At 39.5% G+C, this 72,089-nt stretch overlaps 1 long non-coding RNA gene across 1 annotated transcript; it reads left to right on the forward strand.

The window, feature by feature from the left end:
• Window positions 1–25,134: 25,134 nt before the first annotated feature.
• LOC123378861 lies at window positions 25,135–34,252 on the forward strand. Its single transcript, XR_006582768.1, has 3 exons — window positions 25,135–25,162; window positions 27,360–27,595; window positions 33,905–34,252. It is a non-coding gene; the product is annotated as an uncharacterized LOC123378861 (long non-coding RNA).
• Window positions 34,253–72,089: the final 37,837 nt, after the last annotated feature.

The raw sequence follows: 72,089 nt of genomic DNA on the forward strand, positions 1-72,089 counted from the left end.
TAAGTGAGAACAAGTCCTCTGTTTCAATCAGACACATGCCAATGTTTCTAGTTGACAGTAAATGAAAAAATATTTATTTGCAAAATTTAAAATAGCTCCAAAGCCCACTATAATTGCTCATGGTAGGTAATATCTTTTAAATAACTCAGTGAATATTATTGTATTGAGCAGATTTTTTAATTGGCTAAGCATTGGAAGATAATTATCTCTGACATCATGTTGTGAAAAACCTGAAAGAAAAGTCCTTTGTTAAAAGAGGATCTTATTTCCTTCCTTGGTTAGGACATAGGATTTTCTATTTAACAAATGATTGTTGCTGCTTTTTGTAATTAATTTTACCAGCTTAAGCAAAATAATGAAATATCTTAAAAGGCTATTCTCTTGAATTGTTTAATTTGTAAACACCAGGGTCTGAGAGGATAGCTGCCAGTGTATTCCACCTGGACTCCTGCACCAAGATATCAAAATAGACATACAATATAGACAACTTTGATTGCATTAATGCTGCCATCATTAAATGCTGCTAGAGTCTCTAAACCCTCGGGGCTTTTACTTCACTTGACCTTCGGTCCAAGAAAATGCTTTGACTAAGTTTTGCTTTTCCCTTGTTAACCGCATTCACTCTAGTTAAAAAACCTCTGTTGTTCTGAGAATTACAAATGCATTATATGCTACTTCACAATTGCTGCTTTATCCTGCAGGAGAAGATGTACGTTAATTACCACCTGCCATCGCATTCTGTTATGTCACAGTTAAGCTTTGTGGTCACTTACTAGAAAATGGGGAGGGAGGGGAACCATTTTTTGCAAAAGAAATGTTAAAAGATTTCTGACAACATCAATTTATTAAATATTGTACATATATATAAATATTTAAACAGTACATATTACAATATTTTGTCATATTAAAAGTTATATAATATTCTGCAATATAAAAAATGAAAAAAATCAAAATGAAAAGAAACAAAAAACCTCAACTTTCTGCAGTTCACCAGCATTTCTATTCAAATGTGTAGAGCACCTTTAAAAATCCTAGTTTTCAAAGAATCTTTTTACTGTGCAAAACCAGAAATACTAAGCTTGGGAAATATTTGAATAGGACAGCTGACATTTATTGAACAAAGTTGTCTCCATTTCAAGGGATATAACAGTTAATGCCATACATGCTTTTCTATTTAAGAAAGAGCTAGAAATTGGACTTCCTGGGACAGATTTTGAAAAGAGCTCAGTACTCAATTTCTGCTATTTAGGCCTCTACTGTCACCTGTAGGATACTTAGTCCCAAACCCTGAATCTTGTGCAAAGAGTATTGCTGGGACCAGGGGCTTCCTCCTTCAGCCTGAGGAGTGATAGTGATATAATTGCGTCGTTGCTGTTACAGCGCTAGACCCTCTTCAGGAGAGGCACCTCTCACCTCCACCCTTGTCATAAGATACGGGTAGTTGTGGATTTACCAGACACACTCCTGCATAGTAAGGTTCAGCCAGCCCCAACCCATGCTGTCAGTTTTTCAGGGGGCACGAGCACAATGTTCCATGCTACACGCTCCTATTCCCTGTTGTGAGCCCCCGGAGTTCTGAGGGAAGGGAGCACAGTTTGCTCTGTAGTGGAGTTTCCCATTTTCAGCCAAAGCCTTTCACTTATGCAAACAATATACATAAAAACACACCAATAAGATTGGGTTTTTTTAAACCAGATGTAAAGACTCTTATGTTACATTGGAAGCAGCAAGAAATCAAATCTGTTCCCTGAGAACTGTGCATAGAAGGCCAGGTCCTGTAAAAATTACCTAATTTCCAGTGTCTGAAACACATTCCAACATTCAAGCTGTGTTGCTTAAAACAGCAACTAATTAGTGGTTGCATTTGTATGCCAATCACTACAGTTGATTTATGTGGCAATGGCCATTATAAATTTGAGGGCAGTATTAGTTCTATCTTTGGCCTTCTTGGTTCTGGGGTTCTTTTCAGAACACCCAGCCTGTATAATGTAAAGTTACTTGATTTGTTTTTATTTTTTACACCTGTCCTTTACATTGTAAGTGATCACAAACCATGGCCCTATACATTTTTATAAGCCCAAGGAAGAACATTTCTCCCCATAGCAATATGGCTTTGGAATGAGATTGTGCATGACAAAAAAATTGTATCACGCAAGAGGCATTGCGTAGCTTTTTCTTATGGAAATGACTCTCTTTAAAAACAAAACACTCCACAGGCATCAGGCTCTATACATAAATAAGTTTCTAACACATTTACTCTCAAAATTTAATATTTAAAATGTTTTTGCTTACCATACAAGGCAGCAGATGCACTTTATATCATCAAACAGGCTTCTTGCAAGCTGCCACATTTATATTTACATTATATATCCCTATGTTAAATACTGTAAATATCAGTGTAATCTTAGGGTTTTCTTTAGTTAAGCAGTCCATATGCAAACACGATAAATATGCTAGCAAAACACCATTGCTCTGGTTAATAATAAATCTTACTATAGTAATCTATAAAGGCTCTAGTCAGGGTTAGGTCCCATTGCTCTATTTGCATGGAGCCTCTCCTGGAGAGCTTATCTCTTTTTTTTCCTTTTGAAATATTACCTAGTCTGGCTACAGAGTTAATCTCTTATCAGAGATTTTTTGTTGCTGTTGCTTGGTTTGTATTGGAGAATTATTTACTTATTCAACATCAGCAGAGCCATCTAACTGTATTTATCAGTCTTGGCCTTAGGGCACAAAGTACACGTGTTTTCCACCTCTGTTTTTTTTCTACTATCCTGGAAGTCTTTCATGATGCCCATTCTCCTTATGACTTTCTCTAACTACCAACCAATCACCTTCTTTCAGCTCAGTTTTCAGAAAAGACACTTCCAGAATTATACCATTATTCGTTAGGCAAGAACCAATAGGTCATTCTAAGCCCTCTGGGTGGAATTGTTTGTACAATATCTCCTTCTCGAATGTCCAGTAGTTGAAGTACACACACACTGTAAAAGAGCCCTCCAATCAATACGCATTTTGTGTCTTTGTGCATATCCAAAAGGCATGAAATGGTGTTGGCTCAATAAGCATAGATAGAAATTACATTTTTCCTATTTGGGAAGTGCTTTAATGTTATATATTGTAGTGATGCATTAGCTTTATGCCAACTTCTATACTTGTTCTGCGTCATCAGCACCTTGTGATCCTTTGCCAGTCCTTAGTATACTTAGAGTCCATTTGTCTTGAACTTGGTTTGCAAGTATTCAGGCAACAAGCCAAACAAACACATTGGATGTTGTCTGACTGTGTTCTTTCTTCAGAACTTTATTAGTCATTCAGCACAGATGAAAATACACTCCAATAACCTACTTCTTCCTGACACAATTCTAAAATCCCTTAATCCAGATGCCTCTTTCTAAGAGCTAAATAAGGGATGTGATAAAATATAGCTATTCATTTTCACATTGTGTATTAATAATGCCCATTTTCCATTCTTTGTACCTGCTCAAACCGTGCTCAGTGAAAAGACACAATTAACAAAAACAAAACAACAAACATGGTAATTAAACAGATTTTTCTTTGGTGACACAATGATAAATCTGATCATTCTTGAGTGCCATACCACTCTGGTGGCATGTGGGCTGTCACACTGTCTGGAATGGTTCACAGCCCTGAGTGCCAACCGCAGGGCAGACTGTCAAAAAGCAGGGCAGACGCCCCAAACTGGTTGTATGTTCAATAATTAGATTTCACCATCCCAGTAACAAATGTGAAGTCCCGAAACGCTATAACAGTCTTACCATGAAGTCACAGGCAGTCCCCTTGGGCACTCCGATCTATTTTGCCTCCCAGACAAGCTGGATTGAATGATAAATGGTTGCTATACACCAACAATCACAAAATATTCAAGTTGTTTCCAGTCGCAAGACCCCAGGTCAATTTGTATGTCACATCTCACATCAAAGATAACCTTTATAGCCAATCCTATAGTAAACTAACTAAGGATTTATTAATTGGGAAAAAGAAATGAGAATGTTGTTTACAGGTTAAAGCAGGCAAAGATATATACACAGATGAGTTACAGTCTGTGGTTCCAAAAGATTACAGAGTTGTACTAATCTGTCAGCACTGAATATCTTTTAGGTCCAACTCATGTTGAACCTGGGGAATCTCCGCTTTTATTTCCTAGCTCCAGCCCTGTGAGAATCTAAACAGCAAAGAGATGAAAAAATGTAATGTCAGCTCTCTTTATTTCCTTCCTCCAGAATTCAAGCTGGTGGGACGAGCTTTACTGCATGTAGCACTTTCACGAATGTGAGATGACCATTAACCCCGTCTTTGTATCATGATGTTTCAAAGTGACCCATCTAATTTTGATAGTCCTCCTTGATGGCTGGAGGAACCACTCCTCCTGCCTGGGTTCACAAGTTCATAGAAGGCATTTTTACAGTTATAAAGCAAAACGTACACATTACTTATAGCATGGGATACATACATTACAAGTTAGATTAATACATGCAGCAACATTTTATAGAGTCTAATCACAAAACACACCCTGAAAAGTTTAACACCTATCTTGAACAATACTAACATGCAGGTGAACTGGTCTGGTTTCCAGCTATGAATTTGTCAGTGCTCAGCTAATGACTACAGCCTTGGCAAGAGCATATACCTTGCCTATCAGCATCAGGTGGGCAAGACAAGATATTTGGCAAATTAGACAAAATTAAAATATAGCTAACTGCATGCTCTTGTGCACAGGTTTCCATTTTGAATTCTTAGGAGAAATAGTTGTGTTGAAAATCCTCATTCTGACCTGAATTTCTTTTTATCAGGTTAGAACAGGATGTACTGGCTTGTTAAGGCAGCCTCCAGGTCCACCATTATTCTATTCTTAGTTTTGGCCCAGCACAGGGATCATTTGGGAATTGTGCTCTGGGAGATTGCTAGGAATTGTAAGCCATGCAAAGGGATGCTGTGAAAGGGAACCAGGGATATAAACTCTTCCCTCATAAGACTGGAAAGGAATAGAGGCTGCTGGCAGTCTCTGTTAAAATATATTTGAAGGACCAATGTGGGAATAATTCTGCAAAAGCCATTTATAAAAACACACTCTCTCGGGTAATGTGATCTCATACGTTAGGTGCTGTGAGAAGCCGTATACAATTCAGAAACACAGCCTGAGTCCAACCAGTGGGTAAACAAAGAAACATGGAATAACTCTTCAGAAAGTCAGTCAAGTCCAGTAAACTTTTGACAACTGTGCTGCTCAGAAGAGACTCTAGATACTAGGAATAGATTTAAACTTTATTATACTATGAAGGACCCAGGTTATGTTAACCTATTCAATATTCTCAAATCACATGATAAAATCTCATCTCAGAAGTTTTTCTGTGGACTCAGGTAACAAACACTGTCCATTCCTTGTTTAACTTCACATTCGGTTGATCAAATATTTCAGTTTTTAATATCCAAGGGACTCCTGAGTACTGAAGAGGTTTAAGCTGCTGATTATTACGGAAGCAAACGTCTCTCTTAGAGTGTGCAGAGGCTGACTTATAAAATGGTACCTGTCAGGGACAAAACATGCTTACTAATGTTCTATATTTACTGTCATAGAAATATCTAATGCACTGTAATGCAATCATAATTTTTTTTTACATCCTTTGTAGTAATTCTGGTGTAGTGGAATTAGCCACTCATCTTAAAAGTAATGGAAAATGTGTGGCTAACTTTCCTGTATTGCTATGGAAAATATAAGTCATTGCATTCATTTTAGTAATGGGTTGTATTTAATAGACAGAGAGAGAGAGAGTGTGTGTGTAATTTTAATGCTAGTTAACCTGAAAATATAACCAAACACAGTGTTAGTGATAGGACCATACTCCATAGACTTGCATCCGAAGAAGTGGGTATTCACCCACGAAAGCTCATGCTGCAAAACATCTGTTAGTCTATAAGGTGCCACAGGATTCTTTGCTACTCCATTTTTGAGACCTTACTCATGTAAGTAATCCCAGATGAAATCAATGGGACTAGTTATGTGATTAATGAGTCCACTATCTTGCACATTATTTTGCTTTCCTGATAACAAAGACACTTAGCTGTTGTCTGACTCATCTTATTCATTGTATAGTACTTGATTTTTTTCTATATATTGGACTCAACCTGAAAGAACTCTGCATCTGGAACTCCTTTTACAGTCAGTGGGAGTTCTACTGGTGAAATGCCTGTGGGATATGGCCCATTACCTATTTGATTATTTTTACCATTCAGATGTTTAATAATAATGATAAGCACCTCATCAAATACACTGTGTGTCCTAGACATTGATTGCAAAGTGCTGATCACTCCCAGATGCACAACGGGAATGCATGGGAGGGAGGGGAAGTGGATCAGGGCCAGCACGTCCTGCAAGGTTCATGTCATGGTCATTATCCAAACAGAATCCATAAGGTTTTGGTCCTCATGTGGGGCACAGATAGTTACTTGAAGAGTTCAGAGGCAACAGAGGGGCAACCTGCCTGAAGGACACAGGGGCAAGTATTTCTTAATGGAAACATCTAATAGCAAACATGGGTGGGTGTCAGTCAAAATGTCCTTGTGACAAGAGGAAATCGATAGGTTAGGTGCCCTGCAATGTGATACCTCTGTGGATAGCCTGGCCACATACCTTCAAAGGACCTGGCTAATTTTTTTTGGGTTTGGGTAAAACTTAGAGAGACTCTGAACTTGGATCATTTCAGGTTTCTACCCAAACTATTCTTGCAGCTCTATTACTAATGCTTGTGTGTATAATGAATTACAGCAATATTATACAAACTAATAGAATTTGAACATTCTTATTAAGTTGAACTTCTAAAAAATATTTCTATAACTATCCTGTAATGATGGCAGATACACTAAGTCTTGCCAATTAAGCATGATGTATAAAATTCTGTGTTCTTTATTTATATTCATAATATACTTTTTACTTGGATAAATAATAAAGCCACTATGTGTCACCTCCCTAGTTCAGTAGCATGTATATTGCCTGGAGGATCTACCACATTATTGCTATAATTCTGTATTAGATTATAAATTTCTTTGAATCCCATTTCCTTGTGGTATTAATGGTGGTGCATTCCACTTCCTTTTGCACAATTAGAGTCTAATGACCTAGGCCAATATGGGATCATTGTGATTAAAACCTTTAGCAGCAGAAAAAAAAAAAAGCCTCCAAGCCCTGCCAAACGGATATTTTCCAGTTAATTGGAGTGTCCTGTTTGTTTTTCAAAACCCCACTGACTTCTGGAAGAAATCCCTTCAAAGCCTGTGTTATAAGGTTAGCAAGAATTTATCTCTGTTCCACATGCAGTGGTTTGAGTCCTGTGTGATTTTTTTTTTGTAGTTATTGTAGAGGAGGTCTAATCTAATACACACACATTCTGAAGTGCTCAATTGGCTCTATACTGGAAGATATGTTATCAAGTGTCCTCTTATAACTTTGATTAGGTATATATCATGACTAGCTAATCATTTTTTTCTGCATGATTATGTTAAAAACAAAATGTGTGTTACATAAGGAACTAAAAGCACAGATCAAGGCACCCAAATTTTAACCAAACAAGAGCCTAATTGGTAATTTAGCAGATGCCTAAGGGCTTTATATAATCTGTACGAACTAGAGCAGAATGAAATACATTTACCTTCATTTTTAATAGGAAAAAGCGGACTTTAGCAACAACAGGTTCCAATGTGCCATGATCGAAGGGGCCTGTTTTCCAAATCTTTTCTAAGATTATTTTTTTCAAAAAGGATGGTTACCAAAATTATTTTTTAAATAATTTTTCAGGTTTGATTTCATTCTACCAAAATAATTCAAAATGAAATAATTAAAAAAAAACAAAACCACCCACCCTTTCTCTCAGTTTTTAATTTTCTGTGAGAGTAGGTAATGAACTAACACTGACTTTTTGTCCAGTGGAAAATAGTTAAAAAGTGAGACAGAAATTTCCCCCTGCACACATACTTTTTCTTACTTTTTTTTTCCTTTTCCCAACTGGAAAAAGGAGGGGAAGGGAAGAATAAAAGTGACAGCGTGAAACGTTCTCACAGAAACAAAACAAAAACGTTCAAAACGATGTGTTGTAGGAATTATGATGGGGAAGTTCTATGGCCTGTGTTACATAGGAGGTCAGACTAGATGATCGCTATTGTCCTTTCTGGCCTTGGAATCAGTGAAAATGAAAAAAAAAATACATAACATATTTTGAAAAGATCATCATGATTAAAAGACCATTTTTAACGATCTCTACTGTCCAATCTACAAGCTGCACATTTGAAGAAATCCCTGGGCAGCATTTGGCCATCTGGACGGACTTGGGCAACCACTAGTCTTAATCTGATTAGCAAAAATATACTTCAGGCACTGCTATATGTATATGTTGGAACCTGTGGTTTCTGCTAGACACAGAACCTTTCACAATATGAAACAGCTGTTTATTTTTCATATTTACATGTATAATATATCTTCACATAGCCAAAAGCATCCCAGATCCTTGGGCACAGGCACTGGGGGTGCTCAACCCCCCACTCCTCCCTCCTCCACTTGCCCCCATTCCCCAAACCCCCACCGCCACCCCACTTCTTCCCACCCCCACTCACCTCTGCCCCGACTCTTCCCGCCCAGGTCTGTGCCATCCTCCGAGCATGCCCCATCCCCGCTCCTTTCCCTCCCCACCAGCGCCTCCTGCACACTGCAAAACAGCTGATTACGGCGGGTGGGAAGGGGAAGAATTGACCGGTGGAACCGCCAGCAGATGGGAGGCACTGGGGGATGATACAGAGAGCTGGCTGCTGGTGGGTGCTAAGCACCCACTAATTGTTTTCTGTGGGTGCTTCGGCCCTGGAGCACCCACAGAGTCAGTGTCTGTGTCCTTGGGTATGGCCAAGGAACGCAGTACGTTTAGGAGCATTGATGGACAATGATGTATCATTTACGTGCAATTTCAAGCATTTTTCTCAGATATGGTACAGAACATATTTGTGGAAGTAAAATATATATGTAACTGAAGTGTATAGAACCAATTTTATCTTCCACACATATGGCCAATGTCATAGTTTCCAGGCTAACTGCACCTCCTGACCCTTTTGTCCTCAACTGCACCTCCTGCCCCCTCAGATTTTAGGCCTTGAGCTATTGCTCTTCTTGAAGCTGAATCACACAATTCTCCAATTTTCAGACTGGTCCCTGGGATCTACTCCCCTGAGATCAACTATGGTTACTTCAAAAGGCCTAAATTTGGTTCCGTACCTGCAGATCCATCCCCTCCGGGAGCAATGACAGTGATATCCAGTAACCAAACAGCTTTCTTAAAGCAGAGTATTATTTATTTAGGACAAAACCATTTCAGGGAAACAGCCCTTAATTTAAAAAAAAAAAAAAAAGTCTACAAGCTGCCTGTCTGTTGCTATGACTTATCATTGCCTGGACCTGCGGAAAGACCCAACTCTTTCAGACTCATCCACAGAGTTGGTCTCTGTCAACCTCTCCCACCGTCAGCCTCTGCAGGGATTTTTAACTCTTTTGTGTTCTTCTGAACTCTTCATTCCCAGCATTGGCAGGGCAGCTGTAACACTTCGTTGGAGACATGATATAGGATGAGCAAAGTTAATAGTTTCCCCAGTCTCTTGTAACTGACCCCAATTGTTTCTTCAGTTTGCCTATCTGGATCCCTTGTAGGGAAAACAAGCAGGGGAAACCACACAACTCCCTATTAAGCTTGAACAATACAGTCATACAGGAAAGGCTTATCACTCAATATACAATACCTTTATCTCACTGGCCAAATCACATACTGTGCTCACAAAATTATTACAAGTTCTTAGATCATTGCATCCACATCTTTAACAGCCAATATTCCATTAAACACTTGAAGGCTATGCATGCAGTCCAGTAAGTTGTTTTAGTATGAGAGAAAACAATATAATATTTCCAGAGAAGCACAAAAACTGCAGTTAACTAATGCTGCAAAATATTTGCCAAAGCCAGAAGCTGGGAATGGACAATGGGATGGATCACTTGATTACCTGTTCTGTTCATTCCCTCTGGGGCACCTGGCATTGGCCACTGTCGGAAGACAGGATACTGGGCTAGATCGACTTTTGGTCTGACCGAGTATGGCCATTCTTATGTTCTTAATATGTTGAACAACGATCTGCCGAGGCTCACTCTTAATATCTGATTATTTACTATTTTAAAGCACTTTTTTCTGAAGAGTCACAGCAACGTGTTGAATTTGACCAGGGAGGGCAGGAGCTAATTTTATATTTACCCCAAGTTTTCTGATTAGCTCAGGTAACATTGCAAATAAAGGAATCTGTACTGGATTAGATCAGAGGTCCATCTAATCTAGTGTCTGGTCTCTGACAGTGCCCAGTATCAGAAACTCCAAAGGAAGGAACAAGAAACACTGCAATAAGTTTTAAAAGGAAAAGTTTCCTCCTAAATCCCATCAGTTTAGAGGTTGGGTTATACCTTACATCCTTTCTAAAACTTACTTTAAAAATGGTAACTCTAGATATTGTATTTATATAAACATCTACTTTTTGTATATAGTTTTGTATAATTTATTATGCCATTATGACATAACTGAAGCTGGTTGAAATGTTCTGAATTTAGATTTTTTTTTACAGCATTGTTCATTGGAATTCAAAATTTTGATGGGAAAAAGATGAATTTTTCATGAAAAGTTGCATGAAAACTGTTCCCATTTTATGACCAGTTCTTCTCATAAGATGATTGCTGAGTGACCTGTACAAGTTCTAGAGCTATGTAAAATAAATAAATTTAAATTTAAAAAATCACTCCTGGCTTTTCACAACATAAATGTAACATTCCCCAAAAAAATTAGTTGGAAAAAGGCAGTGAGGTTTTTGTTTGTTTCTAAACCCAGCTATTGCCTTTCTTCTTCCAGGGGGGACAGATAGCTCAGTGGTTTGTGCATTTTGAAGTCCCGAACCACTCTCCTTTGGTCACTGTTTCAGTAACAAAAATCCATGTACAAAATCAATAACACATGGCTCTAAAAGTGCACTTATGGGACTAGATGCTTAGCTGGTGTACACTAATCTACCTCCACTGAAGTTGAGGTAACTATGAGTTAAAAGAAGCTCCATCATTTTGCAGACGCTGAAGGTCTGGCCCAGGAAGCTTAATTCATTTTTATAAAAATTCAGTTTTGCTTGGACTCTTTGTGATACAAACAGGAAAAGCAGAGGCGGGGGGGAGGGAGGGATGAAAAATAGTAAGTAAGAAGAAAACCTGCACAAAATATTAAGCTCTTATCCCAAAGAGAGCAATCATCTCTCCATTATTAATCAGATGCCTGGGCTATACACTGAGTTAATAGTGCATTTGTCTGAACACGTTAGTCATACTGTAACAATTTGTTTTCAGACAGAAGCACCTGAATCATTCTCATGATCAAGATATGAAGCCAAACTATCAAGTTACTCCTGTTGTATATATGGCCGTGAAAACAGAACTTAACCTTAGGCACAGTTATTTGTCTGCATTTCATGTTGTTGTTTTTAACTTTTATGAATGCCTGAAATCTTTCCCCATGTGGCTAACACTCTGTTGGTTCCATGCCAGATAAGAAGCCCCAGTTTTGCTTTATCACTTGAAAAAACATTGAGACGAAAAAACAGCCTATTCTCAAGAGATGACAGCCTTCCACATTTATGCCAAGAAGATTAAAGCTAGCATGCTTCTGATGACTAAGGAGAGATTTTGGACAATGCTTTCCAGAGGGAATGTGCATGATAAAATGCTCACTCAAGAACACTATAAATGAACATGCAATTGAATATATGAATAGGTGAAAAGACAATGATTTCAGAAGCTTAATGCATTGAGCAGTAGTGATTGTGTGAGTAAGCCACTTACAGACTGCACTTGCAAGCATTTACCTGTCTACTTTGAAGGCAGAAAGATGTGACGCCTTTTTTACTCTAGTATGGAAGAAATGAAAGCGTAAACAAGGAAAGTCTTTATATATCCCTATATATTTTCTTCAAAATAATATCTATCATTCTTTGCAACTTTGCAATTTAAATCTTACTTTGCAAACAGTGAACAAAAAAATCTTTTCCATTTCACCTAAAGAACACTGACATTTCCCCCCCAAAAAACCTGACAAATAAATACCTGACAAATAAATGTTTAGAACAATGTGCAGAATAGAAGCTATTAAAAAGTCAACAATAGGCCAATTGTTCCGACGCAGTTATGACAGACATCTCCTATTCTATGTCTAAGGGGAAACTCTTGTATTCTCTGATTACTACTGTGCGATACTTATTTACAAGTACTCACTTTTTTGTATAATGTATAGGGATAGGCAAACTGCTTTGGATACAATAAAAAGCCCTCAAATCTTCCCAGAAAATTGCAGTGTCTGATTTTTGGACCTCTTTTCTCTCAGGAAGAGGGAAGGATTGAAAACTCCCTTATGCCCACCTGATCCTGGGGCTGCACATTTTGCCAGATAGTAACAGAGACCAAGGAAAAAGAAACTGCTAGCTAGGGGATCCAGCCACTTGACTTATATCCCAGTCACAATCCCTTTTGCTAGTGGCCAGCAGGGAGGTTGTGCAGAGCCACTGCACCAGCATTTCTTTGTCCATGGAGGGCTGAGGGAGGGGAGCAGGATTTGCCCCATAGAGGTTTTCCATTTTCCCCAAAGCCTTGCATTTATTTACACAAGATACATATAAATGCACTATTTTAAAAAAACAATAGATCATGTGAAGCGTGACACTTTCTTGCTACATCAGAAGCAGCAAGAGCTCAGACCTGCTCCCTGTGCATTGTGTACACAGTACTGTAGCAATATGAATTAGCTAGTTTGTCTGTGGCTTCCTTTGTAGAAGCTGACAGCATTTTATTATTATTTGATGGCAGTAGCACCTCTGAGCTTCAGTCATGAAGCAGAAGCTGACTGTGCTAGGCACTATGCACATACACAACAAATATATTGTCCCGGCCCCAAAGAGCTTACAGTCTCAGAAGGTGTGTAGTTTAGAAAAGTAGTGAATTAGTTACTGTAATTGTATGTTCACTGCTGTAGTATATTCATGGCCACTGTAAATCTGAGGTTCTAATTTTGGACTTCTTGGTTCTTGGGTCCCTTTCAACAACCTAGCCTGCATACTAGGCCAATGTAAAACTCCATATCGAGCTTTTTTCATATCAGTCCTTTATACTGTATGTTTTCTGAAAGAGCCAGCTAAATTGCCACAAATTCTGGCCCTATATTCTTTATAAACCCATAGAAAGAATTTAGAATGCATGCTGCAAAGAAACTGAAACAGGCACCAGGAGCTACCTGATTTTTTTCCAGACTTTTTTTTTTTAAAGAAACGAACAATTCCCCAACAACAATTTAATTTTTTTGTAGGAATTGACACTTCCTTGAGCCAAATGGGATTCATTTATTCTCACACAGGCATAACATTTATTTATTTATTTATTTATTCTTAAACTCCAGGTGCATTCTTGTTAGAAAGGAAGCATCAGATATTCAGTGCACGTTGTGCCTAGACTATGACACCTGAGAAATTTCAATGACAAATACAAACTTCTCTTGGTTAATTCTTTAAATAATATAGTAGGAGGGTAGCTACAGCCTCTATAGAAGCATTTAGGCAAGTTTTAAATGATGTGTGCCAAAACGTCTGTCGAGCCTATGCAGGGGAATAAATAGCTTGGCTATTTATCACAGACTTCTTTCAAAGACACCTCAATTCTCTCTCTATCGCAATGAAACAGCCTGAATGCACAGGGATACCCAGGTAACAGCCTGAGTGTGATCTCCTGACTGTGTCTGCATTTCAAACCGCCTCCTTGGCTAATGCACTTAGGACACCAACAGATTTGCAAAGCGCAGAATGCATCTTTCAAGAACTACTCTTTTAAGTAGGATATAGACAAAAGATATCTAGTTCTAGCATATTTTAAAAACTATCTACAGACAGCATTCAGGGAATGAAAACTCCTGCAAGATACATGCATATTTAGGTCCTAGGACTATAATTCTAATATTGACCTACTGTGATTGGTGCCCCCAGGTTGCAACCTGGAACTGGGGCACTGCGGAGCCCTCTGTCCCATCAACCTGGGCTCCCTCTAACCCTGCGATGCTGTGACAAGCTGCACACCTCTGGTAGGTACTGCACTCATACAGACATCCACAGGCAGGGACACACCCAGCTGAGTTACATGAATGTTTCTCCCAGCCACTCATGAACTAACACTAGGGAGGCTCCAGCCAATTCTCCCCAGCTGTGCTGCCCTGAGCTGTACCATCCTGCCCTGGTCAGAAGCCTGACCAGTATACATTTATAACCCAGTCCATTTCTCCCTCAATGAGAAGAGGACATGCACCAGGTTTTGTTCTTGAGCTAAGGTTTCCCAAGCACTTCAAACAAGCTACACTATTTTAGATAAAACAGGTTTATTAACTACAGAAAGATAGATTTTCAGAGATTATAAGTAGCAAGCGTAGAGCTCAAAGTTGGTTATCTAAGGAAAACAATTAATTTGCAGTCTAAGTTCTATAAACTAAACAGGATTTGAATTGAGCAGTCTCCCCCTGATAGATAGTATAAGCAAGTTACAGATCTTCAATACAGAAGCTGAATTTTCCTCCCACACAGGACCACCTTCTCCCGTTCAGTCTTTGTTGTCCAGTCATATTTCCAGATGTTGAGTTGTGGTGGGAGTGAGACCAAGTGCTGATGTCACTCCCTCTTTTTTGTAGTTTCTTCCGGCTTGCCATAAAGATCCTTTGCTATAACGTGGACCAAGCAGTCTCCACTGTCTACAGGCTATCTCTGAGAAGTCTCCATTGTATACAGTTCTTGGGATTGTCCTTGGGAGTGTGGATTCCTTTTAATGGGCCATCAGCATGTTTGTCTCCTGCACTGTTGTACCTGAAAGGCTGGTTGTGGGTGTTCCCAATCTCACAGCATATTTCAGTAACTCGCACGTAGCAAAACTTCATAAATTAATGTACCATGATAGCACATAAAATCCAACAGGATATTAATGTTCAACAGATCAAGACTTTTAAAATACTACCTCGCAAAGCATACTTTGTACAAAACATCATATAATTATATGACAGTGGTGAATATGGGGGGTCCAGGGTGCTGTTTTGAGGCACAAAGTGCCACTCCTATCTATTAACTTGGCTGAAACTAAACCAAACAGACAGACTTTTCCTGCCTTTGGAGAATCTTTTAGAAAATAAAAATGAGGATATTCAGACAAGAAACTTGGCAAATGTAAAAAAAATCAAGGGGATGGACTTTTGAAAACAATCATATTTTTGGCACATTGTGGATCAAAAAACCCAACTCAGCCCAGAAACTCCCAATCTGATTCATTCTATCTATGGCTCCAATATGCTCTGCATGAGTGCAGGTGTCTAGCTGTGTGGAACTCGTTCCTGGAATGAGGCCTATGTATGTTATGTAAATGGCTGAAAATATGGTGCTATCTTGGTGTTACATCCTAAGTGCAGACTGCTGCCCTAACTACTTTTGTAATATTTGCTAGGTTAATTCCAGAGTTATTCAACATGCTTTTTTTCCCCCTCGTACCTCTGGGAACATTGCAGTTGATTATCTCTGGTCTGTATGTGACATGGGATTACTATGCAGTATACAAATGTACCATTGAACCTGTAATTCAATGAAGGTTTTTTTTTCCTCTGGATATAGTTAAAAAGAAAAGAGCATTTTCAAAGGATGTCAAAAGATGTGTTGGCATCTTACTATCTATATATCATAGGCATTCACGGGGTGGATGCAGGTGCCAAACACATATCACAAGGGTATGTGAAATGGACTATGCTCTTGCCATCTTAATAAGAAGTCCCTTGCTTAATACAAAATCTTTTTTCTTTCCTTCTTATACTTCATTACCTCTCTTTCTCTTTCATCTTTTCATCTTTGTTCTTCAGTGCCTGTTGCTATTGATATGCAGCTGTGAAAAAGGCAGGGTTTACAGTGGACTCTGATAAAGGTTAGGCTAAGCCACAGATAGATCTGCTTCAGCACTGAGAACACCCTAACTCTGGTCCCATAATTTTCACCCCTGCACTGATATTTTCTGTTTCCATGGTGCATCTCCTTTCTAACTTCTCAGGCACTAATTCACTATCAGCTTCCATGAGCACCAAGTGAAAGGTCCACACAACTGGTCTTTTGCATATTCAAAGTTCATCACATTGAGGCAACTATTGGGCCCTATTCTCTGTGTTGTTTTAATGCCAGATCATTCCTCTTTACACCTCTGGTTTGGGGACCAAGCAGAGATCTTTATTCTCCTTGAGTGTCTACTAAAAGGTGACCTCAAAAACGTCTTTAATCTTTAAAATGGATTTGTACCTTTTTTGTTTGCTTGCTTTTCTTTATTGATACGCACCTCTACCTTGATATAATGCTGTCCTCGGGGACCAAAAAATATTACCGCATTATAGGTGAAACTGTGTTATATCGAACTTGCTTTGATCCGCCAGAGCATGCAGCCCCACCCCCTCGGAGCGCTGCTTTACCATGTTGTATCCAAATTCGTGTTATATTGGGTCGTGTTATATCGGGGTAGAGGTGTATTTGGAATTAAATTAAATTTGGAAGTGAAAATTGTCAGATTGACAACCTTATGGAGGGTTGGGAAAACATTGTAAAAGTGGCTTAGTGACTTAGGCTCTAAGTCTCATTTTCATAAGTGACTTACACCCAGATCTTCAAAGGTATTTAGGCACCTAATTACCATTGATTTCAATGGGGAGTTAGTTGCCTTAGGTGCTTTTGAAAAATCCTAGTGGTCACCTATTTGCATCTTGTTGTGTATTTGGATTTACTAAGTCATGCTGTTAAATAACTAACTCAGGAATACTTAAGGCAGTACAATACAGAATACAGAAAAAGGAAACATATATACCAAATATGAAACTAGAGAAGTGAGGCAGTCTACCTGAATTCACTTCTGACTAACTCCCTAAATCTTACTCCTTTATATACTGTTCAAAACAAACAGTTTTTCATGCTTGATCCGATTTTGAATGAGCAAGCTCATAATATTTGTAACTAATTTATCATTACTAGGACCATATGTGACCACAATTAACTCTTAATGCTTAGACATTAATCCATACATTAAGGTTTTGCTGATACATTGATTATAGAACACAGCTGCTATACCACATGTTCCTTTGCTACTTTGTCAATTACTAAGTTCATTGATTAGAGAGCATTTATGAACATCCCTTATCAATTACACAATTTTATCCATTACCACACACCTATAATAACAGACATCTCTATGTGTGAAACGGGACAACAAAAATGAGCCATTGAACATGGACTTCTTTTCATGGTATCTGGTTTACATAATTGATCAACACATCCTGTCAAACATCCACTATTTTATCAAGTACAAAAGATATTTATAACCAAGTCATTATGATAGAAATAATCTGTTAGAATAATTCCTGAGAGGCTAAAAGTGTCCTTTGATTATTATAAGCTTATTAATTACAGAAGACACCTGTCCCATATAGGTTACACCTGCCCCATACAAGTTACAATCCATTATTCAATAACACCCTAAGGTCCAGCTAAAATGTAGCTTATTGATAACACACTAGGGTCCAGCTAAACTTCAGAGTAAAACAGAGTGGATAATAAAGTACAGGCCTACAAAGGCAAAGACATTCATTGATCCAAAACAAAACGCTCTTTAACATAAGAGTTTAGCTAGCACCTTTGGCTAATACAGAAAGGATTCTGGGATGTCTGGCCAAGAAATCAGGAGAGTTTAATATAAAAAGAATAATAAAGGTTAATATTTACTAACAATCTTTAGGTACATACATGCCTTTAAAAATCTCACCCTTGGGCACTTCACTCACATAGACGAATTAGAAAGATGTACCCTTTATCCAGAATAGTCACAACATTGGCAGCAGCAAAGGAAGCTTTTCACATTAACTGGAAAACAAACACCACCATGGCCTAGAGGAACTGCCTCTAGGGTTAAGAGTTCATTGTCTATAACATATTTACTCCATTCAGCCTTTCACAGCCAACCAACATTAAAAATATATGTTTATAATTCATGTCTGTGGCATCAGGCCAAAAATTTTAATTTATTATTTGGATGTCAGACTTAAGTAATATGACATGACAGGGCCTATATTTTGTTATTATAATTCATAGCTATTATACCAGTAGGCATGAAACTGAAGGAATGGTGCTGTCAAGCAATTAGGTGTGAATTAATACAACACAGTTCTCACTGAAGTGTCATCTGCAAAGACAGAATACTGTCAAAATGTGTGTGTGTATATATATGTGTGTGTGTGTGTGTGTGTGTGTTCGTGTGTGTGTGTGTATGTGTGCGCGTCTCATAAGCTCCATGTCAATATATTGTGTGTTATAGTCACGGCTCCCAGAATTCTTATTGGCCAATCACATCACTTGATTTCTCCTGCCTGTTTTCTGTTAACTGATGAACTCCACAAATTCAGAACCTCTTAAATGTGCTGTATTACAATCATTGCTCTTGGAACTCATACTTTTAATTATATGATGAGAATCACAAATTCCAACCATGAATTTCACTGTATGACAGTTATGGACTGGAATTATTATAAGACAATGGAATCACTCAATTTCTGCTGCCTTTTTATGATACTGAATAATGAGTTTTAATTCAAATATACATAGGCATGGTCACTTGAAGCATCCTGCCACCAGTTTGAATAGGTGCCTTTAGCTTTTATATTTCAATGAATGTAGCAAACGTAGAGGTATCTGATGCCTCTGGTGCACCTTTTTAATTAATACAAGTTAACAACTGTTGTGGCTTCTGGAGTAAGCAACTGTTAAGCATACAGATTTAGACTTCTAGCATATAAGGTGGTTAGCACCCAAATCCCATGCCCATGCCACTGGCAGTTGGGTGCCCTTAGCTCCCGTAGTCAATCCCAACCATAGATATTCTTGCTAGAGGGAAAAGCCATCTTAAAAATATGACAGAAAAATGACTGCATTATCTTTTAGTAAAATGGATAATAAAATGCATACAAATTATGGGCGAGGTCCTTAGTGGGTGTAAATTGGTCCACTGAATTTAGTGGAGCTGCACCAGTTTACACCAGCCAACGATCTGGCCCATAGTTTTTATGCATTTTATTATCCATTTTACTAAGAAAGAATGCTGACTTTGCATAAAAATGAATAAAAACTATGAGCAACCTGCACAATTGATGGCTATAGCAAGCATGATTGGGACTTCATTTATTTGTGTGATGTACTTGTCTCACAAGTGGCTTCACAATTCATTCCTGCAGAGAGGGGGGCCCATCCACACCAGGCTCTCTTCTACTCCTGCCTGACTAACCTTAGGAGTCAAGGCAATGCAGAGCTACATTATGCATTAGTAAGAAGTAATGCCTCTCCTCACCTCGCCTTCCTGAAATATAATTGTGAAGTATAAAACTCATAGGGTTTATACCAGATGGGTCTACACCAGAATCCCAAATCTGATGACTCCTTTAACTTTGGATCCAAACTTTGCTGCTTAGCCCCTTCCCTAGCTGATTTGGCACAGTCCAATAAATGTTCTGATGCCCTGACATAGTCCATGGAGGCAAAGCATTCAATGCAACTGCTTGACATTACATGTGACTAGTAAAAAATATGTTTTCTTTATTTGTTAAATCAGAAAAAGTAGTTAAGTTTCAAGCTTTGAAGTAAACCTAGCTGGAATAGCTGCTGCAAATACACCTCCTTTGTACATCTGGAGAACAGTACTTCAGTCCACTGTTAAAATGTTAAAGAAGGTAAAATGTAGCTATCGGTGGTTCACAGTCCAAATGGAAGGGCATATCAAGTGGGGTTCCACAGGGATCAGTTCTGGGTCTGGTTTTGTTCAATATCTGCATCAATGATTTAGATAATGGCACGGAGAGTACACTTACAAAGATTGTGGATGGTACAAACCTGGGAGAGGTTGCAAGTGCTTTGGAGGATAGGATTAAAATTCAAAATGATCTGGACAAACTGGAGAAATGGTCTGAAGTAAATAGGATGAAATTCAATAAGGACAAATACAAAATACTCCACTGAGGAAAGAATAGTCAGTTGCACACATACAAAATGGGAAATAACTGCCTAGGAAAGAGCACTGCAGATAGAGATCTGGGGGTCATAGTGGATCACAAGCAAACATAATTCTTGGATATATTAGGAGGAGTGTTGTAAGCAAGACACAAGAAGTAATTCTTTCTCTCTACTCCACACTGATTAGGCCTCAACTAGAGTACCTTGTCTAGTTCTGGGTGCCACATTTCAGGAAAGATGTGGACAAATTTGAAGAAAGTCCAGAAAAGAGCAACAAAACATGTCTAGAAAGCATGACCTGAGGGAAGATTGAAAAAAATTAGGTTTGTTTAGTCTGGGGAAGAGAAGACTGAGAGGGAACATGATAATGGTTTTCAAGTACATAAAAGGTGGTTACAAGGAGGAGGGAGAAAAATTGTTCTTGTTACCCTCTGAGGATAGGACAAGAAGCAATGGGCTTAAAGTGAAGCCAGGGCGGTTTAGGTTGGACATTAGGAAAAACTTCATAATTGTCAGGGTGGTTAAGCACTGGAATAAATTGCCCAGGGAGGTTGTGGAATCTCCATCATTTGAGATTTTTAAAAGCGGGCTGGACAAACATCTGTCAGGGATGGCCTAGATAATATTAAGTCCTGCCTTGAGTGCAGGGGACTATACTGGAAGACCTCTTGAGGTCCCTTCCAGTTCTACAGTTCTATGATTCTATGTTGTATGTGTTGTTTTGACATTTATTTAAACTTTAGCTCTGTCATCTAGGTTTTCAACGTGGCCTCTACTTATGGATATATGTATGGAAATTAGACCAGGGGCATATGCTGGGGTCTGCACCCGGTAAAGCTCAGGTGGGGTGTTAGGCGCAAGGGTGGCCTTCAGACATGTTTGCTTCCCCTTGATCCTTGAACCAGTTGGTGCTGGATCAATTTCTTGGCATAACAGACTCTTCAGGCTGCTCTGCATTATTATGGCTGCCTATGGTCCCAAGCAGTAGGGGATTGCCTGGGTATAGGGATGACCCAGTAACATTCCCTTTCACCAAGACCAAGGAGAAGTGGCAGAGGAAGCATTGGACCACTCGAGGATCCCCTTATACAAGGTAAATCCTCCAGTGGCTGTCTGAAGTGGGGCTAGGACCACTTGCACTGTCAGAATGATGCAAAGCAGATTCAGTGGGGCTGAGTGGAATTTAGCCCAGTTCCTTCTAATGGGGCACAGAGGCATTCACTGTAGATGCCAGTTTTGCGCTCATTTCCTGTTTTAAGTCACCCTTGTTAATTGGTAACAAGCCCCTTTATTTATTTATTTATTTCTCCATAATCAAATACTTCAAGCAGCCAAATGATTTTTCCCCTGAGCTCTAAGACCTGTCAGACCAAAATCTCTTTATATATTTTTTTAAGTTACAGTTCTAAACTTCTAATGGCAGAGCTATCACAGCTAAAGCTCTGGTATTTGAGACACCTGCTAATCACTGCTACAGCAATGCCTGAAGTGATCATTTCACAATATGCCGTTTGGGGACTTCTCACTAATCCATGTTCAGGTGTTTAAGAATAATAGGTTCGCTTCTGTTGCTCTATATGTGAGCTGGTCTTGCTAAAACTGTCTCCCTACTTTATCTGCAAAAGCAAGTTTTTATTTTAAAAAAATTCTGTACATTTATAAATCAAAATTTTCTGCAATCTCATGTGAACTGTAGATTTATTGTTATTACCTTCTCTGTGGTTGAGGGAGAGGAGCAATCTGCTTGGTCCTTCAGGTCTATCATTCAAGAGATGCTCAGGAAAGGATGTGATATCTCCAAGACACAAGATGATGAGGAATTAAAGACAGCAGTCACACACAACAGATGATAGCAATAATGGCAACAGAGTATTACTATGGATCCTCTTCTCTTTATTCCTCAGCAAATCCCCTAGTAAATTATGGAGATAATGAAACACATTTTAAAATAATGATTCACTGTGATAACAAGAAAACCCTCAAGCTTCATTTAACATATGACTTGATTGGTCCAGTCCCCTTACCATTTACCATACTGTGATAATATTTGACATTCACCAACCAAGGAAAATAGAATGCTGAAGGGCCAATGCTCTGTATGCACCAGAACCTCCCACAGGAGCTAATGGGAGGCTGGAGTATGAAAAGAATACAAAGATGAACAACCCCAGAGAGCTGCAAGAGACATTCATTCATGTTCAGCTCGGAGTGTATCCAGAGTGATTCCCTTGACTTCACTGGTGTTACCCCAGATTTACCCCAGTATAACTAAGTTCAGAATTTGGTCCACCATGCCAGACTTAGGCACAATGAGTTTAAGAGAGCCAGGAGAGTTTGGGCAAAAGCTGCCCCTTTAAAAAAGGAGCAGCATGTGCTCCCCAACCCATTTTTGCACCAACCATTTCTGCTCTTTTGGCTGGTGTGGAGTGGAGACAGGATCATTGTCCCTTCCTCATCTCTTTTGGGAGGCTAGCAGTCATACTGCCACAGGCACTAGCCTGAATAAATCCCAGGAGGAGTTCTACCTGGCCTTTAAGGGCTTCCCTCTGCGGCTCACTAGTTCCCTGCGCTGGGGCAAATGGAGGAAGGGCAAATTCTTGGTTCTTCCATCATGCCAGTGCTTTTCAGGTAGCTACACCTTTGAGGGCACTAGTAGAGGGATGTTCACGTTCTCTGCAACAGGCCTATGCCTGCCAGCTTTGCAAAGGGGACAGAACCGCACAGGGCTGAGCACAACCCATGGTTCCATGGTTTAATGTGTGGCATATTTACTTGCAGTGTTGTGCACAAAATATCTGTTTTCCCCATTCTATACTTAAAGACAGTATCAGGATAATAATACCAGCTGCCAATCTCTACCTTCCCTGATCACACTCGTCTGTCGACACTGTGCACTGGAACTAAGAGAAGACGTTTCCATAGGCTATGTTTCAATGGTAGGCAAATAACATTACTGGCTCTCTGTCATCCCTACCCTATGAAAAGCATTGGTAGTTTTGTAAATGGAGATTGGCCTAATGGCAGACATAGTAACTGTCCCTTTGGCTGGGCAGGGCATACCTAGGAAGGTTTGATATAAATGTGTGTCAATGAGCAGCATGATATTCATAAGTACAGCACAAATCTATACCAAGGAGAATGTTGCTGCACAAGAAAATCTTATAATCTAATCATTTTGCAGGAGTCTGTTCAAGGAAGCTCTATTGTTTTGTTTTCACATACAATGCCCTGCAATATATGTGAAAAATGTTTAATTAACAGACCTGCTCTTGTCACAAGTGAGCTTTCAGCTGCATTTTTTTCATTCCACCCACAGAAAGCATCAGTAATCAAGAATTATATGATGCCATGTGCCAAGTTCAGGGAAGCAAAATCCAACATGCTTCCTCCCCCACAAGCAGGTTGTAAGGCATTAGTTATCCCTGGGAGGTGGGGGAGGAGTACAGCTGCTATTCTAGCATGTGACTCGAAGAGAGTTTGAAACCCCTCTGCACCACTTCCCATATGGCATTAGGTCTGAAAGAACCAAACAATCATAACAGCATAGAAGAGCATTTTCTTTGTTTATTTTCTTCATTGATTTTAGATCACAAACAAAAATCAAACAAAACCATAGAAAAGATATGTTAAATTTCCTTCCCAAAAATGAATGAAATACATAATCCTTTACTCAAGTGTCAGGGGGTAGCCGTGTTAGTCTGTATCCACAAAAACAACAAGGAGTCTGGTGGCACCTTAAAGACTAACAGATTTATTTGGGCATAAGCTTTCGTGGGTAAAAAACCTCACTTCAGATGCATCTGAAAAAGTGAGGTTTTTTACCCACTAAAGCTTATGCCCAAATAAATCTGTTAGTCTTTAAGGTGCCACCGGACTCCTTGTTGTTTTTATAATCATGTACTAATTCCCAAATCATGTATTCCAGCATTACTGTTTAATCTGTAAATTAACCTGTGTGTTATATATACACACACGTGTATATAAAGCTAAAATAGAAATAACATCCCCCTTTCCTGCCCCATCCCCATTCTAACTACCTGTGCACATACTAGTTTTATTCTTACTTATACCCAGCACACAAAACAATATATCTAAAACTTTACATGAAGAATTTGCAAACATTTACTAAAGTTCAAAACTGGTTCCAGAGCTTATTAAATTCTTTCATGTTGTTCTCTAGCACATACATTTTTTTTTCATATGAGGACATGACTGCAAGATTCATAGAGACATTCTACCGCTCCCAAGACAAATGGAACAGAAGCAATGCCATAAAATATATAAATTACTTATATTTGTTGTTGGTTTTTGATGGGAGGAGTAATCTAATGTTATTAGTTTGCATCAAATTACAAGGTAAAGTAGGTAAAAGTCTGATTTCTTCTCTTTGAGGAAAATGAAAAACATCATTACAAATGATTCCTTCCCCCCCACTCCCTCCTTTTACTGTAGATCTGAAATTCATATTAATTCACATTAGCTGAAATTCACCCCTGTGCACAAGGCCAGCACAAGCTCCATGCACAATGTTAATGCCACTTAACTCCTCCTTTGAAAACTTGGGTGGAACTTAATGGTGCTGATCCTCAGCACAAGGATGAATTTCTCACCACTATGTACATGAGTTAAAAATTATCATTGACATTACCATTGAGTACATGACCCAAATATATCCACTACTTCCTTCTGATTCTGGTGGTAACGAGCTGCTGATTGGTAATTTCTTGGATCTTTTCACTGATAATGAAGTCTTCAACCAATGCCCAGAGTCCCTCATAGGTACATTTTCTAAGGATTCTAGTTTTCTGTCCGATGTTTTGGTATATCTCCCAGCTGTATGTTAGCACTGAAGTTACATTTGAATTGAAAATTCTCAGTCTTGTGCCGGTGTTATGTGTCTTTGATTTCCAACATTACATTTAGTAAATGCTGTGGTTGCTTTTCCTATCCTAGATGTCATTTCCTTCTTGAAGTCTCTGTTGGCCACTATGGTACTGCCCAGGTAGGTGAACTGTTCTACTCTCTTGATATTTTTGCTTTCTAATGTGATGCTACCATTTGACATCTGGGTTTCAAGGATGTTTCAGAATAACTAACTAATTCTGAGACCTGTTTGGCCTGTTGTTTTTGCCAGGTTATCTGTCTTTGTAAGTTTCAGGTGGTGTCACTCAATAGCACAATCTCATCAGTAAAATGTAGGTCTTGCAGGGCCGATGCAACCATTTAGGCGACCTAGGCAGTTGAGGGGCGCCATTTTCTTTGGCAGCGACCGCGGCGGCCGGATCTTTGGCTGCCCCAGTCACCGCCGGCATTTAGGCGGAGGGAGCTGGGGCAGGGGAGCGTGGGGAGGGCCGCCTGCAGCAAGTAAGGGGGCAGGGGGCAGCACGCAGGGGCACTCCCCGCCCCAGCTCACCCCTGCCCCGCCTCGTCCCCGAGCACGCCGTGGCTGCTTCACTTCTCCTGCCTCCCAGGCTTGCGGCGCCTAAGCTGATCGGTGCCGCAAGCCTGGGAGGTGGGAGAAGTGAAGCAGCGACGGCGTGCTCAGGGTGCTCGTGCACGAGCAGGGGTGAGCTGGGGCGGGGGGGTGCCTCAGGGCGGGGGGTAGGGAGCTGCTGCAAGGGGACAGGGAGGGCGCAAGGAGGTTTGGCCTAGGGCACGAAACATCCTTGCACCGGCCCTGAGGTCTTGTAGGCATTTGCCATACACCCATGCTTTATCAGTGTTTTTGTTGTATACTTCATTGCTAAGTCTATGGCAATGCCAAATAAAAGCAGAGATAAAATGCAGCTGTGTTTGATGCCAGTGTCCACATTGAACTGTTCTGTTGTCTGGGTTTTAATCTTTACAGGGCACTTCACATCTCGGTACATACTCTTGATAATGGTAGCAACTGCAGGGCTGAAGAATTATTCAACAATGGGGGGCCATCAAATATCTTTTGAAAAATCAGTGAAATTGATGAGAGGAGTTTGCCATTCTATACATTCTTTATGTGACTAGCTGATCTACATAGGATCTCTTGGGCCTGAATACAGCCTCTTCTTCTCTAAGCTTTGCATCAACTACCCTTTTTATCCTGCATAATGTCACACTGCGGAAGGCTTTCCCTACCCACAGAGAGTTGTGCAACTTATCTCCGGTTTTAGCGTTTTGCCTTGGAAATAATTAATCAGGGCTATACGTATAAATCACTTTCATTACATTTTAATTAAGAATGTGTTCTCCCAGAGCTGCATCATCCAGAGGAAGATTACCCAAGGGAGAACCAGTCCCTTAACGCCACACATGTGCTGACCTTATTACAGCTAGGCAAACTGTTTGAATCACAGCCCCTTTTCTCATTCCAAGCCCAGACAGGGGGCCAGATACAGAAGATACAACTATGGGAGTCTAACGGAGATTCAGGCTGTGTCATATAGATGAGAACTGAGTGCTCGCAGCTGAGACATCAGGGAGAGAAGTCTGTGATAAACGTATACTGCAGTACTGACAAAGAAAAGACCGTGTAATGCTTCTCTAGCCCCCAGGAAGTACTTTCCTAATCTTAGTTTTCTTTGTTCCAGTGTCGTACAGCAATTCAGCTTTTCAAATATGTAATTTCTGCTCTCACCCACTCCTTTATACATGAGGTACATCCAGATTTATGATAGGAGTTTAATATTTTCAAGATCCACAAACTGAGTTTTAATACGAAAGGTTGTATAGACTTCTTGTGCATCCTGTCCACCCACAAAACCAGTGGGAAAGCAGGAGGTTTGTGTGTGGCAGGGGCACATTGAGAAACTGATATTAAAATGATGAAATGGTTTTATGGCTTAGGCATGGGAAAGAATGGGTCACAGAATGAGTTAAACAGAACTGGAATTACACTCTCTTGAGTGCAGTAAGATCTATATTATCCAGCTGTGTATCTCAGTGTAATCCCATGGATTTCTAGTTCCAGTGAGGGAGGAAATTGTATGTACACAGAGAAAACATTTGGACTGAACCACCATTAGCTCTAAATACACCATTCAGACAAAAACAACAAAAGAAAAAATATATCCTCCAAAGCTGCTTTTCCCATCCACTGGGGCAACAGCTGGTAGCCATTGGAAATACCTGATTAGGTGTATTTTCCCCTCATTTTCAATGAGCTCTACCATCCTTCTCCTCTTCTGTATTGAATAAATGGGTTGCTGTCTGCCTGTCTTATCTAGGACAAAGGGCCCATTAAGGAGGCACAATCAGCTTCATGAATGCAACTGCAGAAGTCTGATGCAAGACTCCAAAAGGGCAAGAGGAGGACTGTGGCTGACTCACCATGACTCCTTTGAGCAGGACCAAAGAGAACGCATGCTGCACTCTGTCAAAACCTGGGGAGGCTCCTGCTACTGTGAGTGCTCCATCACAGAATTCTGACGGAGTACAAATGGAGTTTTTTCTGCCCCTTCAGGTAGGCTGTGCAAGTGAAAGAAGAAGTAGGTAAAGTGGGAAAGGGCTGAGTGGGAGTGGGCATGAGATAGCAATGAATAGAGTCAGAAGTAGTTGGACAATGACTGGAAGGATTCAATCCTCAACTATGACCAGTATGGGCTGGATGCCTCATTGGGGGAACTCCAAAGAGAGCCATTTGCAGCTCCCCAGTCCTCGGCCTGTCCAGGGGCCAGTTCAATTACCAGCATAATTGAGAGCAACCCCAGGGCTACTTGTAATTTAGAGCAACCCAAAGAGCCATCTACCAGCTAGTGACCACCAGAAAAGATCTTCATTATAACTGCCTCTAACCTCAGGAACAACCCAGGTGAATGTCCTCAGTGAGCCCCCTGGACCTTTGGGCATACGTTAGAGCTGTGTGAAGGCTGCTCTAATTTACAATGGCCACCAATAGGGCTGTTCCACAGATGGGGCAGATATATGTGGTGCAAGGTACTGGTCTAAACATGAATATGGGCAGCAGAATTTGGGCCATAATACATATATTTGAATTAACTGAAAATGGGTCATGATAAAATGTCATCAGAAATATTGTACAAAAGGATAAAGGATAAGAACTTTTAAAAGAGGCAATCAGGACTGGAGCCAATTTGATGATCAGCTAGTTAGCACATTTAGCGAAAATTCATGGATCATTGTCAGGGTTACTTTTTACCTCTAGGAAAGTAACAATTCATGTCTCTCAAAAGTATCCAGGCTCAGCTTGACACACCACCTGATCAATCTGAAAAGAAGCAAAACAAACTATTTTGAAAATGCTAAACACAGCAGTGAACGATATCTGACTCAGGCTAATAAATACAGCCCAAGCTCAAAATATGTGCAACTTAGAAACCACCCAAAGGAATTAATTTCCTGTAATTTTGGTAGTAAAGGTATGATTAATACCACCAGAAAACGGTGATGGTGACTTTTAAAATTATTTTTTAAGGTGAGGTAGTGAATAGAGGAGACAGTAAAGGGAAACACTTGATTTTTGTTTGGAATGGAAGATGATAGGTACAAGGCAAAACACCTGGCAGGGAGTAGCCTTCACTTTTACATTCTCCAATTGGCTGCTACACTTACATTACATGCATACAGCCAAATTCAGTGCTGATTCAGACCCGGTAGAGTCACAGGTCACACAGCCATAGCAGTACAGTTTAATTCATTTTTCTGCCAGTCTTCTGACCCAAACTACACACCGCGTGTAACTTATGCCACCACCTTTGTGACCAGTGAATTTGGCCTTGCAATTTTGGGTTTAATTCTGATCTCTGTGTTTTACACCATTGTGGAATAAATGTTTATATTTACATATACATTTACACTGGTATAAGTTGTATTGGCAAGGTCTTAGGCAAGCACTGAGAAGCAGTGCTGATTATCTGTGTCACTCCTGGATTATCTTCAGTAAAGGATTTACCTTGGATGAAATCACATGTGCCTCCACATCCATAGAATAGATTTTGCTGATTTAAGCCCTAAATGGGTTAGTTTAATAAAAGGGAACAAGACAGGGTTACTCTTTGCGCTCATTCTGGAACCCTTTGCACTATTCCATGCAACGCAATTACTGTTATCAGACGGGGCACACATTGATCCCTGTTTTATCTCTGTCCTTTGCAAGCACATCCTAACACATTACTTCCTAATCATTTTTAAAGTGCCATTTTGGGGGTAATTTCTCTGGCTTCAGAAATATGTTACAGAAAAACAGAGGCATTTCCCAGATGATTTTCTAAAGAAGATTTGAATAAATTTAAGAGTAAGTTTCCCTTCACCTGTGTTTTTAATTCTATTAAATACCTAAGAGTGTGCTTATCTCACCGAACTTCTGATCCTTTAAAATTAAATTACCCTCCCTTAGTGAACCAGATCAAAAAAAGACCTAGTAAAGTAGAATAATCTTAGCTTGTCCTGGTTTCCTTAATTAAGCACTATTAAGATGAATGACCTCCCCCATGTGAATTACCTCCTTTGAGGTCCTCCCTGTTTTGCTGCCCTTGAGTTATCTTTAAAAGCTGTAATGGGACTTGTTAACAATTTTAGTGTGTTTGTGGGACTGGGAGGAGGAGATGTATAATGGAAATGGAACCCTGGATTGACTGGTCCTATGCATTTTACAGCAAAAAGTTTTATGTAACTGGAAAATGGGTCTTGTCATCCCCGCCCCACAAACTTTTGTTTTTGAAAGAAAACCTTAAAAATTTCAAAGACTTTATTTACTATCAATAACAACAAAAATAGTTTTGTTGCAGTTTTTTATAGGAAAAATAAATCATTTCCCATCCATCTCTATTGTTGCATCCACCCTCCCTTAAGGAGTACTATTTTTTAACACATAATTGTGCCTTTTGTTAAACTGTACAATAGTGATCCACAAAAGCAATAGGTTAATATTGTTATTACTGGGATTATTCTTTACCCCAAGCTGTGGCAGTAGTGTGCCTAGTGTAGCACCTCTCAGAGGCAAGCAGTCTACAAGTAGGCAGGCCATGTATCCGGTTATAAACCAGACAGTCCTGCTTTTCTAATGTTAGTTCCTTGTTCAATACAGAGACAAATCCGGATGTGGTTTTGCCTAGTATCACATGGGGGATGCCATAATGAAAAGGGTGGCACTCGTCCCCCGCCGGCATGACCTTGCCCAAACCATGCTCCTGAGGTCACGCCAGCAGTGGTGGGACAGCCCACTGCCAGAAGTACCAGAATGTCTGGTATTCTGGTAATGTGTGAGTGGCCACCCTAACTACAGGCACTAGTCGTGGTGGGTCCCAATATCCTCTCAGACACATGGCCAAGGGAAAGGTTTTATTAGGCAGGGAAGGGGAAAGGTTGTAGATGCTTAAACAGTTACAATTCGAAGTGAGAAACAGTGGGTCTTATTTGGCTCCATGGGGCAGTCCAGTAAAGAGTCAGGGCTCTTCAGGCCTAGTGCCTGGAGTGCCCTCTCTGGTCCAAGCAAGTAAGGATTCAAGGCCCAGTCTCTGATGGGGCCTCTCTGCACTGGCTCCCTAGACAGGCGCCGCTGCTCCCCCATAAACCCACACAGATGTGCAACTGGCTGTGATGTTCCACAGTTCCTGGGGGTTCTCTTCAGGTCCCTCCTGCTATGCAGTTCCCACTCCTATACATGGCCTGGCCAACTCCTGGCTCAGGACCTCTCTTTATCTAGTCAGGGGAAAGGGAAGTGCAATAGGGAGGAAAACATAGTCCCTGTTTAGCCAGGAGGAAAGAGATGTACAGTGGGTAGGGGACTGCTAGGAGATCCATCACAATATGAAACAGCCCTAGATGGAAGAAAAGTGGGAATGCCCTCTGCTTGTGCTCCTGGGGTACTTACTACCCAAAGGGGCCCTACCATCCCCTCTGCACACCTCAGATGTTACATGCCCCTGAGGAGAATGCAGCAGGTACCATCACTTTGTGCATCTTGGATTAATAGTGCCTCCCACAGACACTGTACCTCCGAAGGCACCCTATCACCATATACAGGGTGCAGGCCTGCAGAACAATCTCGTCCATAGTTACACACCATGTGCCCTTCATCTTCAAGATGCTGTGCACACGTCAATAATTAATTATCCCAATACTCCTGCAAGGTATGGCATGTATATATGTATTACAATCTCCAGTTTTATAGATAGAGAAACTGTGACAGATGGAGGCTAAGCAACTAGCCCCAAACCATAGAAAGAGTAAATGTAAAAGCCAGGATTTGAACTCAGAAGTTCCTGCTTCTTTGTCCCATATTCCAACCACCAAACCTGAGCTTTTTCATGTTACTCATTTTAGCTAAAACTCCCCATTGAAGGCAGTGGGAGTTATGCTTAAAACAAATTGCAGTCTATGGCCCTCTATCATTATTACATAGGACCATTTCTCAGAAAGCAGAGAGCACATTATCTGCGGTGTTATAAGCAATGCTTCTTTGCTAGGAATCTGAGAACAGCAGGTGCTTATTATTCCCTGTCAAAATATTGTGGCGTAAGCTATTTCATACAAAGTTTAATGATCTGACCTGCTCCAGGTAAACTATTAGGAAGGAAATTAATTAGTTGAGGCCCAGAGGTACGGATAACCTAACTACAGAAACAACTATCATTCCCTACAGGAACTGCAGCTGTAGCACTGATTTTTTTTTCTGTCAAGTAGGAAGATCATTCAAATCCCTTCAACAGATGAGTGTTCAATAATTTTATTTTTAAATGCAGTCTTTGAAGGTTATTTTGGTGAGTGCTGGCTCTGAAAACCAATGTAACCAGATAACGCTTCATGATTGAAGGCAGCTGCTTACTCTTATGTATACAGGTGTTGCACTCAGATACAGAAAGAAGTATATTACTGTATAAATCCAGCTATCAACCATGGCTCAAACAGTGCCCTTGTTTTCTACATCACAAGTGGGTAAAGTTCGACTTGCCTTTATGGATACAGAATGGACAAACTTCTGTAGCCACTTTGAAAAAGACATAAAGGAGATGACAACAGATAACTGATGAAAATCTTTCCAAGAGTTAGGAATAACATTAGAAATCATACTATGAGTGGGAGGACAGGGAGAATCTCCAGGCTCAAAGTCTGGTTCACTTTCATTCACATCTATCGATAGATAGATAGATAGATATAAAATGGTTAATTCTGGAAGTGCTGACTAGTAATATTAATGGGACACGTACTGACTCTAGCCAGAATATATAACAAGAGTGCTGGTCATTTTATTATTCTACTTTGTAGAGCTATACTTATTCAGGTAAAGATTCAGTTACAACATGCTAACAAAGTCAGAGAGTATTGGAAGGGGAACTCTCATATGTCTCTCCCCATATGTGATTGAAGCAGGGAGAAAGTCAACGAAGGGCAACCTAACAAATTTACCCAAGATTTCTGAAAGTGCCCATGCATTTTGGATGTCCAAACTGAGACAACTTGGAGTTGATATTCAGAAGTGCTAAGTACCCGGTACTCTAAATGAAGTTTCTTTGAGCAAGATATATTAAACTCTCTTCAGTTTAGTTTCAAAATTCTCATTTTTGATATGTGGCTTACCACAATGAGTTTTACAGCAAGTTCCGTGTGTGTGACTTTAGGCACTACATGAGGAAGGACTAATATTCTTGGACCACATAAGATGACAAAATAATTTTAAATCCACATCTGTTCCTCAATATTAACAGGCCTTATTTTCCTTTTAAAATACATTATATTTTTCTTCCTAATATTAAGAATATAAAGTCTCTTAAAATTGTTCATTCCATATAACATTATTAGAATAATTGGTTCGTTGACACCAAGACAATTAAAGTCTAATCTATTCTTCCTAACACAGCTAAGTGAACGGACTATTTGCTAGTTGCCTAAAGAAAAAAAGCAAACCTCCCCTTGCTGTTAACTCAGAATATTTTCAGTGGGAAATACCAGAAAAAAAACATGGCCATATGTTAATGTAAAGCAAGTTAAGTAATAGTGAAAGTTTTCTAATGTTCAAAGTAAGTGTTAAAAAATATATCCTGAGTTGCACAATCAATCCCAATTATCCTTATCTTGAACTAATCTTTCATACCATTAATCACTGTATCATCCAGTGTTTTGCCTTCTTAAATAAGAAGCATAGAATGCAGAATACTGCTTAATACTACCTGAGATATAAAGTTTGCCAGCGAAGATTAAATAGTAAAATAGAATTGTTAGCTGATTTAACTCTGAAAAGATGTACACTAAAGAAAATATGCCCTGGTCTTTTCTCTATTCTCTGATTGGCAGTTCATTTCTTCTAGGATCATTGTTATGGTCTGCAAGAACAGAAAGTAAAGCCTGCCTTTACAAATTTATCCCGAAGTTACTTCAAATAGCAGCCAATGTTATTCCAAGTTCAACAGGAACATTATCATGATTTGCAGATCTATTAAACTAGAGTGGCAGTCCTTTCCCTGCAACAATTTAGAGTATAGTACCTTCCTTCCCACATTTGAAGGATAGCTTGATTTAGAAAGATGTAAATCACTACAGTTTAGATTCTGCCGTCCTGACTCATGTTAATTATTAAAGTTATTCTGTGAGTTTCTCCTGGGTTCCAATATGACAACTCATGAAGTAAAGTGCTATTCAACATGAGTAAAGGAGGTAGAATCTGGACCTGTAAGATCTGGTAAACTGAGAGGTTTTCACATGCTGAATTGCTATTGTACAAAAAAAAAATAATAATAAATTGAAAATTAAAGATAGAGAATTACAGTAATAAATTTTTGAACTAATGCAGCAGGAATGTCTTGCCATATTGCAGGGCTATACTTTGATGTATGATGAATTGGAGACACACTGGAGATGAATGGACAGAAGAGAAAAAAAAAAGACGACTACCCTGAAGGATACATTAATCACACCATTGTTGAGCTACATATTTTGCTGATTAGCCCATTTTCTAAATGAGCAACGTGACTTCGTCTTTCTGAAATAGCGGCTTTTAGGGATCTGGACCTGGTGGAAAATTTATTGTTCCAACATTGAGCTACACTAGCAATGTTACTGGACACAAGTCTTAGCAACAAATAGTAAATTATGGAGAACATTGCCATTGTTGGCCTGCAAGCTGAGCAAAGAGTGAAAACAAAAGAGTGATGAAATTGTATATTCTTTCTTATTGAATTTGTAATCTTACAGTAGTTTTGCATTGTACAGACATATTGTAAGAGACAGTCCCGGCCTCAAAGCAATTGTGTCTAATCTGCACAGTTTCTGTAACAAATAAATATTCCAGTTCTGGATTTTTAAGCCGCTATAGTTATACCAGTACAACCTCTAGCCTTCATAGTTTTACTGACATAAACATGCATTGTACACAGTCTACATAGACAAGACAAATGGGTAAGAGGCAGAACAGAGGCAGAGAAAAGGAAGTAACTTACCCAAGGCCAGCCTTGACTGAAACATAGATAGCCTCCAGATTGATGAAAAATAAGAAAAGGTAGAGTTTTAACAGTACATATGACAATAAGAATTTTAAAAGGTATAGAAACTTTCATGCTTCAAGACATAAACCTACCTCCCCCTATTGGGTGTATTCGGGAAACTTCCTCTGGAGGAAGAATGGTCCATACCTGCTGGGTTTCTTAATCTTCTTCTGAAGCAGCTGGTGTGACCACAGTCAATGGCAAGATACTGGACCGTGTGGACCATTGGTCTCATCCTGCAGGGAAACTCCTATGTTTAATAATTACATTTTGCTCCAGACACTTGATGCCCAGGAATAAAATGACTCACTTGTTGTTCTTGGTAGAGTATGAGCTCTCCTGGGCATGGACTGCGTCCTACTATGTTTGCACACTACCTCTCATACTTTGGATGTGCCCATAATACAGATAAATCATTTATGTAATAGTATGTGTGGGAGGGAAGGGCTTTTTTGATATCATCTTCCCAATTCTGCTCCAGAAGACACACAGCCCAGTTGCTTGTACTAGAGCCTGCACACAGTTATCACCATTCAGAATGTTTTGCAAAGGGCAATTGTCTAAATAAGTCAAGGTTCTGAGGCAGCTAAGTCCCAGCCACTAACTAGTGTTTTTTGCATGCTCAGTTTTAGGATTTAGGTAGTACTTTGCAAATAGGAACTACTTATTTACTAGCAACTCCCTGTGTAGTAGGTAAATATTGTTACCATTTCACAAATTGGGGAGAAAACAAAACCAAAAATCAGTGAATGCAATTCAGTCCAAAATTTTTGAACTTGAGTATATAAATGTAGGCACCTATTTTCACATTTACTGTAAAAGACAAATGAGCATGGCATGATTTTCAGAAGTGCTGAACACTAACAGACCCCATCAAAGTCAGTGGACCTTTGGTTCCCCAAGTATGAAATTATTGGCCCTATATGAACTGAAAAAGCCATGAAGGAAGTCAGTTTTAGAGCTGGGATTAATCTCTTACTTAGTCTTCTAGGCTTCATTTCCTGTAGAGTTATTAAGCCCTGGTCTACACACAGCCCCGGGGTCGAACTAGGGTACACGAATTCAGCTACGTGAATAACGTAGCTGAATTCGAACTATCCTAGTTCGAATGACTTACCTGTCCAGACGCCGTGGAAGCGAACTCCGCGGCTCCAAGGTCGACTCCGCCAACTCCTCCTGCCGCAGTGGAGTACCGGAGTCGACCGCGGCGCTTCCGGAGTTCGAACTATCGCGTCTAGATCAGACGCGATAGTTCGAACTCCGAGAAGTCGAACTCGCCGCGTCGACCCGCGCGGTAAGTATCCTGAGATACCTCCCCTTGTGGCCAGAACTCTCACTGGTTTCACTGCAAAGGAGCAGAATCAGTTTCAAGCAGTTAGCTATTAAAGAACTTGCAGTGGATCTATGCCATCAACAGTACTTTGGGCTACACTGCACCCTACATCTGTAAACTGATCTGGTGTCTTCCCAAAAGTCAATGAATGTCTTTTTTGGACCCCAGTATGGGATCTCTATAAAGACAAGTTTTCTGTGCTAGTGATCAGTTTAATCTTTCAGGACAGTCTTCGCTAGGAAAAGGGCTAGACATTTTTTTTAATCTGCTTTACATTTCTAAATCATCCAAATTAAAGGAGGAGACCATAGCTATGGGTTTCAAAAGGTCCACAAAGCCCAACTGTATTCATAAAGCACATATCAGCTTGATATCTAAGCTCCACTATGCATGCAGTACATATTTTATAATTGCTGTGTACTACTGCAACTTTCAGATTTTAAAATTTTCACATATAGTTAAGTAAAAATATAGATACTCACACAAAAAGAACAGGAGTACTTGTGGCACCTTAAAGACTAACACATTTATTTTAGCATGAGCTTTCGTGAGCTGCAGCTCACTTCTTCAGATGCATAGAATGGAACACACAGACAGGGGATATTTATACATACAGAGAACATGAAAAGGTGGAAGTATGCATACACCTAAGTATTTAAGAGCAGAATGCTGCATTGCAGAGAGTTAATAGAAAATAGGTGGGTAGGGGCTAGAGGCTAAGACCTTAGGCTACATTTAATAAAAGATATATATGTAAAGGCTTAGGAACATTCATGTGTTATATAAAGCTATAGGCAAATACTTTTCATGGAGACAATGGATGAGAAAAGATTTAGAAATTCTGCAAACATAATAAGGCTATTCAAAGCTCTTTGATATCTCTTAGTATTTAGGATACTGTTTTCCCTAGTACTTCATTCAACTGTTGCATCTGTTTCTAATTAAACAGCATCTAATTGTTAGGGCAACCAGAAATCAATGAAAGAACAGCCTCACTATTCTAAAAATGGATTAACCTAAAATAATGAAAAGTCGCCTGTGTTTGGAATTTGTCTTGCTCTAGGTTCATTTACTGTTTGTACCCTCTGCCCTGTCACATGTGCTGTGTAAAAAGCAATAACTAGCCCTGACACTGTCTAGATCATTCTTGTCTCTATACAATTACATTCTTCCTCCAGCTATTTTTTCTAACCTTTATCAGTTAGGTGGGTTTTTAAACTTTCTTTGCTCCATTCTTCCTGTTCCCACTAATTCCAGTGGAATATCACAACATTTTTGTTAATTGTTCTATAGTAAAATCTCTCTCTGGTAGATAGTTTGAATTTTGAATTTATAGTTATAATTCCATCTATCATGCAGACTATAGCACCAGAGGAACTAATAATTTAAAATATGCTTAGAGCATTAGTATACATTCAGTACAGACAGGGTTGGAATTTTTAATGCTGATTTGATTGACCAGAAGTTCTTACTTTTAATTCTATCCATTTTTATCTTCCCCAGACATCACTAAACAATTAAATTGAGAATTGGAAAGATATCATTTCACTTAAAGGAGAGCCAAAGTGCTTTTTATTTTCTTGATTGGAAATGTAATAAAGCTAAAATAAGGGAAATTTGTATCTGAAAAGAAATGATCTGCATAGTAATGGCAGTGTGAAGAAAGCTTACAGAAATAAATTCTTTCTATCTCCAAATATATGCATTTTTGGGAGTAAGTGTGGTACTATGGAATAGGTCTTTAAAAAATGAAATACACTTATTTATTTATCTGCAAAAATCCTGAGCACAGAGTTATTGTAATTAGTGTTTACCACACAATAGTTATGGTATCCTGTCAGTGGCATTTGACAAATGCTGATGACTTGTAAGCCCGAATAAGTAGTGTTACTTTAGACTTTTCAAGCATGAGTTTAATGGTTGTCTTCTCCAACACTTATTGGAAATCCATATGTAATCTATACATAATGTATATAAAGTAGGTACAAGCTTTAAGCTGATTCTACCAACAGATTTAAATACACTAGTGGGGTAATATCAGCTATTTAATCACTTATGGGAGTTTCCAGAAACAATACTTAATGATTCATTAATGTTGGAAAAGGACAGGAGGCACAGTTACAAATGATCACTCTTTGCTTAGGCCTGCCTTTCTTAATCAATCAGTGTGCTATATATACATTGACATTTTTGTTTCTGCTAAGCAGTACTTATAAAGTTGCTGAAAGCACAATTGCTAAAGCAATTGAAGTAAAATGCTGGTTTTCTTTCTCCCACATTTACCAGAGGAATCATTTTGTTTGGTATTCATATGAGATGGAGGCCTCCACACTGAATCACTGAATGGATTCCTCACAGTGGAGATTCCTCAGCAGTAGAACATCATTGAATATCAGATTTATTGTCCAATGTGTTCTCCTCTCTGTTTGCTTACTTGAAACGTGGTGATGTAAAATCAAAATTCACAGAAAGAGTATGACAAATAACACCAGCAGAACAAGGACAAGATGTAAATGTCAACTCTATTGATGCCTATTTGAAGGGGTTACAATAAGTGGTTTGCAAGCACTGGTGATGGGCAATGTCCAAGGATTTGGTGCTTTCATTCTGCTTTTACAAGTTTCATATGCTTATTCTGTCTTCATCTGAATCTTTTCAGTCTTGGGCTGTGTGATGCTTGCAGGGGGTACCCAGAGTTGTGAGGCATTTTGCTACCCCCTGCCCTTACCGTAAGGAAGCCTTGTCGGTGCCTGCTAGGGGTCATCTCCCTGACTCCTATGTAGGCCCCACTCTCTCTCTCTAAAGGTTAGAGATGGGCACGCTCCAACCCCCGAGTCCTCCAAACACCCCCTTGGAGTGTCTAGCTCCGATCCACTGGACACTCTCAGTATTCACAAATTCGCTGCTTCCAAAGAAGTAGTACATCCCAGCTTATCAGTTTCACCTCAGCTTACTACTTCACTTAACACGCCACTCTTAGGTATGTTTTTATAATGCAATCAAGCAAAAGTTTATTAAACAGAGTGTAGAGATTCAAGTGAGAGCAAGTAGAAGTATTGAAAACAAATGGTTGCCAATAAAATAGAATGCATCTAGAACCTCAACTTACCTAGATACTTTTGTCTCAGAGTAATGCTTACTCAAAGTCCTTCCAGTGTTTTACAGCCAGGCTTGGCTGTGACCTTCCATTCATGAGATGAAGTTATGCTGTCAGCTTGCTGCCTCACTGAAAGATCCCAGATGTCTATCTGCACTCCCGGATGTTTCAGAACAATCCCTTGTCCTTATTCATAAGCAGGTTACTTCCTGCAGGTTGTTTGTTTTGTGTATGCTCCTTTCTGTTCACAATCTCTTAATCAGCATCTGGCTCAGTATGTAAATAAGTATATATTGTGGGACACACAATGATCAGATAGGGAGATAAGAGTCTGTTACCTCTGCCTGAAAGGAATCTGTCTGAGACATGTCATCTCCTGGTTATCTGCCTTTAACATAATTTTCAATATAGACACAACTCAGATATTATCCTTATGTACATTTCCCAATCATTATGCTGAGCGGTCAGCTACTGGCTCTTGGCAGAGACCTCACATGCCACCCTTTAGTGAATTATTATGCATATATCCAACCATAGGGAACCCTGTAAAATCCTATGCATTCCCTTTGCCACTTGACATCAAGAAGTGCCTGGAAATCTTATGGGATCAGGTTTTCTGAAGAGATTTCTGGAAATGGTTTTCTGATCAGAAGGGACTTTTACCACAAAAACAGTTTCTTCTTCAGGTATTTTTACTCAGCAGACATCTTTGTAGTTAGTTCGTGAGTAGTACATTCAAAATCTGTCATACAGTGTAGTTTTCATTAGACATAAAGGTCAGAGTGTCTGTTCGTTAATTGGGTGAGTGGCAAATTAAGATCAGGTTTCTGGAGTAGTGAATTCAAAAATCACTATGCATTTTTTCTAATGTTTGCTTAAAATTACTGCCAGTAAACTAATAGTATTCATGGGAAATTAATAGAAAAGGATAATGAACATAGTCAAAGCAAATTTGATTATTTTATTCATGTGATTCTTAGTGGAAATTGATTTGAGATACTTGCCCAACTCTAATTATCCTTCCTGCTGCAAAATATTTTATTATACACTTAATACTTACTACTGACATGGTCACAAATAGACGGGGTCACTGCTGGTCTTCATCACTACTCATGGTTAGAGACTTCTGGATCACCAGCCTCTATTTGGGGTGTCTTGGTCAAAATTCTTCTAATAAATAAATTGACTAGAATTGGAGAGACATCGTTAACACTCAACTTCACAACACACGTTTATCACATGATCTGAAGACATTTTAAGAAATGTTCATTTAACTGATAGACGAAAATACTTCCTCTAGAGCCACTGAAGTATACGGTAATTGGTAATTATGTAGAGACTTTTAAAAATGCTGATCATTTTCCTCATAGATGTTAAATGTATTTTCCAAGTTATCATGACCTTTAGCCTTAAGATTAAATTCTAATCCGAAATTCATGATTTATGTCACTGCAGAGCCCAAAAAACATGGTATTGAATTGATGCAGAAGCAGACTTTTAAGATATATATGGTTGAATACTATGCACCTTAGGTCTAATATACTAAGTTAAATCCTCGGTGTGTGGTTATTTTACCTTTTATTATATTATATTGTCCCCATAACTATAGCAAGTAGGTGTTATTTATGGAAATTAAATATACTAAATCAGCGAACAACAGTAGGTTGAATGAAATATTGGTAATGTCACTGCAAGAAATATACTGAAAACCAAATAGTGTGTTGTGCTGGGAAAAAGGTCATTCAGATTAACAACCAAAAATGAAACCAAATAAACAGGCTTTGCATATTGTCTTGAAGGGTTCAAAACCTAAGCTTTGGACTCCCAGTGAGTTTAAATGGCCCTTCATGCACTGGAAACCTCCTACTCTTAATCCTACTTTTCATTTTAGCTAGGTTTCTAATTATATTTAGATTATTAATTCCCTGGGTAAACTGTGAGAATCTGTAACAGGGACCTTTTTTTTTTTCCTTTACCTTTAAGGAACCATGTACACCTATGGTAATATATAAATAATAATTAATACAACTATACTGAGAGAACATTAAAGTTGCCTGCATAAGCACTCAAGAGTCAGGAAGCAACTCCTTTCCATAAGGCCCATCTCCATATCAAATCCCATGTTTCTATGGCCCATGTTATAAGCTGGGGACGCATCAGTTGGAAGTAACAGAGGAGGAGAAGGACCTCAGAGTATTGGTTGATCACAAAATGACTATGAGCCACCAATGTGATATGGCATGAAAAAAGCTAATGCGGTCTTGGGATGCATCAGGTGAGGTATTTCCAGTAGAGATAAGGAGGTGCTAGTACCATTATACAATACACTGGTGAGACATCATCTGGAATACTGTCTGCAGTTCTGGTCTCCCATGTTTAAGAAGGATGAATTCAAACTGGAACAGGTACAGAGAAGGGCTACTAGGATGATCTGAAGAATGGAAAACCTGTCTTATGAAAGGAGACTCAAAGAGCTTGGCTTGTTTAGCCTAACCAAAAGAAGGCAGAGGGGAGTTATGATTGCTCTCTATAAATATATCAGAGGGATAAATACCAGGGAGGGAGAGGAATTATTTAAGCTCAGTACCAATGTGGACACAAGATCAAATGGATATAAACTGACCATCAGGAAATTTAGACTTGAAATTAGACAAAGGTTTCTAACCATCAGAGGAGTGAAGTTCTGGAACAGCCTTTCAAGGAGAGCAGTGGGAGCAAAAGACATATCTGGCTTCAAGACTAAGCTTGATAAGATTATGGAGGGGATGGTATGATGGGATAGCCTAATTTTGGCAATTAATTGATCTTTGACTATTAGCGCTAAATATGTCCAATGACCTCTGATGGGATGTTAGATGGAGTGAGATCTGAGTTACTACAGAGAATTCTTTCCTGGGTGTCTGGCTGGTGAGTCTTGCCCACGTGCTCAGGGTTTAGCTGATCATCATATTTGGGGTCGGGGAGGAATTTTCCTCTAGGGCAGATTGGCAGAGGCCCTGGGGGTTTTTCACCTTCCATTGCAGCGTTGGGCAGGAGTCACTTGCTGGAGGATTCTCTGCACCATGAAGTCTTTAAACCACGATTTGAGGACTTCAATAGTTCAGACATAGGTTAGAGTTTTGATACAGGAATGGGTGGGTGAGATTCTGTGACCTGCATTGTGCAGAAGGTCAGACTAGACAATCATAATGGTCCCTTAAAGGCTATGATTCTATGATTCTATCCCTATCCATAGTGAGTGTAAATGGTGAATAGGTTTGGCTCAAACTTTCCAGGTAATATATATCCACCTTCAGGAAAATGCCAGGACAGGATAAATCCAGCCTACCAAGTGAAACCTGGAAAATTATAAGCAACTGAAAACAGATGTTTATACGGGAAACATTTCAGCAACCTTAAGTATATCTGTAGCTGGCACTCTGGCTATAATAAATATTAATAATCTGTAGTATACTAAAGCAAGAGGCATTGTAGCCTAGTTCTGTGTTGGATACAATAGAAGAAATGCCATGAAATCTATGTTCAATGTAAAATATCATTCCCTTTTCGTTTACTGATGCAGCATACACAAGTTGACTTTCCAGGAGTCCTCTCCAACTTTCAACAGACCACCTGTCACTTGCTACCAGAACACACACTACTGATACTGGCTGACAAACAGATTACAATGCACAGCAGCTGGTTTTCAAAATGAAAATAAAAGCACTCTTTTTTTCCCCCTGAAATAATTCAAGGCTTTAAATTATGTATTATGGACTAACTAATGGCCCTCACAATTTAATTCTAAAAACGTGAAGCCAAATTTAAATTATGGGAGGAGCACAACAAATATTTGCTAATTAACATTTTGCCATTTCCCCTCACTCTTAGCTTAATGAGTAATTTTAAAAAAATGGTAACCCTGGGTTTCATATTTTAGGGTATAACTGCCAGCGTTACTGTCTTTCACCTTTTGTTTCTAAAAGTTTGTTGTCTCTGCCTTTTTTTCTGATGAGAGTCAATTCTTGAGATAACGTTGCTCTGTGGGAACTGGGTCCTGGTTGGGAATGCTGGGCTGCATGCTGTTCAACCAGGGCTGGTGTAATGTGTGAATAAAACAAGTTACACTTAGCACATACCCAGACTCCATGTCACTGATTTCTCCTGCATGGAGAAGCTGACCTGCATGGCCCAGGACTTCTAATATTGTTCATTAGCATGGTTCACTGGGGTTGGAAGAATGAGCTACCTTGTTTTACTGGAGCTGTTTTGTCTAACTATAGTCAGATCCTTAAGTCCAAGACTTTCAATGAGCTTTGTGCAGACAGAACTCTGACGTGTCATAGAGTTCATTGCAGGATCAGGTCCTTACTGTGTATCTATATTTGCAGTTGTTAGCATGTTGAAAGTGGTAACATATCTGAATATTGGATATCATCTAACCCTGATTTTTTTTGTATGTACTCCAATCATCATATTTCCAAGAGAAATAATTAACATTAACTTGCTCTCACAAGCAGGAAAACCCTTGCTATGTGTTAACTTCTCCATTTACAATAACAAAAATGATTTTCTAATTGTAAATGTAAGTATTAAAGATCATTGTCCATGTAACACAGAATTGACATCTGGGAATGGAGTAAAGACTTAACCCTGCTCATGATCTCACTTACAAAAAGGATATATTTTGTATATCCTACTCCATGTCGTGATATTTTGGGTTCAACTTTTGTTTTCAGTGCCAACATTTAAGAAAATATTTCAGCACCCTATATTTGGCTTCCTAAATTTAAACATGTCTGTATTACATGTGTTATATTATTGGTTTTTTTTCCTGAATGCAGCATTGTTCCAGAAACGTATCTTGTTCTGAGAGAGAAAATTAATTGCATAATATGGCTGTGGAAGAAAGTCCACTTAGCTTTTCAGTGTGCCCATTACCAAAGATATGATATTCATATTTTAAAAAATGTCTTCATACCCGGAGGATGCTCCAGAATCAGATTACAGGATAATGGATCATTATCAGGACAATATAAAGAGCATTTGTATTGATTAATCCATCTTGCAACTTTTTAAAAGAGGTAATAATTTTAGTGCCAACAAAATAAGGGATTGCAGATTCTAATGAGGAAATGGCTGTAATTGCCATTTGGGTAGTGGGTAAGAGATGTTTATTAGATCTCATCCATTATTATAACCAACAGTGAAGCTGATGACCACATACAGGCCATTATTCTACAGATGCACCAGTGACGTGCCAAGTATAGGCTGGTCACTGATGCACACTATACAAGCTAAAATGAAAAATATACTGCTGCCACTCATGGAACTAAACTTAAAGGTCTGTGAGTTCTTTAGTACACATACATATTAATGACTGGGAGACCAGCGGCTGCAATGCCCTCTTTTCTATGACCACCTCTTCTCTCGGCATTGATCGGAGAAGCGTGACCAGAGGGCCTATATAGTTGTAGATCTACCTGCTCCATCCATTTCCTCCCCCTCACCAAATACAGATACAAACTACAAAAACAGGTAGTTATCTATTTTAATTGGCTCCAGTTGAAATCAGTGGGTCTATTCATGTGCTTAAAGTTAAACATGTGTTTAAGAGCTTTGCTGAATCAGGACCACTGTGAGTAGCAACACCTTAAAAGGAAATAAAACTGAGAGTTGTAAATGTGAATTATCAATGAGAGGACTGTCTCCAGTTCCAAAGGCTGATAGGGAAAGAAAGGGAAGATGCAGACAACACGCACACACTGTTGGTTTTGGTTTTTTGGGGAAAAAAAAACAGTTTCCAAAAAGTCTGGTCTATAAACTTCAGGATGATTCTCTTAAGAGTTCTTTTTAATATTAATAGGATTAAACCACATAGACACTCAGATACTTGTACACTCTATGGATTTAGAAGGCTAAGAAAATGTATGATAACCACCAAGAAAAAGAAAAGGCTTCAGCATATACGGGGGGAAAAAAATCTTACCAACCCAGACGTAAAGTTGAAACTCTAGCCCCACTGAATTGAAATGTAAAACTTCCACTGTGTTCAGCAAAGCCAGGATTTCACTACTCGGGTTAAAGGATGTGACTTATTGCTTTCATAAACTAAAACACTCAAGTACCACTTCTGCATTCAGCCAAACTCTGAATTCAGCACAAGGACAAGCTCTATGGCAGCAGGAATTATCTGGAAAAAGATTTACAGAGGAGGAAAACGTCTCTGAGAATGGACCTGCTAAAGCAGATATTCAGTTGAGGTAGATAACGACATTTGCTGTTACACTGTACCTGATTCCATCTGCTTACTCAAGAAAAGTAGGGCATTTGACCAACCTTTTGTTTATGTTAAGAATGGACATCTGTATTAGAACAGGTGATTTTATGAATGCTATTGCACTTAGAAATACTTCCTTGTACGTATAAAGATTTTTAAGGGGTCTGCATATTTGGTATTTTTTATTGATTTATTTCTACCTTACAATATCCAGGGAACACGGATATAAACTTTTTAAAATGGCCAATTATACCCAAGCATTGGATATATGACAAGACTTGTAAAGAGAACAGTTGACCTTAAATGTGGTTTATAAATAACAATCTCACATTCTGAAAACTGGAGTTTGGTTTAGCCTCTCTGTAGCTTGATGTTATGTTTAAATTAATAAAATAATGGACAATAAAATGTTACCAATTCCATCCTCTGTTCCAATGCTTGCCCCCCTCGCTCCCCCATCACGAAAAAAAGCAATTGGACTTGAAATCTTAAAACAAATATATGCCGGATTGCTTATTTATAACACAACCAGGAAGTGCAAAGATATCAATAAGTTTAACTTTAATTTTAAAAAATTATTATTTTTTTGAAAAAAAGGTTCATTCCTGCTTTGGTTGAGTTTGGGGGGGGGGGTAATAGCTCAGACCCATTTATGTTTTATTGGAATTGCTTCCTTGCTTCACTGAACCAGTCCTATAAATCTATGAGTTAAAGACTAGCATTGTCCATTGGTCTAAATCTCTTGACTTCAAGTTTGATTACAAATATTTATTAATTTCAAAACAAATATGATGCTGAAGCAAGTTTCAAGGGCACATTTTAGTAGACAATGAATCAACCATTCCTCCAAGCTATACTATGAGTTTCATTATGCAATCAATACAGTTCGAGGTGACTTGAAATAACCAAGATACAAGTATTCAAAAGCTTGTCTTGCCAATTCATAAGATGATCTTTTGTTAAGATCTTGTTTGTTTTTATCCCTATGTATCCTTGTTTATTGGAAAACACTTTACATTTCCTGTCACTTTTAATGCTGTCATTTTTAAGTGGTTTTTACATGTTTCCATAAGGATCACTTTGCAATTTTGCATTAATGGGCACTCAAAATAAAGTGTTACATATAAAAAGCTTTTATCAGGAGGTCTACTTAGAGGTGTACAGTACCAACTTGATTGTAAAAATGTTGTGCTGCAGTAGCTATTGTATTTCAACTTAGAGCATACATTATGTTACCTTATAAAAATGTGGAATCAGAATACATAAAATTTAAAGAGATTGTAGTTCAGTGAGCTGATCTGAAAGCTAGAGTCAATTATCTAGATGATGTTGATCAGTATGCTATAAATCAGATGTGCTTACACATTTGCTGATGGCAAAATGGCCCATATAAAAGTGATTAAAAATTCTGTTTCAGCCAAGAAGATGCAGCACATTAGCGCGTTATTTACTCTGCCTTTCTTTACCTTACTTTACGGTAGTAGTTGAGTTAGATATTACAAGGCCAAGAAACAAAGCAACTAACAAACTAAAAACTAAATTTCTACAGAACTGAGGTTGAAAGTTCACATTTTTGTAAGATGTATCTTATTCTTAAATATAGGACTTCTTATTTTCTGCCCCATTTTCAACAGTGACTTAAGAACATAAGAACATAAGAAAGGCCGTACCGGGTCAGACCAAAGGTCCATCTAGCCCAGTATCTGTCTACCGACAGTGGCCAATGCCAGGTGCCCCAGAGGGAGTGAACCTAACAGGCAATGATCAAGTGATCTCTCTCCTGCCATCCATCTCCATCCTCTGACGAACAGAGGCTAGGGACACCATTCTTACCCATCCTGGCTAATAGCCATTTATGGACTTAGACACCATGAATTTATCCAGTCCCCTTTTAAACATTGTTATAGTCCTAGCCTTCACAACCTCCTTAGGTAAGGAGTTCCACAAGTTGACTGTGCGCTGCGTGAAGAAGAACTTCCTTTTATTTGTTTTAAACCTGCTGCCTATTAATTTCATTTGGTGACCCCTAGTCCTCGTATTATGGGAATAAGTAAATAACTTCTCCTTATCTACTTTCTCAACATCACTCATGATTTTATATACCTCTATCATGTCCCCCCTTAGTCTTCTCTTTTCCAAGCTGAAGAGTCATAGTGTCTTTAATCTTTCCTCGTATGGGACCCTCTCTAAACCCCTAATCATTTTAGTTGCCCTTTTCTGAACCTTTTCTAGTGCTAGAATATCTTTTTTGAGGTGAGGAGACCACATCTATACACAGTATTCGAGATGTGGGCGTACCATGGATTTATATAAGGGCAATAATATATTCTCAGTCTTATTCTCTATCCCCTTTTTAATGATTCCTAACATCCTGTTTGCTTCTTTGACCGCCTCTGCACACTGCGTAGACATCTTTAGAGAACTATCCATGATGACACCAAGAACTTTTTCCTGATTCGCTGTAGCTAAATTAGCCCCCATCATGTTGTATGTATAGTTGGGGTTATTTCTTCCAATGTGCATTACTTTACATTTATCCACATTAAATTTCATTTGCCATTTTGTTGCCCAATCACTTAGTTTTGTGAGATCTTTTTGAAGTTCTTCACAATCTGCTTTGGTCTTAACTATCTTGAGTAGTTTAGTATCATCTGCAAACTTTGCCACCTCACTGTTTACCCCTTTCTCCAGATCATTTATGAATAAATTGAATAGGATTGGTCCTAGGACTGACCCTTGGGGAACACCACTAGTTACCCCTCTCCATTCTGAGAATTTACCATTAATTCCAATCCTTTGTTCCCTGTCCTTTAACCAGTTCTCAATCCATGAAAGGACCTTCCCTTTTTCCCATGACAGCTTAATTTACGTAAGAGCCTTTGGTGAGGGACCTTGTCAAAGGCTTTCTGGAAATCTAAGTACACTATGTCCACCGGATCCCCCTTGTCCACATGTTTGTTGACCCCTTCAAAGAACTCTAATAGATTAGTAAGACACGATTTCCCTTTACAGAAATCATGTTGACTATTGCTCAAGAGTTTGTTTTTCTATGTGTCTGACAATTTTATTCTTTACTATTGTTTCAACTAATTTGCCCGGTACCGACATTAGACTTACCGGTCTTTAATTGCCGGGATCACCCCTACAGCCCTTTTTAAATATTGGCGTTACATTAGCTAACTTCCAGTCATTGGGTACCGAAGCCGATTTAAAGGACAGATTACAAACCTTAGTTAATAGTTCCGCAACTTCACATTTGAGTTCTTTCAGAACTCTTGGGTGAATGCCATCTGGTCCCGGTGACTTGTTAATGTTGAGTTTATCAATTAATTCCAAAACCTCCTCTAGTGACACTTCAATCTGTGACAGTTCCTCAGATTTGTCACCTACAAAAGCCAGCTCAGGTTTGGGAATCTCCCTAACATCCTCAGCCGTGAAGACTGAAGCAAAGAATCCATTTAGTTTCTCCGCAATGACTTTATCGTCTTTAAGCGCTCCTTTTGTATTTTGATCATCAACGGGCCCCACTGGTTGTTTAGCAGGCTTCCTGCTTCTGATGTACTTAAAAAACATTTTGTTATTACCTTTGGAGTTTTTGGCTAGCCGTTCTTCAAACTCCTCTTTGGCTTTTCTTATTACACTCTTGCACTTAAGTTGGCAGTGTTTGTGCTCCTTTCTATTTGCCTCACTAGGATTTGACTTCCACTTTTTAAAGGAAGTCTTTTTATCTCTCACTGCTTCTTTTACATGGTTGTTAAGCCACGGTGGCTCTTTTTTTAGTTCTTTTACTGTTTTTCTTAATTTGGGGTATACACTGAAGTTGGGCCTCCATTATGGTGTCTTTAAAAAGGGCCCATGCAACTTGCAGGGATTTCACTTTAGTCACTGTACCTTTTAACTTTTGTCTAAATAACCCCCTCATTTTTGTATAGTTCCCCCTTTTGAAATTAAATGCCACAGTGTTGGGCAGTTGAGGTGTTCTTCCCACCACAGGGATGTTGAATGCTATTGTATTATGGTCACTATTTCCAAGCAGTTCTGCTATAGTTACCTCTTGGACCAGCTCCTGCGCTCCACTCAGGATTAAATCTAGAGTTGCCTCTCCCCTTGTGGGTTCCCGTACCAGCTGCTCCATGAAGCAGTCATTTAAAGTATCGAGAAATTTTATCTCTGCATTTCATCCCGAAGTGAAATGTTCCCAGTCAATATGGGGATAATTGAAATTCCCCACTATTATTGGGTTCTTAATTTTGATAGCCTCTCTAATTTCCCTTAGCATTTTATCATCACTATTACTGTCCTGGTCAGGTGGTCGATAATAGATCCCTAATGTTATATTTTTACTAGAGCATGAAATTTCTATCCATAGAGACTCTATGGAACATGTGGATTCGCTTACGATTTTTACTTCATTTGAATCTACACTTTCTTTCACATATAGTGCCACTCCTCCCCCTGCACGACCTGTTCTGTCCTTCCGATATATTTTGTACCCCGGAATGATTGTGTCCCATTGGTTGCTCTCAGTCCACCAGGTTTCTGTGATGCCTATTATATCTATATCCTCCTTTATCACAAGGCACTCTAGTTCACCCATCTTATTATTTAGACTTCTGGCATTTGTGTACAAGCACTTTAAAAACTTGTCCCTGTTTATTAGCCTGCCTTTTTCTGATGTGCCAGATTCTTTTTTATGTGACTGTTTATCATCTGATCCGGCCCTTACATTATACTTTTCAGTCCTCTGCTCCTGACTATAACCTGGAGATTCTCTATCATCAGACTCTCCCCTAAGAAAAGTCTGTGTCCGATCCACACGCTCCTCTGCAGCAGTCGGCTTTCCCCCTTCTCCTAGTTTAAAAACTGCTCTACAACCTTTTTAATGTTTAGTGCCAGCAGTCTGGTTCCACTTTGGTTTAGGTGGAGCCCATCTCTCCTGTATAGGCTCCTCCCATCCCAGAAGTTTCCCCAGTTCCTAATGAACGTGAACCCCTCCTCTCTACACCATCGTCTCATCCACACATTGAGACTCTGAAGCTCTGCCTGCCTACCTGGCCCTGCGCGTGGAACTGGGAGCATTTCTGAAAATGCCACCATAGAGGTCCTGGATTTCAGACTCTTCCCTAGCAGCCTAAATTTGGCTTCCAGGACATCTCTCCTACCCTTCCCTATGTCATTGGTACCTACATGTACCACGACCACCGGCTCCTCCCCAGCACTACACATAAGTCTATCTAGATGCCTCGAGAGATCCGCAACCTTCGCACCAGGCAGGCAAGTCACCATACGGTTCTCCCGGTCATCACAGACCCAGCTATCTACATTTCTAATCGAATCTCCCATTACTAACACCTGCCTTTTCCTAGAAACTGGAGTTCCCTCCCCCGGAGAGGCAACCTCAGTGCGAGAGGCAGCCCCAGCACCATCTGGAAGGAGGGTCCCAACTACGGGAAGGTTTCCCTCTGCTCCCATTGACTGCTCTACTTCCCTGGGCCGTTCTTCCTCCTCAACAGCACAGGAGCTGTCTGAGCAGAGGTGGGACAATTCTACAGTGTCCCGGAAAGCCTCATCAACATACCTCTCTGCCTCTCTCAGCTCCTCCAGTTCCGCCACCCTGGCCTCCAAAGCCCGTAAATGGTCTCTGAGGGCCAGGAGCTCCTTGCACCGACTGCACACATACGCCACCCACCCACAGGGCAGGTAATCATACATACAACACTCAGCACAATAAACTGGATAGCCCCCACTCTGCTGCTGGGCTTCTGCCTGCATTGTCTCTTAGTTAGTGGAAGGGTGGTTTACAGAAAGGGGTTTTGGAATGTGGTTCAGTTTATAGGTTTTAGGGGGGGACCATGGGGAAGGGGTTACAGCAGGCGAGGGGCTCCCACTCCCTTCCCACTCCCCTTCTAAACTCCCTTGCGAAACTCCCTGTTAGCAGCCCCTGGTCGCTTGTGCACGGCTTTATAAAGCCCTGGCCTGAGTGAATGCCCCACCCACTGATTAAGGCTCAGCCAATTACCAGAGGCTTCGAGCTTTCAAACCTGCCTCCAACTGCCAGCCAGAGCACACGGTCCCTCAAACAACCAAACAAACATTTGACTTGTACAAATATAAACAGTTTGGGTTAACATAGTCATAAATATTACTCCTGAAATCAATGTTTTCAGGAAAGATATTACAGCACCACCAGTTGCTTAATGCTGTGCTATCATTTCTAAAAGTATTGCCTTCTGCAGGTGATATGTCCAGTTACAAAATACACTATAATTTCCACCTCTACTGTATTCAGGTATGGTACATTGGATATTATCACATCTATTAACTGCCTCCAGTTTAATTCTATCCTTACAGAAAATCCCATTTTCTTTTGATATTTAATAAAACAACATATTCAAGTAATCATAGTAATCTATCCTTTTAGATAATCTTGTCCATCCAATGTAGGATTGTTTCCTATACTATATTTTCACTTTTTATGTTCAGTCTAGTTTTAAAACACTCAAGCTATGGGTTTTCCATCACTCCCCCTAGAAAACTATTCCATGATCTAATAGACCTCATGGTTAATTTTTCCCCACAGTGTTCAATTTGTATTTTTTTTATTTCATTCCATTAGTACTAATTATAACCCAAGGTCCCACCTTAAATATTTCATTGCCCTCCTTGCTGTTCTACACCCTTCAAGATAATTTGTAGTGTGTTACAAAGTTATTTCTATACTGTTAGCATGTGCCCTTAAGTCATTGCTTAGCTAAGCTATCTATATTCACAAGTTTTTTGTTTGGTTTTGTTGTGTTTTTAAATCTTTCAAACTAAGTTAAACACTTCAGCTCTGTCGTCACTTTTATTGCTCTAGTTTGAACTTCCACCAATTTGTCGATATCTTTCTGAAAATGTGAAGCCCAGAATGGAATATAATATTCTATGTGCAGTTGCACTAAAGGCATTTATGGCTATATCCCTCACCATTAAAATCAATGGGAGTTACTTCAGTGGGAACAGGATCAATGTCTTAAGGTCTGATTAATCATCCATTAAAGTCAATGGAAAGATTTCTATTGGCTTCAATGTGTGTTACAGGCAGCCCTTAGAGAGTTGCTAGAGTACTGAGGTATGTACAAGTGAGTTAACAGAACACGTATCAGTTAATGTATGCTTACAGATTTTTAAAAGTTTCTGGAGTTTCAGATTTATTAAAAATATGCTAAAAATTTCATTCAATTCACAAATAGAAGGAAATTTATCACTTGCAATTTTTTTTTGTTTTCATCTGGTGCATAATTTCCTCCAGGAAAGCCATCACATAAATTATTAGCAAGTTTTCCTCCTCTGAAGTCAAAATGCTGCAGTATGGACCTCTCTTATCAGTGTTGCAAGTCAGATTGTAATGTTAGAGCCCCGGGGTTCCCAAACTTGGTTCGCGGCTTGTTCAGGGTAAGCCCCTGGCTGGCCACGAGATGCTTTGTTTACCTGAGTGTTCACAGGTACATCCGCTCACAGCTCCCAGTGTCCGTGGTTCACCATTCCCAGACAAGGGGAGCTGCGGGAAGCAGCACCGGCTGGGCCACCTCTTTCTGCAGCTCCCATTGGCCATGAACAGCGAACCATGGTCACTGGGAGCTGTGAGTGGATGTACCTGCGGATGCTCAGGTAAACAAAGCATCTCGTGGCCCGCCAGAGTCTTACCCTGAACAAGCCGTGAACCAAGTTTGGGAACCCTTGTGTTAGAGGGCTTTCCTTCACCCCCTCCCCTGGTTCTTGTCTCGCAGACAGAAAGCAGAAGACCAGATGTCTGAAGTGCAAGCGATTCAATGTTTATTGGAGTTAATTCAAAGCAAACCTATCCATCGCTGTACACGCAGGCAGAATCTGTTTCCCAGTGTTCTGTTTCCAGCTCTGACACTTTTATGTCTTGTCTATGTCCCTGTTCCCCATTTCCCCTTCCCAGTTCTGACGCCACAGAGCCTTCCCTGTGTCCCCCTTCCCTCCCCATTCCCTATTTCCCTGTTCCCAATTCCCTATTCCCCTCTCCTCCTCCTTAGGAGGCCCAAATATATCTGCAGGGCATGCCCCTAGTCACACCCCTTACAACTTATAGTCGTATTCCATTTGGGAAGGTCGTGAGTTGGGGTCTTCATCCCACCCATTTTGTCTCCCATGAGAGCGGTAAGGAGTGAGGTTGTGCTCTGGCCAAGGCCAGGCTTTTTTTTTACTTTTAGTGTTTCTTACGCGCCCTGACCTCTTACTCCTCCTAACTTGACCTTGCCTTGAGATAAGGAGTTGAGGCCGTCTTTAAGTGTGCGTTCATATATTACATGCCCACCATGCCCGGTAACGCTTTAACTGCTCTATCCCTTATCTCTTCCCATTGTACTAAAAGCCCCATCTGGTTGCGGGAAACGCAACACACAATGTTCATTGTTCTTCACACACATTAGTATAAGATATAAAAATCAGAAAGTCAAACCCAAAATTATATTGCAGGCTGACAAACAAGCCTATATGCGAACATGTGACTTTGTTGTTGCACACACTTAAACATAAGAAAAAACTGTCTCATAGTTGAAAACTGTCAGCGACGTGTAGGTACTTTCAAACTAAAAAAAATTCTTTAAAAAAATCATCCACTCATATTGTTCTTTTTTCCCCTAGCTGAAATAAAGTGAGAGATTGACATAAAAATGAGACAGGAAACAAGCTGATGAAGTTTTGTGGAATGACAAAGATAGCTCATCTTTAAATGTTGTTTTGGAAGGTCTTTGACACATAGACTCAATAGCTCAAATTTTCTCAGACACAAACAACGAACTAATTAACTAAAAAATATTGTAGGCAATATCAATTCAAACTAATATACTGTGGGGTTCTGTCCTGCTCCAGTGACTACAACACAGAGAGAGGTTTGTAAATTTGTTATTGCCTCTAAGCTACTGCAGTCCTTTTAGCTCAGCCAGTAGAGAGGTTCATGCATTTATATTCACAATTCCGTCCCTGCTGATGACACACCTAAGGGTATTGTTACATAAGTTCTGCTCTTTAATGGCACCACAACTGTTTATTTAATCTATACCCTGAATAAAACTATATGACATTCATAAGGACATCCATAATAAAACCAGTACCCTGCTCCCCGCAGGTATTATTCTATAATAAACAACAACTTGGAAAACAAACCTTGATTCATTTTGTAAACTCCTTAGCTTCAAGGAATAGAAGAGCTTCCTACAAGCTTTCTTCCTCCCCCCTTACCTCCATATTTTATCTGTTTCTAAGGCTTTTGTGTTTACTACCATAATCCAGTTGGTTCCCACTTGTAAACATCATACAGTCCTCATTTTAGCTTGACCTCAAGTTGACTTTGACATTACAAATGCTAGGAGAGAGAAGCTGAACTAGGAACACAGTGATTTACTTAACTTAATGCATATTTCACTGTCTGTTTAAACTAGCACACTGTAGTGTTTACAGTGCTTCACTAATACATTTTAAAAAAGTAATTGGATAGTTCTAACTACATGAAATTGTTTATACAAGTGTAACAATGCAGTACATTGCTACTAAGCATGTTTTAATCAACCCTACATTGAGTTCTTTTGGTAACTAATCTCAGAAGTCTATGCTTCATTTTTTATACTATAGGGGGTAGGTTTCCCATAAAGATTCAAGACAGAGTAACTAGAAGAATTTATTTAGGGCTTAACTGAAGCAATAAAATGAAATGCCATATGAGCTGAAATAGAGATTTTATTAAAAGTAACTACTATATAAGTTAGCTTTACAAGAAAGCTGTGGATCATCATAATTCATATGAAAGCAAGACAGTATATTTGTTTGTATGCATCCTCCAAGAGGTCACCTTGTACAAAATGAAGGTGAGTTAATTACAATAAAACATCTGCTCCTCTTATAAAATGGGAGGCAGCTTCTAACAAATTGTGCTTTCTTCCCATACGCCGTAGAGAGGTTTAGAATTTTAGAAACAATGGATTCCAAAAAGGATGTGGAGAATTCTTTTTTTTTTAATTGGCATAATTTACAAACTGTAGTTCCTCTTTTGCAAATGGCTTAATAATAATAATGCCTATCTCTTATACAGTGCTTTTCATCAGTAGATCTCAAAGCACTTCACAATCCTTAATATGGTTAAATGAATTGTTGACTTTGCCTGAATGAATTTGATGCAAAGGAAGTCTGCCTTAAGGGCAGAGTTCAAGACCACTTATTTCAAGGACACTTTTTTGACTTATTTGGGGCTCCCTCACCTTGTTGTTGGCATCTGTTTTCTCCATCTCTCTTACTAGTCAGATATTGACTCTTCTGGGGATGACTTTTTTTTTCTTTTAAGATCCTTGTATAGGATGTTTTCTTGAATGGACAAACTTGAGAGTTTGGTTCTTTTCTTTTGTATTTTGTAATGCTTTGTGTATTCAGTATTTAAGTAAATACGAATAAAAATACTGGGCTCAACTTTGAGTCAGTTTAGTGCTCATGGAAAGGTGGTGGCCTCGTTGACATTTGGAGTCCTCTGTTTATCCATGTGAACAGGTACGATGGCAATACAAACTTCCCCATGCCACCCTGCTAATAGAATCCAACAATGTCATCAGGCACCAATGCAATTCAGTATTTGGCCCCTCTTTCAAGAATGCCAACCAGTGTGCCAATTGCGGCATTGGTTTTTTGATGTGAACATATTTCTACTGATGGTCATATAGCTCAGATGGTCAGAACTTTCATGCACCACCAGCAACCTAGAGGTGAAATGTTCCACAGCCTGTTGCCAGTTCCCCTCAATCTGTAACCAAAGAGATGCAGAACCTTTGAGTTTTACTGCCATAAGTCTTCCCATAACACATTGTTGTAACTGGGCCATGTCCATGCATCTTTTAATGGATACTCTCACACGGCTCCACTGTTTTGGAACCCTTACTTTGTCAGCAACTCATTTCCATCAGGCTCATATAACATCTACATCCCTCTCAACATCCCCTATCCCCCATATAGGAAAATTAACTGAGGGCATTAAAGTGATCCCTCCAGAATTCAGGCCCATTGACATGGAAGTGTATTGCATGTATTGTACCTAAAGAGAAGATTTCTAACCCCAGTGCTGTCAATCTAGCACCGTTCCCAATATATAAATCCACTGCAAGAACTGAATAAATGATTAAAAATGTGACTAAGTACATAAATATATCATTCTTCATTGTTAAAGGCAAGATACATCGTCAAGGTACATGAAATGTTGTAAATCTAGCTAGTAAATCAAATACCTACACACTGCTGGAGATAAAAGGGGAAAAACCAGGGATGATGTGATGGTAAGGTGTACTATACAGCACCAAATCAGGAGAAGGAAGCAGATAAGGCATTTCTAGAACAAATTACAGAAATATCTGAAACACAAGACTTTAACTATCCAGACATCTGCTGAAAATGTGACATGACAAAACAAAAAATGTCCAATGAATTCTTAGAATATCCTGGGGACACCTTTTTGTTTCAGAAGGTGGAGGAAGTAATCGGGGGCACAGCCATTTTACATTTGATTAGAACTAACAGGGAGGAATTGGTTGAAGATGAAAAGTAACTGGAGTGAAAATAATCATGAAATGATAGATTCTATGATTCTAAGGAAAGGAAAGATGAGAGCTGCAGAATAAGGGCAATGGATTTTTTAAAAAGCGGGCTTTAACAAACTCAGAGAACTTGTATATAAGGTCCCGTAGGAAGACAATCTAAGAGAAGAAGTTCAGGGGAGCAGGCAGTTTCTCGAAGAGACTCTGTTAAAGACTCAACAGGAACTATCTTCATGTAAAGGAAAGATAGGAAGAGGCCAATATGGCTGCATCAGAAGCTATTTACAGTAAAAGCTTTTTTATCTGGCATGTTGGGGCGGGGGGAGGTGTCAGTAAGTGAAAAATTCTGGTTAATTAATAGGGAGGGAGTTTGGGTGTGGGAGGGGGCTCGGGGCAGGGGGTTGGAGTGCAGGACCCAGGCAGAGCTCACCTTGAGCAGCTCCCTGCAAGCGGCGACCTATCCCTGCCTCTGCCCACAGGCATCATCCGCCACAGTTCCCAGCCAATGGGAACTGCAGAGTGAGTGCTCAGGGCAGAGCGGGGGCAGTGCGCAGAGCCGCCTAGCTGCACCTCCACCTAGGAGCAGCAGGGACAGGTCACTGTTTGTGGGAAGCCATCTGAGGTGAGCACTGCCTGAGTCCAGTACCCCGAAACACCTCCCACATCCCAAACCCCTGCCCCAAGTCCCCTCCTGCACCCAACTCCCTCCCAGAGCCCGCAACCCCTCCCACACTCCATCCCCTAGCCCCTCAGCCCTCCTGCATTCCAAACCTCTTGTGGCTGTTCCTCCACCTAAGGGCAGCAGGGACATATTGCTGCTTCTGGGGAGCCCTACAGAGTCAGGTAGGGAGCCTGCCCGACCCAACACTTATCGGACTATAAACCAGACTTTCAATGAAGATCAGAAATGCCAGTTTATAGAGCTTTCCAGCTGGTAAAGTGCTGGATAACACAGCTTTCACTGTAATTACCTGAACATACAAAAGGAACTGTACAAAAACTGGAATCATGAACAAATTCCTAAGGATGACTACAAAAGAATAGCACACACATTTAGGGACAAAATCAGAAGGCACAAAAAGAGTTAAACCTAGGAAGGGACATAAAAAGCAATAACAAGAAACTCTGTAAATAAATTAGGAGTGAGAGAAAGACAAAGGAATATGTAGGTCCACAACTTACTTGGAAAGAGGAACAAATAATGAATGACCCCCAAGAAGGCTGATGTATTTAATGCCTATTTTGCTTCAGTTTTCACTAAAGAGGTTAATTGTGACTGGATGCTTAACACAACTAACGTTAACAACAAAGGGGAAGAAATACAAACTGGAGTAAAGAGAGAACAGGTTAAAGAATATTTAGATAAATTAGAAGTATTCAATTTGAAATTCACCCTAATAAACGTAAGGAACTAGCTGAAGCAATCTTGGAACATTAGGGTTATAAGTAATAGCCAACATGAGACTGTCGAGAACAAATCATGCTAAACAGATCTAATTTCCTTCTTTGACAGGTTCACTGGCCTACAGACTGAGGAGAAATCTTGTAGCCATGATATAATGTTGATTTTAATAAGGCTTTTGACACAGTCTCACATGCTTTCTCAAAAGTAAACTACGGAAATGTGGTCTAGACGAAATTATTATAAGGTGGGTACAAAATTGGTTGACAGACCATACTCAGAATACTTATAAATAGGTTTGCTGTCAAACTGGGGAGATGTATCTATTGGGGTTCTGTAAGGGTCTGTCCTGGGTCCAGGACTATTCAATATTTTCATAAACAACTTGAATAAGGAGTAGAGTGTATGCTTATAAAATTTGTAGGTGATATCAAGCTGGGAGACGTTGATAGAGGGAAGAAAGTCTGGGAATTCAAAATGTCCTTGACAAATTGGAGAATTGTTCTGAAATCAACAGGTTAATAAAAACAAGTACAAAGTACTACACTTAGGAAAGAAAAATCAAAGACGTAACTACAAAATGGGGACTAACTGGCTACGCAATGGTACTGCTGAAAAGGATCTGGTGGTTTTAGTGGACTACAAATTGAATATGAGTTAACAATGTGATGCAGTTGCAAAAGAAGCTAATATTATTCCATGATACATTAACAGGAGTATCATATGTAAGACCCAGGAAGCAATTGTGCTGCTCTAATTGGCTCTTTGTGAGACCTCAGCTAAAGTATTATGTCCACTTCTGGGCACTATATTTTAAGGAAGATGTGGACAGATTGGAGAAAGTCCAGAGGAGAGCAGCAAGAATGATAAGAGGCCCAGAAAACATGTCTTATAAGGAAAGATTGAAAGAACTGGGTATGTTTAATCTAGAGAAGAGAAGGATGGGGGTGGGAGGGACATGGAAATAGTCATCAAAGATGCAAAATATTGTTATAAAGAGAAGGATGGGCAATAGTTGTCCATGGTCCTTGATGATAGGCGAAGAAGTGATTGACTTAGTTTGACATTTAGATTGAATATTAGGGAAAAAACTTTCTGACTATAAGGATAGTTAAGTATGGAATTGGTAACCAAGGGAAGTTGTGGATTTCCCATCACTGGAGGTTTTAAGAACAGGTTAGACAAACACCTTTCAGGGATGTCTAAGTATATACTTAGTCCTGCCTCAGTGCAGGGGGCTGGTCTAGGTGACTGCTCCAGGTCCATTCCAGTACTATATTTCTATCATTCAATGATTTAAGGCAATATCATGCTCAGCTGGTACCAATCGGAATTGGTGATGTGGATTGAGCATTTCATGGCTGTTAGTGGTAAAATGGTTGCTGACAAACTTGAGCTAACTTTTCTGAGCACCGTTCTTCACCTCACCACAATTATGATGAGTTTTTCTTTTTGTTTTTCGTTTTGGGACCAGTGCTGAGTGACATTTTTTATCATGTTTTTTTTTCAGTGAAAAATGAAGATTCAGTAACACCAAAGCATTTTGTGAATTCCTGAAGATTTATCAGATTTTTGTCTTGGTCTAAAAACAAAAACAAAACCTGGAAAAAATTTAAATATTTAATTCTCATATTTTGTACATGAACTATTTTAATTTTTCATTTGAAAATTACTTTGTTTAGACATTTCCTTTAATTTTATATTTTTAAAAATCAAAAATGCTAAAAATCAAAATGATCTGTTTAGTTTTGGGTTGAACAAAACAATTTATTTTAGCAAACAGAAAAAAATTTAAAAAATGTTTTGCGTCAATTTTAAAAATTCAATTTTGATTCAATCCAAAATGCTTTTTTTTTTTTTTTTTCATTTTTTGGAATTGCCAGTAAATTGAAAAATATGTTGTTCACCTGGTTCGAATCAGGATCAAAAATAATTTTGTATTAGGTTGAATGTGCCTTTTGACTTTCCCTTGTTTTTCATCCTCCCTGGAAGATAAATGTAAAGTCTTATTGTTGCAAAGTAAAAAGCAGCAGAACTCAATTGGAGAATGAAAGGTTTATTTTTTGCCTTATTGCAAAATTTAGCTACTTCTCCAAAGTCTCTTACTGTGCTTTGTGTGTGGAACTTTTTGTACTGCTCCGATTATGACTATCTTTACAGTACCGGGTTTATTTTACCATGTCTTTCATTTCCTTCCCTCCCTTCCGCACTGTAATTGCTTTCCCTCAGCTAGTGAAGATGCAACATTATTTTACTGACCCCAAATCAGCCGCTGAGGTTGACAATGCTTTCCTGAAGGGTGAATCTCCGTTTGCACAGTCTTTTGGTAACTGCTTCTGTGGAAGTCTGACAGATTTGTTGGTTTTGCCTTTTTTGCTCTGTTCTCGTCTCAGGGTTTTTTCATCTGGCATCATGGTAATTAAAGACAAGCAAGTCATGCTTTAAGTTGGGTAAGAGAAGATGAGAGAGTGGGGAAGTAAGCACAATCTTTAAGCCCTTTCTTTGTTCTCCTCTATGAAAGAAGAAATTGCCATCAGTTTTCCACTTATTTGTTGCTTTGTATATATATTTTTTAAATATGTGGCATACATTAAAATATATAATGCATAATTTTTTTTTCATTTAAAAATCTGTGAATATTTATATCCTCTATAATTACTATGGTATTTCACAATATAGTAAGAGCATACATGATTTCATAATCAGACCATATATTTTCCACTATATTTACATTAAGCTAATAGTGAATATTTTACATGTACAGTACATGAAAGACATTATGGTAAAGGAAGAACAAATAAATTGAGCCACATCCTCAACTGGTGTGAACTACAGTAGTTTCATTAAAGTCAGTGGAGTTTTGCTGATTTACACCAGTAGAGTGTGATATATAGACCTTAGGATTGGGCAGGTTTCAAAGACAAGTGTTTTTAGATGTGCCAGATGCTGTGGGTGCATCAATACTCAGACTATTCTCTATAACTGTGATATTGGGATTGTGGTCTAGGCCTGTGGGGAAGGGTTATGGAGCTTCTTCCCACCCTCTCCCTGATGGAATCAAAGCCCAATGACTTATTCAGGCCCTCCTACCGGCTACAGAAGTTAGTCAATCAGAGACCAAAACCCTTAACTTGTGACTTAGATGACTTATCAGCTCTCCAATGCAGAATCGAAAATAACGAAACATCCATGGCAATTCTCACAAGAGACAATCTGCAAATCATCAGTAGGCTGAAGTACATTCAGACAAGATAGTTTTTGAGTAAATGTGAGCCTAGAACAAATCTGCAAACTCTCTTGCCCATTCAGGACAATACACAAATAGAAAAATGGACCAAATTTCTGAAAGTTATGTTTTACTCACCACTGAATTTTTGACACTTCTGTTCCTAGAAGGAACCAGAAGTGCAAGGATTAGTGAAAATGAAAAATAATATTTAAAAAAAACCACTTTTTTGAACATGTAAAAAATGGGTTAGATCCAACTTCTCAGTGAATGGGTTGCTGCTTATTTTATCCAAACAGATTTCCCCTCCCCACATTCTGTTCTATTCAGATTTTTATACCACGCCCATCACCAGGCAGTCTGTGTCTACTTATCCCACCTCCTGTCATTAGTTAGTAGGCATCCAAGTTGTGCATTGACACCCCATTTCCTTTTCCTTGTACGGCAATTACAGAATCACTCAGCTTCTCTTTTGATATATCAATGTCGATTCTCTTTGGGGGATGGGGTGTCATTGTATTTGTTTTCTCTATCTGCTTGATGCAGTTAGTGTGAGATTCATCTGGGTATATTTTGAGACATTATGATTGTCTTGCTTGGCTTCATTTATTGTTTGGGTTTTTTAAATTTCTTCACGGGTGATTGGCGGGTTGTTCATGCCACCATATGCTTTTCATGTTAGCTCTGCACTACACTTGACAGGTTTAACTAACATTTTTTCCCCCTGTGGTTCCTGCGTGTTAGGTTGCAGCAGGGATTCAAAAGACTAATTTGTGTCTATTGTATCATATTAAAACAGAGTAAATTGTCTGTTCAGCTAACTCATGAGATTCAAGCAGAAATTATAATTTTGGTGCTTGGTGATATGTGTTGATTCTGATTAACTAATGTTACCGGTATATTAATAGTACAGATATTTCCTGCTTTTCCAACAGGTTCAATAGAACCTATTCCTCTTGGTCAAACCATTTGTAGATATTAGAAGTTAATATTGTGAAATAATATCAACTGATATGAATTATGTAATGTAGAGAAGTTCCTTTAGCATTTTCATCAAAGAGATTAACAGTGCGTAAAATCATGTGTTCCCAAGGTGACCATCATTTTATTGTGCATTAAGATGAATCCACTTTACTACTGAATTTTCTTTGTGAGGGCTTAATTCTGAAGCTGCTGAGTGCTTGGATCCTGATCCCTCAAAGGATTAAAGCACACGGTTAGTACCTCAGTAGTTCTATTGACCTATGAGAATATGCAAATGCTTAAAGTTAAACATGTGCTTTGCTGGTTTGGGACATGAGTGCCCAACATCTTGTGTCATTGAGCCCTGAGTAGCCATGGATTTGCTGCTCTGGCTTGTTGAGGCCTTGAAACTTATCAATGAGGATTGACCCTTACCATTCATTGAAGTCAGCTAGTCTCAAGCTGTCTGAATCAGCTTGCCGGGCTGAGACTTAATTCTGTGGTCTTGGCTCCTTTTCACTTTCAAAATAAGTCAGAGAGTATTTAGATCTAACAAAAAAAATAAACAAACAAACAGCAGAAACCATCATAAAACAAAGGTGCCACTTAGAGTTGGAAAATATGTCTTCTGATCTTTAGAATTATTTTATGACCAACAATAATTCTGAGGCCTTTTAAAAAGGCATTTGCTCTCCTTTAGATTTGTATCTTAATGAAAATAACCTGATGCTTTTTTAAAAAGGGAGTCACATACTTAAGCAGATACCTGTTTAGAGTAATGCTTGAGGAGATTTATTTTAGTTGGGAGTTCATCCATAATACATTATCTCTTTCCCATTAATGGTGGAGATTTTCAGTAAGTGAAGTATAGTGCTTGGGTTCACAATTCCAGTTTATTCAAGTTTCATCTACATTTCATTTGAGAGCTATTGCATCTGCAATCACTTTTAAAATGGATTCATGCAGAATTGATTGCAGGTTTCCACGGTTGATCATTATACTCTTCCTTACATTTTTTGCCACTTTCTAAATGTCTGTACTGCATATTGAGTTAATCTGTTGCACTTCCTTTAGGGTAGAGCAATGTAAATAAGTTATGGATAGTACAAATTAAAGAATAAATAAGGTAGAGATTAGATATCTCCGTAAATAGTAGCAACTCCTGTCACCCACCCACACTCCAGGGGACTGCAGTCCTCATATGCAGTGGAATCAAGTGTGAGCAGGATTTGAGAGGCCTTCACAGAGCAGTTTGTGCATGGCTGAATATATAACATATTGTCACGTGGGACTGGGGTGGCTGTTTGAAGGTGGGACTATTCTGGTTAAGCCATCACTGCACAGATCTAGCAGATGTTCTCTTTTATTGCAGCCTCACGGTGTCAGTATCAGGTACATATTGATACTGCTGAAGATCAATAGCCCTGGGACAGAGAGGAAGGAATCTCCCAGAGCGTGGCCTGGTCACTTGATGTTCAAAGTCAACATAGAGCTTGGTTACATGGGAATACTTAATCCAAATTAACTCAAGTGGATTAATTAAAGTGCATGAAACCCTTTAATTAAACTAATCTGAATAAAGACCACTGAATGAGTGTGTCCATACAGAAGTTTCATGCAGTTTAGTTAAACCAATTTAAATTCACACTTAATTTAGATTAATTTTCCACATGTCCCTATGTAGACATGGCTACATGGTAATACTTGCTTTACTCTTCCCCAAACTAGCAGAAACCACCACCTGGAATTTACTGACCTTCAAAATCTTCATTTTTAAGAATTACTTTCAGTACCACACAGTGCTCATCAGCCAAAGCTCTTCTTGGCAATGATCTAAAATAATGGTAACTCCTAGTGGGAGATATGGCGTATATGCAAAAGGGGGTACCTCTGCATAGTAGATCACAGCAAAGGGGAATTTGCTTGCAGTTGTTCCTGGAAACTTACTTTACTCTCGCTAGTGTCGCCAAGCAGCTGTGCAGGCTCTGCAGTGCCAACCTACAGGACCTTGCCTCAGCTGGCATGCTGAACCTAGAGAGAGTAGCTAACAGCCACCACTAGTGAAAAGCCACATCTGGTCTCCAAGTGCACAAGAGTCTCCCAGGGCAGGAGATTTCCAGACTATAATATTGGCAGAAACAGTGCTGGAGCAAGCAAGTGAATAGCTTAAAGCAATGTTGCGATGGATTATTACACATTGTTATTTGCAGTGTTTTTATAGCCATGTTTGTCCCAGGATATTCGAGAGACAAAGCGGGTGAGATAATATCTTTCATTTGACTGACTTCTGTTGTCTTTTTCACTAACAGAAGTGGGTTCAATAAAAGGTATTACCTCATCCACCTTAACATATTTTTATACACAGTAACATTACCTACCTTGATTAAATTGCTTAATTTTGAGGGGTGGGAGGGTTCAGACCCTCTATTCTTCCCTTGAGATGCCTGGACTTTGATTGTCACACACACAAAAAAAAAACTGGACAAAATGTTTACAGCAAAATATCATGAGATGCCCATTTTACTGCTTTAAACTTTATTTCATATTTTAATAAAATGACACGAGTCACTATTTTGAAACTATGCTTTAGTTGTAAGGGCTGAGGTGCATTTGAAAATGTTGCAAGCTTACGTGAACAAAACAAAACTACTAAAAAGAAATGGCCAAAATGTTCACATTTGGATGTGTAAAGTCATATTTAGATACTTAAGCAAGCAGTCTGATTTTTCAGATGTGCTGAGTCTCCACAGCTCCCTATGACATCTGCCATAAGAGCTCAACACATCTCTGAATGTCAGGCCAAATGCATGTGTGTGTAAATATGGACTTAGGCACCCAAGTTTGAAGAGTTGGGCTTCTATGTACAATAGAAAAAGTTTCTATAACTTTCCATCAGCATCCTGCAATCACTCATCTCATGGATTACACTTTGCTATTGTGACAGTTTTTAAAATACATTTATATCCCTAATGAAGCTGTTGGAGAATTTTTAGCATTTGCCTAGCAATTTTGCTGTATATAATGCTTCTGATTTCCAGTCTTGCCAAAACCCCATTGCTCTTTACTTGTGCAACAAGTAAAAACGATTGCAATCTGCTCTGGCTAGACTCACCGGGATTTGTTATGTGTACAGCTGGGACACTGCACTGTCTGAGTTTGCATTTATTGAATGAAAGGATATAATCTGTACAAAAAGCTGTCACCCGAGAGTCATTATAAATTTTCCCAGATGTATTGGTTTCATTTAACAAACAATGGGAATGCTAAAAGAAAGTGGCATTTATTTACTTAATATATAGATCCTATTAAGCTATTCGCCAGCCAAATGCTGAAATCACACAATGCAGGCGCTTGTGCTCATTATTATTGCTAGTCTCTCCCAGAGAAAGTGATTTTAAGGTTATTTCCCAAAGCTACAGCAACCCCCCCACCACTTTCCCAGTTATTTTATTTCCACTTGCATATTTTCTACACTAACATCTCCCTATAAATCACCTCATGAATGACAAATGCTTTGAAGGTCATTTGATAAAGATAGAGTTTACCATGGAGTTCAGTAGCGTAGTCAGAACAGGGTTAATATTTCAGAGAGAGACTATGGTTTTATGAAAGAAACTTATTGCTGGACGTGTTTGAATGAAGGAGTCATATTTAGCTCATAACCTTGCTGACACTTTCCTGATGTTGGTAGACTCCGTTTTTGTTGCAAGCTTTAATGAACCCACTGGGCTCATGATGAAAAGTGAACAGGCAAGCGAAGTGGTAATGCCCGGGATACAGAGGTGCATGTACAGTTAAACTTTCAACCCCCTGGAGCCATCTCTGCTGGAACATTAAGGTCATGTTCAGAATGAGAGCAGTTTATCATGATCTAATGGTGACTGGGTATGAGAGGTGAACAGCATGAAGCCAGACTGATGACTGTGTCACACAGAGACAGAGAAGGAGAAAATCAAGGCAGGTGTGACCCGAGCATAAAAATATTAAAACAGCTCTTCTAAGTGTCTTGGGCACCAAAAGCACAAGAGAGAGAAAATCAGAAACAGGATGAATCTTTAATCTGTATTTATTTGAAGTAAATGAATAAATACACAAATAGAAGACAATGGGCCCTCTCACCGACCAGTGAGAATGTGTCAGTAATGCAGCATTTCAGTGAGGTAAAGTAGATAGTCTGACATGGCCACATACAGCATGCAATTGGTGGCTTATTTATGCAGTTTGAGTTAATTGTTTTCATTTCATTAGAGGGCACTGGGCCAGATCTTAGCTTCTCTAAGTTCCTATTGCAGCATGGAGGTAGTGGAAAAGGAAGTAAAAGCTGCTCAGAGAGGGTAGCTGAGGATTTAACTGGCATGAGTGAATCCTTCATACAGCTCTGTCATCATTGCTTGCTCCCTGGAGTAGAGAGAGGGAGAGCCTAGAGAGGGGGCACTGCGGTGATCTCTGGATGGCATAACAAGCCTATGGGGCTGTTACAAGTAGGTGCAATTTAGAGCAGTCCTATGGTTTCACTAAGTTATCCTTGGAGCCAAATGAGCCCCTCTGGCACCTTAAGACTGGGGATACAAAGTTGTTGTTAAGCCATCTTTTTCCTCTCCCCATCAGATAAACTGTGTGCTGCTCCAGTACACCTGAAGATTCAGTCCATACTGTCTAAGCAAAGTCTAGGAATCCAGGTCTGAGAAGCAACGTTGAAAGGAGGAGGAGATGAGTTCTAGCAGACGGTGTCAGATATGGAGTTTCAGATTTCGAGGAGGTCTTAAAAAAAGATGTGGTGGTGGGTGTGGGAGAAGTACACAAAGCAGGTGGTGCTCTGGGTGAGCAGCTTGGGCTGAATGAAGAGGTCAGGGAAAACAGTAAGGAGGGAGCTGAGTTGTGGAGGGCATGGGAGACAAGAACAAGCAGCATTGCATATTTGCAGGATAGAACAGGGAGCCAATAGAGATTGGGGGGTGGGGTTCAATGTGACTGTATTGCTAGGAAAGTTAAATGATTTTCTCAGCCTCGTTTTCAGCAGACTGGAGAGTGAAGAACTGAGTTTCAGGAAGAGCAGAGAGGAGAATGCTCTATAGCAGAGGTGTGAAATGTTGTGAACAATAAGTAAATTTCAAGAGAGGATTAATTCATCAACAGTGGTTTGTTCAACCCTATGTTATCACTCCTCCTTGCCTCCACAAAAACAAGTCAACGATGCCTAGATTTAACTGCTGTGGACACAGCAGCGAAATGCAGTAGACATGGATGGATTTAAGAGGCAGGCCACAACTTGTATTAAGCTTTAACACAGGGGAGGGAGTTCCTAGCATTCCAACCACATGAGGAGAGGCAGAGGGTGCAGAAGGATTCAGACTTTGTCCCACAAAGGCCACAAGGACTGACCTCAGCCCACAAAGACCACAAGGTCTCACCCTATCCCATGAGCCCAAGGCCCTTCACTGAAATCCCAGGTCTTCCACCCCGGGAATCATTTATTTTATCCCTTTAACCACAATGGAAACTGGACACAAGTTGTGACAAATTAACAACTTGACCAAGTACTTCAGTTAGATACTCAGCACATTCCTACTTAACCCACTGTGGCTTGAATATGCTTTGAGGAAGATGGGGAAAATATTCCCTGATCTTCTGCCAATTAACCTATGGGAGAAAAAATTTCTTCCTGACCCCCAAATGGGCAGTTGGCTATACCTACAACACCTGTCCCATTCCTAGTTCAGGGTGCTTAGGATGGAATGGAATGAAGCCAAAAGAGGCTCCACTCACCCCCAGTTGGCCAATGGGTGCCAGAGACTCCCAAGGAGGAAGAGTAGCTACCTTGTGTCCTCCAGGGAGTGTTTCTCTCCTTTGCTGTTGCAACTGTCCTTTTTCACCGCTGGCTCCACCAAGTTTCCAAGGCCATCGAGTCAGGTGGGTGGTATTTTTCAGTAACAGAAAAGCAGTTTTTCTAGCAAAAAGCCTGGTTGTCACCTATGCTGAAAATAAAATATCTTTCCTCCACATATCTGTTGTGTAAACTGCCAAAATTGCTCATTTTTACATCTTGTGCAATTCTAAACACCAATGTTTTCACTTAGGGGAAAAACTCCCCCAGTCTCCCTAGCTCCTCATCTGTTTGTATTTAGACTTTCAAATTACTCAGATCTACAAGGAAGTTGGAAAACTATCTTTAAAATTATGGCATCATCTTCATGCTACTGTGACTAAGGTTGTGTCAGCATTTCTATTATAAACTTATATTTTCAGGTCAATGATCCATGAACTAGGAAGGATTTACAAATAAGCCGATAACAGCTCCAAAGGAGCTGTTGACATCTATTGTATCAAAAAATCCTCTTTTTCAAAAGTACCTCAAGCTAGCTGTGTGCTTGTCAGGGTTCACTCCCCACTCTGAACTCTGGGGTACAGATGTGGGGACCCGCATGAAAGCTTATTTCTACCAGCTTAGGTTAAAATTTCCCCAAGGCACAAATCCTTTCCTTGTCCTCAGATGGTATTGCTGCATCCACCAAGTGATTTAGATAAAAATCCAGGAAAAGAGGCCACTTGGAGTCCCTATTTCCCCCAAAACCACCCCCAAGTCCCTTCACCCCCTTTCCTGAGGAGGCTTGAGAATAATATACTAACCAATTGGTTACAAAATGAGCACAGACCAAACCCCTGGGTTTTTTGGATACTGAAAATCAATCAGGTTCTTAGAAGAAGAATTTTATTTAAAAAAAGAGAAAGAAGCACACCTGTAAAATCAGGATGGAAGGTAACTTTACAGGGTAAATAAAAAATATTTTAAACCCAGAGGATTCCCCTCTGACTCAGTTTTCCAGTTAAAAAACAGGAATGAAATTACCTCTTAGAATAGGGAAAATTCACAAGCTAAAACAAAAGATAATCTAACACATTTCCTTGCCTTTACTTGTATTTTTTGTAATTTTATATGCTCATTTCAGGTAGGTTTTTAGGAGATGTTCCCCCCCCACCCCGCCTGGTCTCTCGTCCAGAGAGAGAACAAACAAAGAGAGCACAAACAAACCCCACCCCCAATTTGAAATTATCTTCTTTTCTTATTGGTCCTTTTGGTGAGGTGCCAACCTTCTTAACCCCTTACAGGTAAAGGAGGGATTTTATGTTACCCTTAGCTGTATGTTTATGTCAGTGCTAAATATGCTGTTTTATAATATACATACTATATCTAGAGCCAAATTCTTTCAACTCAATTAAATTAAATGGAGTTCCATCCTGTTATCCATTCCCAGCCTCTGGCAAACAGAGGGTAGGGACACCATCCCTGCCCATCCTGGCTAATAGCCATTGATGGACCTATCCTCCATGAATTTGTCTAGTTCTTTTTTGAACCTTGTTATAGTCTTGGCCTTCACAACATCCTCTGGCAAAGAGTTCCACAGGTTCACTCTGGATTTTCACCAGGGTAGTTGAGAAGACAATTTGCCATGTCAGTTAGATGACCGACAGCAAATAGTGAAGTTAAAATAAGTTTTTCTCAACACCATGGACTGAAAATTGTGCATCCAGATTATTTGGTGACCATGTGTAACCTTGTGGATACAAATCAGAGTAGTGAGTGGTTGTGTCATCACTTGACCTGTAACTCTCCATGCTTTAAAAGCTCCATTGCTGCAGTTCCCTCTCTGGGATGCTCAGAGTCAGCAATAAGTGTGCATAAGAACATAAGAACATAAGAAAGGCCGTACCGGGTCAGACCAAAGGTCCATCTAGCCCAGTATCTGTCTACCGACAGTGGCCAATGCCAGGTGCCCCTGAGGGAGTGAACCTAACAGGCAATGGTCAAGTGATCTCTCTCCTGCCATCCATCTCCATCCTCTGATGAACAGAGGCTAGGGACACCATTCTTACCCATCCTGGCTAATAGCCATTTATGGACTTAGCCACCATGAATTTATCCAGTCCCCTTTTAAACATTGTTATAGTCCTAGCCTTCACAACCTCCTCAGGTAAGGAGTTCCACAAGTTGACTATGCGCTGCATGAAGAAGAACTTCCTTTTATTTGTTTTAAACCTGCTGCCTATTAATTTCATTTGGTGACCCCTAGTTCTTGTATTATGGGAATAAGTAAATAACTTTTCCTTATCCACTTTCTCAACATCACTCATGATTTTATATACCTCTATCATGTCCCCCCTTAGTCTTCTCTTTTCCAAACTGAAGAGTCCTAGCCTCTTTAATCTTTCCTCATATGGGACCCTCTCTAAACCCCTAATCATTTTAGTTTCTCTTTTCTGAACCTTTTCTAGTGCTAGAATATCTTTTTTGAGGTGAGGAGACCACATCTGTACACAGTATTCGAGATGTGGGCGTACCATGGATTTATATAAGGGCAATAATATATTCTCAGTCTTATTCTCTATCCCCTTTTTAATGATTCCTAACATCCTGTTTGCTTTTTTGACCGCCTCTGCACACTGCGTGGACATCTTCAGAGAACTATCCACGATAACTCCAAGATCTTTTTCCTGACTCGTTGTAGCTAAATTAGCCTCCATCATGTTGTATGTATAGTTGGGGTTATTTTTTCCAATGTGCATTACTTTACATTTATCCACATTAAATTTCATTTGCCATTTTGTTGCCCAATCACTTAGTTTTGTGAGATCTTTTTGAAGTTCTTCACAATCTGCTTTGGTCTTAACTATCTTGAGTAGTTTAGTATCATCTGCAAACTTTGCCACCTCACTGTTTACCCCTTTCTCCAGATCATTTATGAATAAATTGAATAGGATTGGTCCTAGGACTGACCCTTGGGGAACACCACTAGTTACCCCTCTCCATTCTGAGAATTTACCATTAATTCCTACCCTTTGTTCCCTGTCCTTTAACCAGTTCTCAATCCATGAAAGGACCTTTCCTTTTATCCCATGACAGCTTAATTTACGTAAGAGCCTTTGGTGAGGGACCTTGTCAAAGGCTTTCTGGAAATCTGCACTCTGTCTGTACGCTGTGCAACCCTGATCCAATACTCTGACATGAGCAGTTTGCCTCCTGCAGCAAAAGAGTCACTCCCTGGTTTTCACAAGCATTGATTACACTTGGCAAGATGACTCCCAACACTCCTTAGTCCCAAATTTTCCGCAAACTGTGTGCTTTGTTGCAATGTCCAGTCCCTTCCTGGAATAGTCAGAGTAATCATAATATTTGTCTGCTCCTCTAAAGAGACAATCTGCATAGTTTATCACTTTTACTGCAGTGAACTATCACTTTAATTCAAACACCACACTGGGTTGGTTCAGGTAAAAAATAAAACAAGTTTAATAACAAAAGGAGATGGGATTTAAGTGATACCAAGTTGAAGGGATAAAGCTAGAAAAAATATGCTTTCTAGTGACTATGATTCCACAAAACTACAGTCCTGGTTCAAGGCAAGATTCTTACCCCACTACCTTCCATCAAGATTGTCAGGATCTCTCACAAAGTCCAAGGTGCTTGGTTTCTTTGTTGTCTTAGGTGAAAGATAACTTGGGGCTCTTTGTCCTTTGTTTATAGTACAATAGACATTTGAAATGGATTCTTCTGAAGTTACCTCCCAAAATAAAGTTTATTCAAGTAGCCAAGAAGGAGACGTGGAGTCTGGTGGTAAAGGAACTTCCATGCTGGTTTCTTCCTCTGCTGGTGTTTCCTATAGTGC

The sequence above is a fragment of the Mauremys mutica genome, chromosome 10 (genome assembly GCF_020497125.1).
Source record: "Mauremys mutica isolate MM-2020 ecotype Southern chromosome 10, ASM2049712v1, whole genome shotgun sequence".
Classification (NCBI taxonomy): domain Eukaryota; kingdom Metazoa; phylum Chordata; order Testudines; family Geoemydidae; genus Mauremys; species Mauremys mutica.